This window comes from Callithrix jacchus, chromosome 3 (genome assembly GCF_049354715.1).
Source record: "Callithrix jacchus isolate 240 chromosome 3, calJac240_pri, whole genome shotgun sequence".
NCBI classification, from domain to species: Eukaryota; Metazoa; Chordata; class Mammalia; order Primates; family Cebidae; genus Callithrix; species Callithrix jacchus.
The window spans coordinates 138,748,769-138,820,857 of record NC_133504.1 but is presented as its reverse complement, the minus strand read 5'-3'; positions in this window follow the sequence as shown (position 1 = coordinate 138,820,857).

Here is a 72,089-nt window from a genome sequence, read left to right as displayed (position 1 = left end):
AGCATTCACATACAATGGCTGTAGTATAGAAGGCATTCAGTAATATTTTGAAATCATGTATTTTTTAAAATGTGTAATTGGAAATATGATAGAACTTTCTCTGTTTTCTTGGATTTAACAAGTCAAGTCAAGCCAAACCTGCAGAAACTGTCACTAAATGCATTTTATTTTAAAGAGAGCTACCAAAATTGGTGCCATATTTCCTCTTCTGGGACTAAGTACTATTAGAATCAGCTCTCCTTTTGCCATTTACGTTCTCAACGTTAATTTCTGTTCAATATATCTAAAGAGTGTGGGAAGGTAAAAGAGAGAGGGAGTGTCATCAGAGTCATGGCCTCGTGGAAAGTGAATTGTGGGTGGTGAGAGGCTATCCCAGCTTGAGGGTGAAACGTTGGGCACTCTCCTGCCAAATCAAGTGATAGAGCTGCTTTAGGAGAATCGCTCAAATACCTGTGCTACAATAAGAAAGCCTGGAGTTCATTCTTTCATTTTGAATATACACAGTAGCTGTGGATTTTTGACGTTGTCCCTCTCTGCCTTTCTAAGCATAGAGAAAGAAAATTGGAAAGAAGGGCAGGGCAGAGTGGGGTGTATGTGAAGTTGGCATAATCACTGGCATGGTACAGACATGTGAATTTCCTCTGTGTCTGGTGCACACTGTGGAAAGTCACTACTCTTCAGCCATCCTTGTGGGACCATGCAGGAGGGCAGATCATCAAGGAACATGGCTTTATATGAGGTAGATTCCTAAGCATAGAGGCCCAGAGGATCCGAGTGCAAGAGGATGAGCTCAAACTCCCACATCCAGGGCCTGTGCAGTGTGGGCACTGTAAGCTCCTCTTAAGAGAGGAATACCTGACAAGCAGAGGTCAGCCGACAATGTTGGCCAGAAAAGCAGCAGCAGCTACCACCAAGCAAATTGTGACTATACACAGTTAAATACACTGATGTTCATAATTTTTCTTTCCTCCCTTTTAATGCTCATTATTAAAGTAGCTGCTTCCTAGAGGAAGACAGGAAAGGAAGAACTGAAAAAGAAGACATGTCCCTTTTCCCATTAATCTTTTTAAAGCCACAGTAACAGCCAACAATGGGGCAGAGGAAAGCTTTAAGTAGATGATCATGATAAATTTTATACTGAGTTGGTTTAACTGTATTGTGTACAATGTTTAGACAGCTATAGAAACACCCTGTGATGGTCATTATCCCCCACTGTGGAGTGGGAATTCAACCAAATATCTTGGAAAGCAGTGCTTAAAGAAAAATAAGTGGTTTAATATTTTTATATCATCGAGTTGGACTGCCTTTAAAAAATCCATTTACTTGAATGAAAATAATGAACACTAGAAGGCGACAGGAGTTCGGCAGGGGCCAGTCACATCACAAACAATATCATTTCACTTTTTGAAAGTCTTTTTAGAGGTTTAGAAATACCCAAGACTAATCAAGATAAACAAAGAAGCACCAGGATAACAATGAAGATAAAGAAACTTGTAGTTTGTACAAGCATCAGTGGGAATAAAAGTGTCAACCAGAGTGCAGTGATGTTTATATTGAGTTTATAAAAGAGAGAAAAAAACCAATTTTTTTCCCAGTTTTTACTTGATCTTCCACATTCAGGAAAGACAATGTACCGATGCGGAGAGGATGAGAGTAGCACATCAAATATGAAACCAGCTTGGGTTTTGATGTCAAAAGGGCTTTCACCCTTTAAGGCAGTGAGATTATCTCTGGACTTCATATCTGTCTTAGCAACTGAGAAAAATAGTATTATCCACTTTAGATTACAGTGCAGATGAAGTGAAATTACATACATGCAGAGTGTGACAACTGACACTGTGTAAATTCTAATAAATGTGGTTTTTTTTTCCAAGAGAAGCATATTGAAATGCTGAAGAAAATACTAGTTCTTCACATTTTTTTAAATAGATAAAACCTACAAAAATGTACAGCTCCTTTAACACCAGTTCAACCCCTATCAACCTACTTTTAAATTATAAACTCTTCCAGATGTTTTGATTCTGATGATGTGTAGTTTGAACAGAGACACCAAGTTCTTGGTTCTGAAATCCAGAGCTCTGTTCTGTGTTAATGAACCATGATGTGCTTGTGTTTGGTTGCTAATCCTGACTCCATCCTTGAAAGTCTGATTAGCTCTTGGTGAAATGCCAAAAGTAGGATTCTGGATCAGCAAAGCCAAGAGCAAGCCATTAGAAAGTGGTGACCACTAGAATTGATGACTTCCTACTCTCTAAGAAGAAGCCAGTCTTCACATGCCACATCACTTCTGCTTCACTTTTGAATTGTTCTGTGGAACCACATTGTGACTTTAAGAACAGACCCTAGCTGGGCACGGTGGCTCATACCTGTAGTCCCAGCTCTTTGGGAGTTGGAAGTGTGCAGATCATGACATCAGGAGATTGAGACCATCCTGGTCAACATGGTGAAACCCCATCTTTACTAAAAGTAAAAAAATTTAAAAAAAATTAGCTGGGCATGGTGGCGTGTGCCTGCAGTCTCAGTTACTCGGGAGGCAGAGGCAGGAGAATTGCTTGAACCCAGGAGGCGGAGGTTGCTGTGGGCCGAGATCGTGTCATCGCACCTCAGCCTGGGCAACAAAAGCAAAACTCTGTCTCAAAAATAATAAGAAGAAGAACAGACTCTTTTGGAAAGAAGGCAACTGTAGAGTGCATCATGAAAGTACAGTTTTAACACTGGAATGCACAAAATGGCAAACTCATCACACAGGATAGTTAGGCAGATTAAACAGTGGGTATGCTCTTCTCAGGGCAGAAAATGACATGAAGCTTCACTTAGACATTAAGCGAAAAGGTTCACAATGTAAAAAATTGTTAGCCACCTGCTAGTTCAGTACAATAGTGGATGCACATGTTAAATGTTCAAGAGGTCAAAATGAGCTTTTTTTGGAAAGAAAGAAAACAAAAGGAGTGAAGGGGAGGAAAAAAGAGGGAGAGAGAACGGGAATGTTGCTTTATTCTAAAAATGGGTATTAATAATGGCCGATCAATATTTTGTGTATTTAAAATGAAGAGCTCTATAAATATTTATTGAGTTTACTTGTTCCGGATTGGAGTTCAAGTACTGGATGTCCTTATTAATTTTCTGTCACATTGAATCTAAATCTCTTTATGGGCCTTATGTATCTGGGTGTTAGGATCATTAGCTCTTATTGTTGCATTGATCCTTTTACCCCTATATCTTTGTTGCTTTAAAATCTATTTTATCAGATGCGAGAATTGCAACTCCTGCTTTTTATTTATTTATTATTTTTGTTCTCCATTTGGTTGGTAAATCTTTCTCCATCCCTTTGTTTTGAGTCTTTGTGTATCTTTAGATGTGAGATGGGTCTAGATGTAGCATAACATTAGGTTTTGGCTGTATCTTTTGATTGGGGGATTTAGTCAACTTAAATTTAGGGTTACTGCCATTTGATGTTAACTGGCTATTCTATCCATTTGTTGATGTAAATTCTTCTTTATGTTGATGCTCTTTACTTTTTGCTATATTTTTAGAAAGGCTAATACTGGTTGTTCCCTTTCTAAGTATAATGCTTCTTTCAGAAGCTCTTGTAAAGTAGGCCTGGTGGTAATAAAATCTCTGAGTACTTGCTTATTCATAAAAGATTTTATTTTTCCTTCAATTGTGAAGCTTAGTTTGGCAGGATATGAAATTCCGGGTTGAAAGTTCTTTTCTTTAAGGATGTTGAATATCGGCCCCACTGTCTTCTGGCTTGCAGGGTTTCTGCTGAGAGATCTGCTGTAAGTCTAATAGGCTTCCCTTTGTGGGTAACCTGACCTTTCTCTCTGGCTGCCCTTAGTATTTTCTCCTTCGCTTCAACCGTGGTGAATCTAATGTTTATGTGCCTTGGGGATGCTCTTCTTGAGGAATATCTTTGTGGTGTTCTCTGTATTACCTGGGGTTGAATATTGTCCTGCTTTGCTAGATTGGGAAAGTTTTCCTGAATAATATCCTAAAGAGTATTTTCCAGCTTGGATTCATTCTCTTCATCGTATTCAGGTACACCTATCAAACGTAAATTAGGTCTTTTCATATAGTCCCAAATGGAGACTTTGCTCAATCCTTTTTATCCTTTTTTCTCTATTCTTGTCTTCTCATTTTATTTCATTAAGTAGGTCTTCGACTTCTGATATCCTTTCTTCTGGTTGATCAATTTGGCTATTCAAACTTGTGCATATTTCACTAAGTTTTCATGTTGTGTTTTTCAACTCCATTAGTTCATTTATATTCCTCTCTATATTGTCTATTCTTTTTAGCATTTCGTCAAACATTTTTCAAAGTTCTTAGTTTCTTTACATTGGGTTAGAACAAGTTTTTTTATCTTCCAGAAGTTTCTTTTCATCTACCTTCGGAAGCCTACTTCTGTTAATGGCACACAGTCCTTTTCCATCAGGGCTTGTTCCGTTGCTGATGAGGAACTGTAATCCCCTGTAATGGGAGAGGGGTTCTGATTTTGGGTATTCTCAGCCTTTTTTGGCTGGTTTCTTCCCTCTGTTATAAATTTATCCATCTGTCCTCTTTACGATTACCACCTTTCTAGTTGGGTTTCTGAGTGGATGTCCAGTTTATTGATTCCCAGTGCTGGAATCCAAGCAACCCACTGCGCTGGACAAAACAGCAGCAATTTACTCTGCATGAAGAGCTGCCACGCCAAGGCGCCAGCAAAACTGCTGTGCTGGCCACAAGAGTTGTGCTGACAACCCGTCGGGCTCCTCCACTGGGAATCTTCTGGTCTGCGAGCGATGAAAATTTGTCTGAAAGTGTGGCATCCTCTCATTCTCTGCACTTTCACTGGGAGCTACAATCCTGAGTTGTTAGTGATCAGCCATCTTGGATCAATCTCTCATTTTTATGAGATATTGAAAATGAGCTTTTAAAGCTTTTGTGCAGTTATAATGTCACTTTTTGTCCTTTGGGAACATCATGGCAAACAAGAAAATACTGGGGTGCTTCATGTGCTTTTAGTATTTGTCTTGAGAAGAAATAATATTTTTATTTTTTTCAATTAAATACAAATCATAAAAAGAGTCTAAAAAATAAATTTATTGACATTTATCATTTATAATTAAGTTTCAAAATTTAACTCCTTCCCCTAGTATAACATTTCATGAATATTAGAATTCATTTGGTCAAATCTGACATTAATTATGCTTTTTGAAAAACAAAACTATCAGTCTTGCCTAGAATGAAGCTGGACAGTATTCCTTGTAGTTTGTTGATGACGTGGTACATTAAAAACATTTCCTGCAAAATTAAATTTTCAGAACATATTATGAGATACTCCCTGTGATTACATGCTGTGTCTTTCTCTGATTTTAATTTGCAACCATGTTACAAATTATCATAATATTTGAGAGATAGATAATAAATATTTTTTCAGTCAATCCATGAATTAGTGACATGTTTAAGGCATGTCATTCAGAAATAAAATACTGTAAGTTGAAAATGGAGTTCATAGAATCATAAGTGGTTTGTGTTTTAAAAATGTTAAGATCATTTATTTTATCTACTTCATTTACAAAACAAAAAACCAGCTGGGCATGGTGGCTCACTCCTGTAATCCCAGTGCTTTGGGAGGCAGAGGTTGATGGATCACTTGAGATCAGGAGTTCGAGACCAGCCTGGCCAACATAGTGAAACCCCATCTCTACTAACAATACAAAACTTAGCTGGGTGTGGTGGTAGGCACCTGCAATCCCAGCTACTCAGTAGCCCAAGGCAGGAAAATCGCTTGAACTCAGGAGGTGGAGGTTACAATGAGCTGAGATTGGGCCACTGCACTCTAGCCTGGTTGACAGAGCGAGACTTGGTCTCAATAAATAAATAAATAAGTAAATAAATAAATAAATAAATAAATAAAATACAAGAAACTGAGGATCAAAAAGGTGAAATGACTTGCATAACATTATTGGCTAATCCAAACAAAACTATTTTTAAAACTTGAATATATAATTTTTTGTTAAACACATATTCATCATCATAGTAATTCAATCCCTAAAGAACCTAACATTGTTTTCTTTTTGCATATTCAGTTTATTTGTGGATAATACAAATTTCTTCTGATTTCCATTGATGATTTGTATTATATTCATAGCACAGTGGCTGATACATTATAACATTTTCTTTAGTATTTTCACTAAGATAGTACTTTATAATAAATACACAGTTTATGTTATAAGATACAGTTTATGTTAATGAAATATACCCTCTGCCTTATACAATGTTGAAGTCGGTTACTCACATATGGGTTCCCTGATATTTCCCAGCCTCCTTTGCAGTGAGATGGATATATATGCCTGACATTAGGCAGAGAATTGGGAAGAAAAGTAATACATATCTCATCCAAGCTAGAGCAGTTAAAGGGTACAGTACTTCCACATGTTTTTATTTTAAGCTGACTCTAGAGTCCATATGTTGAGAATGTATTATCACAGGATAGTTGCTTGGCTTCCTCAGTTATCACCAAGAGGACAAATTCCTCCTCTATCTTCTATCAAACTTTGAGCCAAAAAAAAAAAAGCAGAACAAAAATCTTATGTTATCTGAAACCACTGAAATTTCGGGGTTTGTCTGCTGGGAAACTGAAACTGCCTAATATCAGTAATGCAAGTTAGTTTGTATATGCAAGTCTATGCTAATCTGCTTATTTCAGTTTTTTACATAATTATACATATATTTCCATCTTTAAATATTTAATATTAGTAGGGTGTGATACTAACTCACTTATAGGGATAGGGAGGATTTTGAGAAATACTTCACTTGGTAGTGAGCACTTGATTTTCAGCCAGGACAATAAAGCTTAATTGGTATGTTTAGTCCACATGCTAGACTGAAAGGTAAAGTTATTTCACGTGCATGGCTGGCTTGGGGTGAGCAAGCATAAACTTTGGTACTATGTGGCACTGGAGGTTTTCTACAATACTCCAGATGTAGCAGGTTAAAACTTGAATAACACACTTTTTTTTTTAACTTTTATGATTCTAGATATTCACAGTACACAATAGAAATACAATTCTCAGAAAGATTGGCAGGTAAAAGTTGTTTTCCAAATTCTTTTCAGGGAGATTGGCATATCACTTCCATCTAAGCTCACAGTATAGGACACAAAATCTTAACTTCTGACACATTCACTGGGGTTTGGATAAGAGTGAAGAAAGCCACTGGGCTTATAGGTATGTACCATGCTAATATCATTGATGGGACCCACACAAATGGAATTTAAATTTAGACTCAGACATTGATAGCTATGTGATGTCAGGATCATTATTTAACTACTTCAGACCTCAATTTTCTCATTCATGAAAATGGGAATAACAGCACTTCATGAATAATTTTTGTGGATTAAATGATAATGTCCAGAGGAAGCATATAGAATTAGTGACCGATAGCTCTGTTTCTCCTTTGTTGTTGTTGTTGCTTTTTTTTTACTGTTCAAATGAGAATACTTATAACCCATAGGGTTGTGTAATGGGAAAAATGAAATGATACACATAGAAGCAAATTGTAAACTGTCCATTATGACTCAAATATATAATTTTATATTATATTTTAAAATAATCTGTCTTTTGCAATGTAAAGATTACAGGATAATTCTGAAAATATTTCAAAATTTCAGCTTTTGATACTCAAGAACAGGGTTGGCAACTACAAACCACAGACCTCCTGTTTTTTAAATAAAGATTTACTAGAACAGAGCCATGCCCATATATTTATGCATTGTATATGGCTTCTTTCACACTGGTGTGGAATAGGTGAGCAGTGGTAAGAGAACCTGATGGCCTTCAAGGCCTATCATATGTATATTCTGACCCTCTGCAGAAAAGGTTTGCTGACCCTGCTCTAAACTTTGAGAAATATACCTGTTATATACTGCGATTACTTTTTTAAAAATATATATATACTTCAAGTAAAGTTTCTTTAAATTAAGTTTATGTTTCAAGCCTCTAACATATTCTTGATCTTAAAACCAGGTAAGAATTGTATCTATTCAATTCTCTGTTTTCTTTCTTATTACTCTGGCTATAGGTCTACTTTGCTGATCTTTTCAAAAAAAAAAAAAAAAACAGCTTCTGAATTTATTGATTTATTGAAGGGTTTTTTTTGTGTCTCTATTTCTTTCAGTTCTGCTCTGATCTTAGTTATTTCTTGTCTTCTGCTAGCTTTTGAATTTGTTGGATCTTGCTCCTCCAGTTTTTAATTGTGATGATAGGGTGTCAATTTTAGATCTTTCCTCACTTCTCTTGTGGGCATTTAATACTATAAATTTCCCTCTAGACACTGTTCTAAATGTGTCACAGAGATTGGGAATATCACCAATGATTCCATAGAAATATAAACTACCATCAGAGAATACTACAAACACCTCTATGCACATAAACCAGTAAATCTAGAAGAAATGGATAAATTCCTGGACCCTTACAGCATCCCAAGACTAACCAGGAAGAATTTGAATCCCTGAATAGACCAATAACAAGGTCTGAAGTTGAGGCAGCAATTAATAGCTTACCAACCAAAAAAAGTTCAGGTCCAGATGTGATCACAGCTGAATTCTACCAGATGTACAAAGAGGAGCTGGTACCACTCCTTCTGAAACTATTCCAAACAATACAAAAAGAGGGAATCCTCCCTAACTCATTTTATGAGATCAACATCATCCTTATACCAAAACCCAGCAAAGACACAACTAAAAAAGAAAATAACAAGCCAATATCCATGATGAACATTGATGCAAAAATCTTCAATAAAATACTGGCAAACCAAATGCAACAGCACATCGAAAAGATTATTCATCACGATCAAGTAGGCTTCATCCTGGGATTCAAGGCTGGTTCAAGATACACAAATCTGTAAACCTAATCTTTCACTTAGACAGAACCAAAGACTAAAACTGCATGATTATCTCAATAGATGCAGAGAAGACCTTCAACAAAATTCAACAAATTCAAAAAGTTTTTAGGCTTTTATGCTAAAAACTCTCAATATACTATTTAACCATGGAACATATCTCAAAATAATAAAACGTATCTATGATAAACCCACAGCCAATATCATACTGAATGGCAAAAACTGGAAGCATTCCCTTTGAAAACTGGCACTAGACAAGAATGCCCTCTCTCACCATTCCTATTCAACATAGTATTAGAAGTTCTAGTCAGAGCAATCAAGGAAGAAAAAGAAATATAATGTGATTTAATTAGGAAAAGAAGAAGTCAAATTGTTTCTATTTGCAGATGACACGATTATATATTAAGAAGATCCCATCATCTCAGCCCAAAATCTCCTTAAGCTGATAAGCCTAACTTAACTTCGGCAGTCTTAGGATACAAAATTAATGTGCAAAAATCACAAGCATTTATATACACCAATTACAGACTACAGAGAGCCAAATCATAAGTGAACTCCCATTCAAAATTGCTACAAAGGGAATAAAATACTTAGGAATACAACTAACAAAGGATATGAAGAACCTCTTCAAGGAGAACTACAAATCACTGATCAAGGAAATAAGAGAGGACACAAACAGATGGTAAAACATTCAATTCTCATGGTTAGAAAGAATCAGTATCATGAAAATGGCCGTATTGCCCAAAGAAATTCATAGATTCAATTCTATCCCCATCAATCTACCATTGACCTTCTTCACAAAACTGGAGAAAACCACGTTAAACTTATTATGACCCAAGCAGAGCCTGTATAGCCAAGACAATCTTAAGTAAAAAGAACAAAGCTGGAGGCATCATGCTACCTGACTTCAAACTATACTACAAGACTACAGTAATCAAAACAGCATGGTACTGGACCCAAAACAGAAATATAGACCAATGGAACAGAACAGAGGCCTCAGAAGTAATGCCACACATCTATACCAATCTGATCTTTGACAAATCTGACAAAAAGAAGCAATGGAGAAAGGATTCCCTGTTTAATAAATGGTGTTGGGAAAACTGACTAGCCACATGGAGCAAGCTGAAACTGGACCCCTTCATTACACCTTATACAAAAATTAACTCCAGATGGATTAAAGATTTAAACATAAGACCTAACACCATAGAAGCCCTAGAAGAAAACCTAGGCAAAACCATTCAGGAGAAAGGCATAAGCAAGGACTTTATGACTAAAACACCTAAAGCAATGGCAACCAAAGCTAAAAGAGACAAATGAGATCTAATTAAACTCCAGAGCTTCTGCACAGCAAAAGAAACAATCATTAGAGTGAACTGGCAAGCAACAGACTGGGAAAACATTTTTGCAATCTACCCATCTGACAAAGGGCTCATATCCAGAATCTACACAGAACTAAAACAAGTTTACAAGAACAAAACAACCCCATCTAAAAGTGGGTAAAGTATATGAACAGACACTTTTCAAAAGATGACATTTATGCAGCCAAAAAACATGAAAAAATGCTCATTGTCACTGGTCATTAGAGAAATGAAAATCAAAACCACATTGAGATACCATCTCTTGCCAGTTAGAATGGTGATTATTTAAAAATCTGGAGACAACAGATGCTGGAAAGGATGTGGAGAAATGGGAATGCTTTTACACTGTTGGTGGGATTAGTTCAACCATTGTGGAAGACAGTATGGTGATTTCTCAAGGATCTAGAAATAGAAATTCCAATTGACCCAGCAATCCCATTACTAGGTATATACCCAAAAAATTACAAATTATTCTATTATAAAGACACATGCACATGTATGTTCATTGCAGCACTGTTTACAATAGCAAGACCTGGAACCAACCCGAATGTCCATCAATGACAGACTGGATAAAGAAAATGTGGCACATATACACCATGAAACACTATGTGGCCATAAAAAAGGATGAGTTTATGTTTGGTTGAATCTGGAAACCATCATTTTCAGGAAACTGATGCAAGAACAGAAAACCAAACACCACATGTTCTCACTCATAGGTGGGTGTTGAACAATGAGAACACATACACACAGGGAGAGAACATCACACATTGAGCCTGCCAGGGGATGGGGGGAAGAAGAAGGATAGCATTGGGAGAAATACCTAATGTAACTGTCTGGTTAATTGGTGCAGCAAACCACTATGGCTTGTGTATACCTATGTAACAATCCTGCAAGATCTGCACATGTACCCCAGAAATTAAAGTACAATAATAATTTTTTAAAAAAGGTCAGAATTAAAAAGAGGATTTCAATAATCAAATGACAAGTATTTAAATAATGTAAACAATCTATCAGATGTAATACAAGTTTGTAATATTAGAAAAATAAATAAAAATATTGTTTGATCACCTATTTTGTATTGTTTTATGAATGCCTATTTAATCTATGCTAGGAAGTATTCTAGAGTCTGGGTATACAATTGTATCTTTATATGGCTTACATTCTCCTTGAGTAGATAGTCAATAAGTAGTCACATAAATACATTAGATAGTATTAATAGTAATCTGTGTTTTGTTGTTGTTGCTGCTATCTTTTTTTTTTTTTTTTAATTTTTGAGACAGGTTCTCACTCAGTCTCCCAGGCTGGAGTGTATGGCTGTAATCATGGCTCACTGCATCCTCAAATCCCTGGGCTCAGGGAATCCTCCTACCTCAGCCTCCAAAGTGCTGGGACCACAAGCACATGCCATCATGCCTAGCTAATTTCTATTATTATTATTATTATTATTTATAGAAACGGGGGTCTCATTATGTTGCTAAGACTTGTTTTGAACTCTGGGCTCCAGCAATCTTCCCACCTCAGCCTCCCAAAGTGCTGGGATTACAGGGATGAGCCAAAACACCCACAGGTAGTAATCTATGTTTTGAAGAATATAGCAAACTAAAAGCATGGACAGCGGCTTCTGAAGAGTAAGCAGAGTCCCATTAAATTTTTTTGCCAACATTATCAAATTATTACCATTTGCCAGCTAGTATTCTGTGTGGTTCACAACTATTAACTCACTGGATGCTATCAACAACCCTGTGAGGAAGATACAATTAAGCTCATTTTACAGATGAGAAAACTGAATCAAAGAACGGGTCAGTAACTGGCTAAAGTCACTGGCTCCAGTCATGGTAGAAGCCAGGATTTGAATTCATACTTCAAGCTATTTGCCACTTTGCTGAGTGACCAGGAAGACTTTGCTAAGCCTTCTCACTGAATGATAAGATGGATCAAGCTATATAAATCCCTTGTGAAGGAGAGTTCAAGGCGGAAGGATTAGCAAGCATATAGGCTCAGGGGCTGACGTGCTTAGGCCATCTGACAGCTAAAAAGATAGTGTGGCTACAACAGCAAACAAGGGGAAAAATATTAGGAAATAATGTCAGACTATATCTTGCATATAGGACATGGAAATAAACTTAGATTTTATTCTGATACTGATGGCTTTAAACCAGGGAATAATTTGATACATTTTATATTGTAGAAAAGAGCTCTCCAAATGCTTCTGGGAAACTACTGGAGGAAAAGAATGGAGGTAAGATGTAGAAGAAGCTGTCAATTGCCTACCCAATATCCATTTTCCTCGCCTCTCTTTTTCTACCAACATAACCCAGTTTTTTTTCAAGTTACACTGCAGTAGGTAAAAGTGATATTTCTCAACTCCCATGCAGCTCGGAATGGTTATGTGACTGTCAATAAGGCATAAGCTGAAGTCTCTGGGAACTTTGGATAAAAGCTCCATACATGCAGCTGACTCAGCAGGCAGCCATTCCTCCTTATCCCACCACTCCTTTTGTAGACATGGGGGTAGAGGATGAAGACACAAGGTTGAAATTGAAACTATAAAGACATTTGAAGGGTGAAAGCCGCAATCTAAGGATGTCTGAGAAACAAATGGGCTGGGAACTGCAAACTATTGTACAAGACCTGGATCACTACATTCCAATTTCTAGTTTCATGAGAGAAAAATCAGCTTCTATTTTATTTACGCCATATTTATTTGAATTATTTTCCAATATGCAACTAAACTCATACCTTAAATTGGAAATAGAAGCAAGTCAGAAGGTTATCAAAGTAGTCCAAGCAAAAGAAGATGGTGTCTCGGGCACCATGCTGTCTATGGAGATGATCAGTCAATATAATACTGGCTTGAAGAACACAGTTCATAAACATTTCATTGAAAGGAAACAAATAAATAAGTAAATGAATAAATTGAATACTTTCACTTACTACTCTGATAATTAAGGTAGTTAAAAGACTGAAACTTAAATTCATCATGATTGTATTTATGTTAAAATATGTATACAAAATAAGGTAAGTAAAATAAAATAGGGAAAACAGTTATGTCGATTTTATATTTGTGTTTTTCTAGCTAAATCTTTAAAATGACTAAAGAATAAATTTCACTTTTTGAAGTGTCATTAAGTCATAGTTTCATTTGGAAGAGAAAGCAAACCTAATCCTTCAGGTATAGGAAGCTTCGCAGGGACAGATCAACATTTAAATCCTGCCTGATGAATAAAACTCTTTTCTTTTTTTTTTGAATTTGAAAAAGACAAAGTCCTTAATCTTTTCCTTCCAAATCCTTGCTGCTTTAACGTTTGCTAGATTGGAACTTTTCATGGGTACATTAAGGACATTTTAATCCCCCTTTTTGTGAGATCAATGTAATCTTCCTCCACTGCCTGCTTTATACATTAGGGGATTCTAAGAACCAAGCGAAATTCAATAACAGTGGTGGCTGATGTGCTGGATAATTTAAAGATGCAGCCACCTGACAGCTGATTCTCAGTGACTCCACTTCTACTGACAGAGGTAAAAGGAAATGCTGAAGTTGTCAGTCTGCTTCTATTTTTTATGAGCAAATTTTGTACTTTTTGGAGCTATGGGATGGAGGTGCATTGCAGGAATGAACTTCTTGTGCCAATCTGCAAAGCAATCCTTGCTCTCTCTTGTGATGGGAATAACACTTATGTAGCATTTTTCACCTGAGTATGGCAGAGTGCCTCATTAAAATGGATTTATTAAACCTCCAGGGCCCTCTGTAGAAGAGGAATGGTCAGCTGCTATTTCATCAAATGGGAAAACTGGGCAAAAATGGAGTTCCAGTGACTAGATTAGAGTACCCCAAATTGGCAAACTTTATATGCTTTTTGCCCTGGTTTTACAGCTGGGGTCTACTTAGTTGTGGGGCCTCTGATATTTTAAGCACAAATACGTGTGCAAAAAAGGGAAAATGCTGTATGTAAGATTTCTCAGTGTCAGCACTATTGATATTTTGGGCCAGATAGTTCTTTATTATGGGGTAGTAATCGAGGCTATTCTGTGCATTATAGGATATTTAACAGCATTCCTGGCTTCTACCCACTAGACATCAATAGTATCTCCTCCCTCTATTGAGATTACTATTAAATGTCTCTAGAGTTTGCCAAATATCTTGTGGAGGAAAACCTGCGTATCCCCACTCCACTGAGAACTATTGTGCATTATGTACCCTGAAAAGGGAGCCTAAAAATATATTCTGTTTTTGGATTCTGGAATTGGCATATCATAGGAGTATCTAGCTTCATGTATAGAATTTCCAGAGGAAAGATGCAAATATATGAGTTAAAGAAATATTAGAATAAGACAGTGAGAAGATTTGGGTTCTAAGAAAGCTATGAGTAGCAAGTTATATTAAAGACATCAAGACAAACAAGAATATTTCAGTTTGAGTGATCCATCCATTTATTCAAAGTGGAAGAAAGCTGGCAAAAGGCAGGTGAGGTCCCAGGGCCTCACTGAGCAGACTGGGATACAGGCAGAGTGTCAGGGAAGAAACTAAATTCTGACTGTTGGCTTAGAGTGAACAGAATAGGACAGAAGGTTTCCCCTGTCACTTCTAGACTGCCAGGTGAAAACTTCTGAAGCTGAATATATTCCACAGAAACTGCTTTCTGAAGCATGTCGTGCTGAAACTTCTAGGGAAAGTCATCAATAATTATTGAGAGGAGTAATGAGAGTAGGGGTGACTATTGATGGGGGCTTAATTCCCTTAATATATCACTGATTCATTGACAGACACTAATTTATCCCCAGAGCCTGCATTAAATCAATTCCTAAACCATAATTACTTGGAGAAGTAGTAATTTTTATATATTCAAGTATTATTTAATAATTTTAAAAATAGCAACAGTATGAAGCACTGCTGTCATTGATCTTGTCATCTAGTATTTGAATGAAAGTCTTCCCTTTTGGGGCTGGAAATTCTTTTTACTCTCTGTGGTTATGAGTCTTCTTTTATAAGTACTAAGATTATTTTTCCCATAGTAAAATATGTTGATTCCAGCTTAGACTTTATACGAAGCATGGCAATTATTTCAATTTTCTCATTAATAAATTGACCCATTCATTCATCCATCCATTTATTCTGCCAGTTAAACTGCAAACATATTTTGAGCATGTGTTGATGTTAGGCACACATCTAAAGATGGAAGACATAAATGTAAATAATGTGGTCCCTGACCTCAAGTAGATCATCGAATCTTAAGGCTATGATAATTAATTGTAATAAGTTAATGAATGCCACTTGCAAATAGTATACAAAGTCTTGACAAAGACAGTGTATTTCATGTAAAACTTGAAGAATTATTTTTATTTCACGAGGGAAAACCTGAATTTCAGGACATAATGGTTAGAGCCAGTGGGGAATACAGATGTTTGGAAGAATGTCATTATCAGAGAACAGGAACACAGTTGAAATGAGCAGGGCGGGGCGGAGAGGGGGGGAGTGGGCAGGGGCCAGTTTGTTAATATCCTGCTTCCACACGTTAAGGGATGTAGGCTTTGACTTTTCAGCAGAGGAATTTTAAAGCAGTGAAGTGACTTGGGCAGGTTTGTATTGCGGAAAGAGCACTCCAAAGACATTGTGGAAGATTTATTAGACTTGAGAGAGATTAGTGGCAGTGAGACCAAGGGAGACCGATTAGCAGGCTATTGCAGCAGTCTGTGTGACACATGATGAAGGCCTGAGCTGAAACAGTGACAATGGGATAGAGAAAATAGAATTGGTCTGAGATATGTTTAGGTGGTAGAAGCAAATGGATTTGGTAAGTGGGTTGGTTACATATAAAGATGTTGAAAACTGAAGCATCAAGGGCTGGTGTTCACTGAGCCTGACATTAGATCAACATCGTGTTCTGGGAACATTTTGTCATTGGCATTAACTTCAAGCCCTGGACACATTTTTACCATTATAAATCACTCATGAATTTGCTGGGTATTTTTATTCCTAGTCTGTTACAATCCTTTTTACGGTTTTTGTCTATTCATTCCTAACTTTGCCTCCAATTTCAGTGCCACATGTGCACTTTCACTTTCTTACATATGATTCAGGGCATTCTTTTTGGTTTTCTCCAGCCTCTTTGTTTCCTCCTTACTATGTAGAAATAGGGCCACTGATTTATCTCTAGCTTTCTGGACTCAACTTTTAACACCGATATATACTCAAAGAGAGTTGTGACAAGTCTTGGATAACTGGATTAATATAGATCTTTTAACAGAAGAAATATCCAGTTACAGAAGTTAGTACCGGTTATGAATTTTTCTGAGAGCTCAGGAATCAGTACAGGGCAAAAAAGCCAATATGAAAATATGAATGTTAAGTTTTATATTTAGCTATTGAAGTCATAAGCATGAATGCAATCACTTGAGAGAGAAATGTGTAGAATAAGAGAAGATCAAAAATAAATATTAGGAAACAAAGCATTTAGGGCTGAGAAATATAGATTAAAATGAAGGAAAATGAACAAATTGGTTAAGTTAGAAAGAGAACTATATACTGAAGTCACAAAGAGAAAAATTCTTACAAAGACAACAGTGGCAAACACCTTTGAGAAAAGAAGCAAGATAATGAATTTAAAATGTCATCCAGATTGTGAAATTAAGAAGTGCTCAGTGATAAGATCAAAATCATTTCATTATGCAATAAAGGCAAAAGTCATATGTGTGGATTAAGGAAGGAATGGTAAGTGAGACAGTGAAGGAAATAAATATAACATTTTTTTTGAAGGCATAGGAAGTTAAGTAAATTGTAGAGCTAGGGTTAGGCTCTGAGAGGTATATATAACCGAAACTCTTTAAATGGAAACGGAATAAATATATAAATATTCAGAGAAGAAAAGTACAAAGTACAAGAAAAAGGAAGTATCATCAATCAAGCAGGGTCCCAGATGGGGCAGGAGGGGAATGAGATCATTATTATAGATGGAGCTGTCAGTCTTGAAAGTGAAATGCAGTATCTCTTCTTTTGAGACATAAGAGAAAGAAGAAAGAATAGATGTGGAATAATAGATAGGTAGCTTGATAGATAGGTAGCTTGATAGATAGGTAGATAGATGAGTTTGGAGGTGGTAGGAGAGAAGCTGATGAATTTCATATTTCATAGCCTTTAGCTTCTTAGGGGAGTATGAAGTAAGGTTTTTGGTGGAATTGAGAGAAGCAGAATAAGGCGAGCTCATAAAAATAGAAAAAAGAGCTTAGAATAACTAAAAGAAGAGATACTATCTTATTCAATCATTGCAAATTATTGTGTGTAGAAATTATTTCCATTATACTGAAGAAGTAACTAAAACTAAAAAATCATGTGCCTTATAAAAGGTCACAGGTTCCAAATGGCAGAAGTGGGATTTTAATCTATACATGTCTCATTTTATATTCAGTGCTCTTTCAACCAAATTGTGCTAAATAAGGATTAGAAAACATTTAAGATCATTTACTAGTGGGTTTGTATGGAGTAGGGAAAGCGGGTGAAACACAGAGAGGGATTTTGAAAGAACACAATATATAGGCTCAAGGAAACCTATATTGAAATTCATTAAATAATATAATTGGTACATTTAGAAAACAGAAGACTAGCCAGAAAGTGAGATCAGGAGGTTGAGATTTCAAAGACAAAGAACATAAAACTGATAGAAATACTGATAAGAGAGGTGCTAAGGGTTTCTTCTTAAAGAAAATGTTGTGGTGGGGAGTTTGATGAATTGACAGAAGTAGGCTTCAGAAGGTGTGTAATAACAAACTCCTCCAAGCCTGTTCTAACCCAATGCAAGGAAGCTAAGAACCTTGCAAAAAGGTTAGACAAATTGCTAACTAGAATAAAGTTTTGAGAAGAACATAAATGACTTAATGGAACTGAAGAACACAGCATGAGAACTTCATGAAGCTTACACGAATATCTATAGCTGAATCAATCAAGTGGAAGAAAGTATATCAGAGACTGAAGATATGAAGAACTCAATGAAATGAAGTGAGAAGACAAGATTAGAGAAAAAGGAGGGGAAAAAAGGACAAAGCCTCTAAGAAATATAGGCCTATGTGAAAAGATCAAATCTACATATGATTGGAATACATGAAAGTGATGTGGAGAATGGAACCAAGTTGGAAAACACTCTTCAAGATACTATACAGGAGAACTTTCCCAACCTAGTAAGGCAGACCAGCATTCAAATTCAGAAATATAGAGAACACCACAAAGAAATTCCTTGAGAAGAGCAACCCCAGGACACATAATCATCAGATTCATCAACGTTGAAATGAAGGAAAAATGTAAAGGGCAGCCAGAGAGAAAGGTCAGGTTACCTACATACCCACAAAGGGAAATTTATCAGACTAACTGTGGATCTCTCAGCAGAAACCCTACAAGACAGATGAGAGTGATGGCCAATATCCAACATTCTTAAAGAAAAGAATTTTCAACCCAGAATTTCATATCCAGCCAAACTAAGCTTCATAAGCAAAGGAGAAATAAAATCCTTTACAGACAAGCAAATGCTGAGAGATTCTGTCACCACCAGGCCCACCTTACAAGAGCTTCTGAAGGAAGCACTCAATATGGAAAGGAACAACCAGTACTAGCTACTGCAAAAACATCAAATTGTAAAGATCATTGACACTATGAAGAAACTGCATCAACTAATGGGCAAAATAACCAGCTAGCATCGTAATGACAGGATCAAACTCACACATAAAAATATTAACCTTAAATGTAAATGGACTAAATGCCCCAATTAAAAGACATAGACTGGCAAATTGGATAAAGACCCATTGGTATACTATATTCAGGAGACCCATCTCATGTGCAAGACACACATAGCCTCAAAATAGAGGGATGGAGGAATATTTACCAAGCAAATGGAAAGCAAAAACAACAACAACAACAAAAATAGCAAAAAAAAAAAAAAAAAAATGGGACTTGCAATCCTAGTCTCTGATAAAACCGACTTTAAACAAACAAAGACCAAAAGAGACAAAGAAATGCATTACATAATGGTAAAGGGATTAATGCAACAAGAAGAGCTAACTATCTTAAATATCTATGCACCCAATAGGAGTACCCAGATTCATAAAGCAAGCTCCTACAGACCTACAAAGAGACATAGACTCCCATACAATAATAGTGGGAGACTTTAACACCCCACTGTCAATATTAGGCAGATGAGTGAGACAAAATATTAACAAGGATATTCAGGACTTGAACTCAGCTCTGGACCAAGCAGACCTAATTGACATCTACAGAGCTCATCCCCCCAAATCAAGAGAATGCACATTCTTCTCAGTACCACATAGCGTTTATTCTAAAATTGACCACATAATTGGAAATAAAACACTCCTCAGCAAATGCAAAAGAATGGAAATCATAACAAACAGTCTCTCAGAACATAGTGCAATCAAATTAGAACTCAGGATTAAGAAGCACACACAAACCACACAACTACATGCAAACTGAACAACTTGCTCGTGAGTGACTACTGGGTAAATAATGAAATTAAGGTATAAATAAAGATGTTCTTTGAAACCTCTGAGAACAAAGACACAACATACAAGAATCTCTGGAACACATTTAAAGCAGTGTGCAGAGGGAATTTTATAGCACTAAATCCCCACAAGAGAAAGCAGGAAAGACCTAAAATTGACATCCTAACATTACAATTCAAAGACCTAGAGAAGCAAGAGGAAACAAGTTCATAGGCTAGCGGAAGGCAAGAAATAACTAAGAACAGAACTGAAGGAGATAGAGACACAAAAAACCCTTCAAAAAATCAATGAATTCAGGAACTGGTTTTTGAAAAGATAAAATCATATAGATAGACCACTAGGTCAGACTAATAAAGAAGAAAAGAGAGAAGAATCAAATAGATGCAATAAAAAATGATATGGGGGCCAGGTGCGGTGGCTCAAGCCTGTAATCCCAGCACTTTGGGAGTCCAAGGAGGGTGGATCACAAGGTCAAGAGATCGAGACCATCCTGGTCAACTTGGTGAAACCCCTTCTCTACTAAAAATACAAAAAATTAGCTGGGTATGGTGGCACATGCCTGTAATCCCAGCTACTCCGGAGGCTGAGGCTGGAGAATTGCCTGAACCCAGGAGGCGGAGGTTGCGGTGAGCCGAGATCGTGCCACTGCACTCCAGCCTGGGTAACAAGAGCGAAACTCGTCTCAAAAAAAAAAAAAAAAAAATGATACAGGAAATATCACCACTGATCCCATAGAAATACAAACTACAATCAGAGAATAGTATACACATCTCTACAGAAACAAACTAGAAAATCTAGAAGAATTGGATAAATTTCTGGACACATATGCCCTCCCAAGACTGAATCAGGAAGAAGTTGAATCCCTGACTAGACCAAAAACAAGGTCTGAGGCGGCACTTAATAGCCTGTCAACCAAAAAGAAAAAAGTCTAGGACCAGATGGATTCACAGCTGAATTCTACCAGAAGTAGAAAGAGGAGCCATTACCATTCCTTCTGAAACTATTCTAAACAACAGAAAAAGAGGGAATTCCCCCTAACTCATTTTATGAGGCCAGCATTATCCTGATACCAAAACCTGGCAGAGACACAACAAAAAAAGAAAATTTCAGACCAATATTCATGATGAACATCAATGTGAAATTCTCAATAAAATACTGGTAAAATGAATGCAGCAGTACATCAAAAGTTTATCCACCACAATCAAGTCGGCTTCATCCCAGAGATACAAAGCTGGTTCAACACATGAAAATCAATAAATGTAATCCATCACATAAACAGAAACAATGACAAAACCACGTAATTATTTCAATGATGCAGAAAAGGTCTTTGACAAAATTCAACAGTCTTTCATGCTAAAAACTCTCAATAAACTAGGTATTGATGGAACATATCTCACAATAACAAAAGCTATTATGACAAAGTCACAGCAAATATCATACTGAATGGGCAAAAATGGGAAACATTCCCTTTCAAAACCAGCACAAGACAAGGATGCCCTCTATGACCATTTCTATTCAACATAGTATTGGAAGTTCTGGCCAGGGCAACCAGGCAAGAGAAAGAAATAAAGGATATTCAATTAGGAAAAGAAGAGGTTAAATTTTCTCTGTTTCCAGATGACATGATTGCATATTCAGAAAGCCCCATCTTCTCAGCCCCAAATCTCCTAATGCTGATAAGCAACTTCGGCAAAGTCTCAGGATACAAAATCAATGTGCAAAAATGAGAAGCATTCTTATACAACAATAATAGACAAACAGAGAGCCAAGTCATGATTGAACTCCCATTCACAATTGCTACAAAGAGAACAAAGTACCTAGGAATACAACTAACAAAGGACCTCTTCGAGGAGAACTACAAACCACTGCTCAAGGAAATAAGAGAGGACACAAACAGATGGAAAAACATTCCATGCTTATGGCTAGGAAGACTCAATATCATGAAAATGGCCATACTGCCCAAAGTAATTTATAGATTCAATGCTATCCCCATCAAGCTACCATTGACTTTTTTCACAGAATTGGAAAAAATTGTTTTAAATTTCATATGGTACCAAAAAGAGCCCACATAGGCAAGACAATCCTAAGCAAAAAGAACAAAGCTGGAGGCATCATGCTACTTGACTTCAAACTATAGTACAAAGCAACAGTAACCAAAACAGCATGGTACTGGTATGAAAACAAATATATAGATCAGCAGAATAGGACAGAAGCCTCAGAAGTAACACCACACATCTACAATCATCTGATCTTTGAGAAATTTGACAAAATCAAGCAATGAGAAAATGATTCCCTATTTAATAAGTGGTGATGAGAATACTGGCTAGCCATAGGCAGAAAGCTGGAACTGGATCCCTTCTTTACAACTTAAACAAAAATTAACTCAAGATGGCATAAAGACTTAAAAGTAAGATCTAAAACCATAAAAACCCTAGAAGAAAAGCTAGGCAATGCCATTCAGGACATTGGCATTGGCAAAGACTTCATGACTAAAACATAAAAGCAATGGCAACAAAAGACAAAATTGACAAATAGGATCTAACTAAACTGAAGAGCTTCTGCACAGCAAAGAAACTATCATCATAGTCAACAGACAACCTACAGAATGAGAGAAAATTTTTGCAATTTATTCATCTGACAAAGAGCTAATATCCAGAATCTACAAAGAAGATAAATATATTTACAAGAAAAAACAACCCCATCAAAAAGTGGGCAAAGATATGAACAGACACTTGTCAAGAGAAGATATTTATGCAGACAACAAACATAGGGAAAAAAGCTCACCACAACTGCTCATTAGAGAAATGCAAATCAAAACCACATTGATGTACCATCTCACACCAGTTAGAATGGCCATCATTAAAAAGCCAAAAAACAACAGATGCTGGATAGGATATGGAGACATAGAAACACTTTAACAATGTTGGTGAGAGTGTAAATTATTTCCATCCTTGTGGAAGAAAGTGTGGTGATTCCTCAAGGATCTAGAAATAGAAATATCATTTGACCCAGCAATCTCATTACTGGGTATATACCCAAAGGATTATAAATCCTTCTACTATAAAGACACATGCACATGTATGTTTATGCATGTGCATGTGTCTTTATGAACAGTATGCACTGTTCACAATAGCAAAGACTTGGAACCAACCCAAATGCCCATTAATGATAGACTGGATAAAGAGAATGTGACATATATACACAATGGAATACTATGCAGTCATAAAAAAGGATGAGTTCATGTCCTTTACAGGGACATGGATGAACCTGAAACCATCATTTTCAACAAACTAACACAGACATCACATGTTCTCACTCATAAGTGGGAGTTGAACAATGAGAACACCTGCACACAGGGAAGGGAACATCACACATTGGGCCTTTCAAGGGGTAGGGGGCTAGAGGAAGGATGGCATTAGGAGAAATATCTAATGTAGCTGACAGGTTGATGAATGCAGCAAACCACCATGGCACGTGTATACCTATGTAACAAACCTGCATGTTCTGTCCATGTACCCCAGAACTTTAAAGTATAATAATATATACTTTTAAGAAAAGTAAAAGTGACTTATATTTAACTACAAAGGTCAAGGCACAATGATATAGAGGTATTGATTTGGTTAATCAGCTAATCATGTCAAAGCTGAAATGCTCCTAATGATGCAAAGGCTTAGGTTGGCAAAGAAGAGGATGACCTTTACAAATGAAGTTTCAGAAATACAAGAGCACAGATCTTTACTCTGTTACTTTTAGATCTTTGGAAAGTTTATCTTCTGCTCTAAGCATTGAGCAATGAGAGGGTCAAGAAGAGAAGTGTAGAAAGGATTTATTTTATGGTTTGTTTTGAACAAATTTTTATTCCCAGTTAATCCTTCATTAAATCTTTACAAAATTAAACTTTTTGTAATCTTTTAATAAGTTCTGTCTAAACCTGTATATGTTTTTTAGCTTTAATAAGTGATTTATAAATCTTTTTATTTTACATCTGGTAACAATGAAAATCAGAATTGCTTACATCAGTAGAAAACTGGAAAATCTCATTCTGTTGTCTTGCTCACTGCCCCCCAATCCATTTTTAAAGTACTGAATGATAGGAGAGATGACCCTGCTCAATTATACTGCTGTACAACTAACCAAAACTCCTTTTTTTGAGTCAGTTATAATCATGTCTCAATATGCCATAGATAAGTGGTTTACTATAGGGGATTTATGCTAAGACAAATTACCGGGAGAAATAAAATCTCTGTACTTTTAATTATGGCACTTACTATTATTAGTGAAGATCATTTCTCTAGGGGGTGCCAAAGATGTGAAAAGCATCTATATTTTTTTCTTTAACGGTATCAGAAAAGGATAATGCCTAAACCAATTACAAAAGCCCAGAGTGGCCCTAAACAGAGCCTCCTGTATAGTAGAAGAATGAGCCTTAAATGTGTGTCTGATGTAGCCAAGGACCATGATCCGCTGGCTACTTCCCACTGTCTGCTACTGTTTCATGGCCAGCACACACTACTTTGACATAATTAAGTTTTTCTTCATGATTATCTGTTAGAGCATTCTGGAGTTAGCTCCTCCCAGAAAAACTAATATTACAGTAAAATATGAAATAGGATATTACAAATTTATTTGGCAAATGGCACATATTATAGAAGCAAAGTCTTATCTTTTATAATCAGGGAATACATTAATAGACACACCAATAGCATCTTTCTTTAGACAAAGAGAATGTTCTTCATCTGTAATCTATTGGTAATACTGATGTATGTGCTTCAAGCTGATTTTTTTTCTTCAGATTTTCTCTTCTTTCCCACTTAGTTAACATATTTTCCAAAAGTGCTATAGTGGACCATTTATATAATCATTGTTTAAAAACACTGCTTGTTCAGATTTTGTTTGATTTCTTTTGTGCTGCTAATGACTGGATTGGATAAAAGCAAAGCAAGTTGGAGAATTAATGAACAACATAAGGGTAAGTTTAGTGACTTCTAATTTTCCTCTTATATTATTGCAAAAGACAATGGTAATAAAAATCAATACTTTGGGTTGATAAACGTATAAAATAAAATTTCAATTTTAAACCCGTATAACCATCACAGAGCACTTTTGAATATTGAAGGGGGGCAGTGTTAGTTATTAAGCCAGGACAGCTATTCTAGTCTAACGGAGTGCACGGTCACCCTGCTTTTGTGCCTTTTTCTTCATTTAGTGTTATTTTATTGTTATGCATGAAGCAGACCTATCTATTTTTGGTGGAAGGTGGATTGAAAACTACTAGATCATTCATCTCTGTATTACCTTGTATATCCCACTGTGATGTGCAAATAATACATGTTCAATAGATGTTTTCCCAATAAATGATAAATGTTTGAAGTAGGTGTCAGCATCCCCATTCCCCACAATGTGAGCAATATGGCACATCGTCAACTTCAGTCTCACATGGATAAGAGAGCAGCTTCTGACATCCTGCCTATTTCTGTTGTATAATAATCCTTTCGAAACCCTGCTGACCCACCAGAACCTTGTCCTAATTTTTACCTCAAGCTCGTCTAACAATAATATTTCTATATTTTGTTATGTATAATTAGATATATATTACACTCAACTTGCAATTATAGAGTGTGTGAGGTCATGTCCCAATCCACTAGCTTACATACAGTTAAATCCTTGGATTTAATCTCTGAAACATTTTCAGTTTCTTTTCTCAGGTACAACTGATTTAATTTACATAATTAAATTTTACAAGAAAAGAAATGCCTATTTTTTAATTATGTAAGGATATTTCTTAAAATTCTATAAATTTACAAGAAAAAAATTGTTACTTAGGTCAGCTAGCTCACTTTGGATGGGCAGTCTGGGATCCTAAAAAATAAAATTACTTGTCCTAGGTCAAATAGTAATGGACCAGAGACTTAGTCAATACATCATATACATATATATTTTCAACCTGTACATATGCATTGTAAATATTTCCTAATTGAAAAAAATAAAATAATCTTGTTGGAGAGTGTCTCGTCTACAACAAACAAAAGTTTGAATACGGTCATTTAAGCAAATAAAAGCTTATGTTTTCTTGACAAATGAAACTCTGAATGTAAGTGGTATCATGATGGTGCAGGAATTTTACAACATCAGCATCTCAGGCTCCTACTGTCTTTCTACTCCACCATTCTGAGCCTGTGATTTTATTCTCATGTTTTCTTCCTACTTTCAGGTTTCCATTTAAGTTTCAGGCTGGAAGAAGCAGGAAAGCATACGAAGGAAACGTAGTACCTATATTTGAAAGGCAAAGCATTTCCAGAAATCTCTAGGAGGCTTCCACTTTAATCTCATTTACCACACAGTGAAAGGAAGGAGTATGCATGCATTTTTCTTTTTCTGACACATTACCACTCAAAACAAAAACAAACATTGTCCTAATTAAAAGTAGAAGTGAATGTTGAGTAGGCATCTAGCAGTGTCTGCTGCAATGGACTTAAGTAGGAAGGAAATTTATGAAATTATCTTATCATTCCTGGGAGTATCAGTGGAGTCAGATACAAACCATGGGGAGAGGAGTATACCCAGGCAAAGCTCAGGATCATTTTTGCCACAAACATCATTCACAATACCTGACACCAACATCTCACTATGTAAGTACTTGTGACTAACCACTGTACATCTGCTTTCCTCAAAGAACTAGACTCCAACATGTTAGACCTGCAACTAATTTTTCCCGGAAGCATATTTTTTGTTTGTTTGTTTCACATAGATTATCTGCAAAACTTATCATCCTGCTGGTTTGATCTAATGAATTTAGTCAAATCAAAACTGATTTGTAATGACTGAAGATAATCTGAAGCTATCTTGATATGTTACCACTTTTGCTGCTATTTATATACCACAAGTTCCTTCTGTGTTTTATGCAGTAGTTTAGTAAGTGAAGAGTTTAGGTCCCACTGCAATGCATTAATGATGAGATATTTTAAGAAACAGAGCCTTTTCTGAAGTCCCTAAAGCACATTAAGTAGGGAGTTAATCTTGTTTATGTGACTTATCATATGGAGAGAGCACACGGTTTTAGGTTGTGGAGCCTTTAGTTTCAGATTAACATTGAGACGCTGCAACTCCTGTGATCTGACCTTAGCCAAGTGTCTTCAACCAGTTTCCCAGGTAAATGAAGGAAAGTGACTCCTTTTTCAAAAGATTGTTCTGAAAGTAACAACTATGTATGTGAGGACACTGCCGTAAACTGTTAAGAGTCACATGTTGTATACCTTGCTAGATTTTATTAGTAAAAGATGAAAAGGAAACACATTACAAAATAGATGCTCAACTTTCTTTGAAAGGCAGACCTGTCAGGGCTCTGAGCTTCATTTTAAACACTTGTATGCGTTCCTCAGCTGTATCAGATGAAGCTGTTTAACATTCCTGGGCTTTGACTTCCTCATTAGTATGGCATAGAGATAGAATTACTTGCTTCTTGTTATCACAAGAAAGATATAGTGAAAACAGATGATTAAGAATAAAAGAAATAGAAAATCTTCTGGTATCCTAGGAGCTGCATAGAAGAGCATGTTCACAGGAGTGACATTAGCAAAATGGTGGAGTAGGAGACATCAGCCTTTGTACCTCCCACAAAACAATAATTAGATAGCTTTCCAGAAACAAAAATAGCCCTTGGAGAATTAAAGAGTCCAATTAAGAATTTCAAGCCTACCAAAAGTGCAAAAAATAGCTGGGCGTGGTGGAGCATGCCTGTAGTCCCAGCTACTTGGAGGCTGAGGCAGGAGAATGGCATGAACTCAGGAGGCGGAGGTTGTGGTGAGCCAAGATCGCGCCATTGCACTCCAGCCTGGGTAACAAGAGCGAAACTCCATCTCAAAAAAAAAAAAAAAAAAAAAAAAAAAAAAGAATTTCCAGCAACACAGTGGAGTAAAGAAGAAAGAATATCTGGACAGAAAGAATTGCTGGGGAGACTGGCATACCTGAAATATCTGGAGATGGCTAGAAACACAGAAAGATAGTGCTTGGTGCCACCACAGTTCTCAGTGGCTGCAGTAGCCATCACTCCCTGCAGCTTTTACGGGGAGGTCCGCTCAGACGCCGGCCACTTTCACCATTGAGGTAAGCCAACAGCTATTGATGCTGCAGACCTTGGGTGTGGTGGAAGAGGAGGGCGGTGGAAGTTGCTGAGCCCTATCCGCATTCCCCTCAAGAAGTAGCTGCTTTTTGGTTTTGGTTTTTGTTTTTGCCAACCTGAAACTGGGGTTGATGCTCATTTCAGTCCCATGCTCCAGACCCCAGCTCTGAGACCAAGTACCTGGATGGCAAAGGCCACAGCCACTACTGCAGTTTTAAGCTGAGTAAGTTCTGGGTATCTAATGTACAACATAATGACAGTAATTTTATATACCTTGAAATTTGCTAAAGGAGTAAATCTTAGCATTCTTACCACAAAAAAACGGTAATTATGTGAAGCGATGGATATATTAATTAGCTTGATTGTGGTAATCATTTCACAATGTATGCATACAGCAAAACATCATGTTTTACAACTTTCACATATTAAATTTTTAATTATACATTAATCAAGCTAGGTGGAAACATCTATGGATGCTACTAACAGCATTTTAGATGAATGCTGTTAAGAACCTAGAATCATGAGAGGCAGTCTTTTCATAGAATTCTGGTAGAGAGCAGAAGAGATTGGGTATTTACACCATCCACTTAAAAAGGAGCATGGCAAAAGTTAAAAAAAAAAGGCAGATACTAGAAAACATTTCAAAAATATTCTTCCGTTTGTTTTTGTTTCATGAAAGAAAGCAACTGTTAATCACACCAACAAAAAATTTTTCATTAGGGACCCATGAATCTTTAATATCCAGCAACCTGTGAGCCATTCCAAATTGCATTTAGTTATAAATAATCTTCCCAGGTTATAAAGCCTTTCAACTGACTCAAGCCTAATAAAGATTACTGTTCAGATGTTGTGGCTACTGTCTAAGGCAGGGGATAAGGATTTCTCTGTATTTAAAATCCATAATTGTTTCTAGTTTTGACTTTTCAAATATCCCCTGAAGAGCTTTGACTGTCCTTGGTGTATGGCGGCTGATGGTTTGATTAAGTAGTTCCACAAAGTATCTGAAAAAGCAGGAGGTAAACTGCTGCATGCCATGCCCCAGAAGCAGTTTGCATCCGATTTGAGGCTACCTGGCTCCACTTGTGAAACAGATGTTCAAAAAGGATTCCTCAGCCTCTGATATTTCAGAAGTACAGAACCATTGAAAACTGGTGTATCACTAACAAGTGAGATTTGTTCAAGTTACTCAATTTTCCTACTCTACCTAGTTTAATTGGCATGTCAGTCTTTGGATGCATCCTGTGATAAAAGGTCAAATGTCTTCTGATTCTCTCAGCCTGACTGGTGGGTTTTAAGGCGCTATGGAGTTGCTTATAGACAATGAGAGCATTCAGTGAACCTTGCTATTAAACTTGACAAAGGAGCAGACTGAGATTAGGAAGGAGCATTTCCAAATGCATTATTCTAGAAGTCAGACACACCTATCAAAAGATAATTGGAGGAGATGTAGGGCCACTGGCTTATACAATACCTTTTTTCTTTTTCTTTTCTCCCCTTTCCTTCCTTCCTTCCTTCCTTCCTTCCTTCCTTCCTTCCTTCCTTCCTTCCTTCCATCTTCTGTTTCTCTTTTGCTTTCTTTTCTTCCTTTCTCTTTCTTCTTCATTCTTTATCTTTCTTTCTTCTCTTTCTTCCTCCCTTCCTTCCTTTTCTTCCTCCTTTCTTTTCTTTCCTCCTTTCCTTTCCCCTTCGTTCCTTCCTTCCTTTTTCCTTCCCTTTTTCTCTCTGTCAGATAGTTATTAAAATGTAACAATAAAATTAAAACTGTCATTGATAAGGTAAAATTTGACAAGAAAAATACAATTCTAGGAATAACATGTTGTTACAATTCAAGAAATACTTTCTGTTTCTATATGTGTTGTCTAGAAATACTAATACTACCCTCTCAGCCAGTGTGCCTGCCTGTTGCATGTGTTATGCTGTAACTAGTATTGAATCTGATGTGATCTGGTAAACTCTTCAGGCCCATGATACCTGCCGTAAGATGTTTAAGTGATAGGACTGGATGTAAAAAAGAACCAAAGAAAATGTTTCAAGCAGGATGTTAAATACTCCTTTTATTGTGGTTGGAGGCACGTTTTGGGAAAAGGACAAGGAGATAAAGACAGCAGAAATTTCTGGAAACATTATACCTGTAAGATGTATCAGAAATATCTCTCTGATCCTGTACTTTTGGAGCAGCCATAGTAAAGGTAGTTGGAGCTGGTCACGAGTTTAGGTGATTGAAGAAAAGGATAAACATCTGCCAGTGAAAGACGCTAGGATTGCATCACCATAGAGACAACACTACAAAGCCTCTAAGGAGCTCTACTTCAGTCACTCCTCCAATTTTCAGGAACTCATCTTTCTATTAAAAGAAGTATGTGAGCATAGATTTACTTACATGTTCCTGTTGAGAAATGGTTAATTATTGTTTATGAAATGAAGCTCATATCTGATGCTTTTCAAGCCTTATCTCTTTCTTGTCCTTTTATATTTTGTACCTTCCAGTCAAACCGTGGGGGTGATTGATTGCTATCTGAACATATTTCTGTTTTTATGTCTTTTCTCATGCTGTTTTATCAGTGAGTATGTCCCTTCTCCCATCTCATTCCATCTATTAGTCCCCAGGTTCAAGTCTGTCTCTTTCCTGAAGATTTTTCTGGCATTTCCAGCAAAAACTCTCTCCCTGCCTTGAATTCTTCCAGTTTTTAATCATTCTGATAGAAGTCATGTATTACCTTACATCATGCTTGTCTGCATGTGTTTTATCTCTCTTACACTAGAAAAATCTCCTTGAGTGTCTCATCCTAATATAAAACTATATTTTATTAATCTAGTTATAATTTCCATCTTGTCAATAGAAAACACTGTAAGAGCAAAGAATGGAGATTTTCCAAGATGTTATTTTTGCTTAATCTTTTTAATACTACATTTAAAAAATTATCTAATAGCGGCCAGGTGCGGTGGCTCACGCCTGTAATCTCAGGCGTGATCCACCACTTTGGGAGGCCGAGGTAGACAGATCACAAGGTCAAAAGATTGAGACCATCCTGGCCAACATGGTGAAACCCTGTCTCTACTAAAATACAAAAATTAGCTGGGCATGGTAATGCGTGCCTGTAGTCCCAGCTACTTGGGAGGCTGAGGCAGGAGAATTGCTTGAACCCGGGAAGTAGAGGTTGCAGTGAGCCAAAATCACGCCACTGCACTCTAGCCTGGTGCCTAGTGACAGAGTGAGACTCTGTCTCAAAAAAAAAAAAAAAAATTATGTAATAGCATTCTGAAATGTGTATTTGTGTAGCAATGATAAAACTAAAAAAATAAATGAATGGAGTATATAGTTAAAAAATTATGGATGCCAAGAATAAAAATTCATCTGGTATATATTAAATAAAATTTTAGTCATTCTACATTATATTCATTAGAGAATTAATTGGAGAAACCAAAATTATGAAATTTGTGGAAACTACAATAGGTAATAGGACAACAAGAATATAATAATAAGTATTTCAGGTCCTTTCAACAAGTATGCAAGATAAATATTATTATCTCAGTTTGCATATGCTAAAATCAAAGTTCATGAAAAGTAAATGACTTGCTCAAGAACAGGTAGCTAATAAATGTAACCAACCATTTCGGTTCTTTGCTTTAAAAATCTCAGTCTTCAAAATTAACACAATCAATCTGTAAAGAGATAAATACAAAGCAACTACTGAGGAAGAGCTGTCTTTCTGCTTTACTTATTGATTCTTTTATTTGACAAATAATTTTTGAGTCCCATATTAGGCACTGTTCTAGAGGCTGGGATGAAGCAATGAACAGATATATTTAGGTATAAAATAGCTGCTGAATCTCAAGCCATCACATCTGGATTCTAGGCAAATTGAGGGAAAAAGGCAAGGGACATATCCTACCTTCTCCCTTTTAAAGGATTTTCTCTGGAAACCATATCCAAACCTTCTCCCTTATAGCTTACTGGCCAGTACTTAATCAGATGGCCACTCCAATATGCAGGGTAGGCTAGGGTATTTAGTTTTCCATCACCCATGTTAATACTGGAACAAATTAGGGTTATATTCACGGAGAAAAAGGGTAGGATGGCTATTTCATGGGTAGCTAACTGTCTCTAACAATACCAAAACAATTACACATGGAAACTTGAGTCATCTGTTATTACTGTTTGACTGTAAACGGATTTAGGTGAATACCTAAAAAAGAATCCCCAGTCCGTAGCTGAGATGTCTTTCCTTCCTACTTTATCTCAGCTTTCAATTTCCCTCAAGTTTGTCACAACTGTATACAGAAGAACATCTCCGTTCTATTTTGATCACAATTTTCTTTTTGGCTCAAACAAGTTATGCATATTTCACCATCATCAAAGCAAATGGTGATGTTAGGGTAGGTACACAAGAGACATCAACTACAGGAGAAAGGAGCTTAAAAAAGGAAGCCACAGAAATAATTAAAATATGAACAACGATTTAAGTTTAATTATTAAAAGAACAGGAAATACTTATGTTTAGTCTTTTAGATCACTAAGAAATAGAGAAGTATTTTTTAAGTAATATAATTAACTAATTTGACTATTCTTTTCAAGGAAGGAAGTTAACAAAGGTTTGTCCCATTTCTTATATACTTGTGATTTTAGGAGAAAAAAAAACAGCCTTGAAAAATGGTCAAAAGAATAGAAAGAATAAAAAATAAAAAATGAAAGAATTAAAATAAAGTTAACTTGAAATGAAAATGTCATAATACAGTTTAGAAAACAGGAAATTTGAAGGCTTTGATTATCTTTTGCATGGTTTGACTTATCTTTCAGTAGCTATTCACTTTTGTTTTTTTTTAAAACCTGGATGCTCAGATGTTGAAAAGATTTAGGAGAAAAAATAGAACCAAATAGACAACATGTGTTGATCATTAAGAGCCAGCTATAGTTTACATTGTATATTTAGAATAGGTTTAATTAAGGTGGTGGAGCAGTGTTCCTCAGGCCTTATTAATTAGCTAATAATGCCCTCTTCACTTCTAATTCTCTCAAACAAAGATTATTCCTACAAAAATGCTGTTGAAGGGAAATTCAGTGTTTTCTTAAAAGAGCAACAATTGGACAATGTAAACAAAGCTGGATCAGCGACTACCAGGGAATAACTAGCTAATCTCATTTAAATTTGGTCAAAGAGTAAGCAGCATTGATCTAAAAAAACAGTAAAGAATGACAGGAGTTGTAAATGTGTACATATATGTGAAGCATACTCATGTAACCATATTCATATCAACATTTTATAGTTAATTGCTTAATTGTTGAATACTTCATTTTCAACAAAAAAGACATCACATAGCTTCTGAACAGAGTTTTAAAAAGCAAATTAATGTAAATTAGAAGTTATTGTAAAAAGAAGTTAGAGGCCATTTCATAAATATCTATGTTTTGGATAGATATTGCTGTCAAATTAGATATTTTTTAAACCGTTTCATAAATTTTTATGTTCTGGATAGATATTGCTGTCAAATCTTTTTGTACCAGCCAATACAAAGGTGGAATCTAGTAAGTTAAATAATTTATTCTGTCTCTAAATTTCAGATCAATTCAACATCTTAGAAAAAGCAAAGCAATAGTTAATTCTAATACCAAACACAAATTTCTTTTGAAGGTTCTCACAATAAGTACTATGAATGTAACAAGTGACAACATACTCATTTATAGGATGTTTTGGAATCAAGACTCTATGCATTCTTGTATGATCCATTAAAGCATGATTCAATAATCTGGAATTAATCTGATGTCTGTGTATCAGCTCTCTCTATATTTAGCTTACTCTAGGGGTTTATTTCAGACTATTTGGAATATGTATAAACTCTACCTACTGATAACAATTTATTCACATATGTTAATCTTTTTGGTCTATTATGTCTTCAGAGACATTGTTGATGATAGTTGATAATAGAGGATACTGATAATCTATAAATTCAACCTACTATTATTCATCAGTAATAAACAAAATAATAGATTTTTATTTGAATTGGTAAGTTTATTCACAGCCTAGTATTTTGTTTACTGATTTCTTAAAGATTTTCTATTTAATTCACAAAGCAATGACCTAATGATTAGCCTTGGGAGGGAAGGGGTGAGCAAAAGCACATCTTTATTACTAGCTACCAATAAGAGTCATCACCTAAGTTATACACCTTTTATATGCAAATTAAAAATTTACACACAAATCTACTAACTTTCTAATTGTTAGCAGATATTGGCAGTTGTACATAATGGGGACACAATTAATTGTGTTTGAATGAAACTCTGAATTCAAGGCACCTGCTCTGTTTTACATTTTTTTTTTAATGATGAAAGGCATACAACCAATAAGGGATATATTCAATGTGCTTCTAGATATTCTTAGAGTTAATTGGGTGTTGAGAAATTTAAAATCTTTCTGATTAGAATTTATAATTTTCTTGCTTTGTGATTTTATATCATTACGTTTCTTTTTTGTTTTCCACAACAAACAAAAGTCGTAGAAGGGAATAAGCTGTATGCAAAATGTCAGAGTGATTAGATTAATTACAAATTACAATGATCATGAAGATATAGGCTTGCAAATTAAGATTATAACACAGAATAGCACACATCTTATTAGAGGGGAAATTCGGAATGAATTATTTTGTATTGCTATGGCAGAAAAGCAAGAGTAGAAGAATCATGAATGTATTTCGGTAGTCAGATTTCAGAGTAACGACAGAGACTTTTCACAGATGTCACCTTGCGTTCATGCTGCTACACTCCTCTCTTTCCTGCCCTCTCAATCAGCAATTATTAATACAATAGTTCTTTGACTTTACAGAGCCAATAGGCTCCTGTATCTATCCCTGTTCTACCAGCAATCTTTATATTAACTTTCTTCATATTCCAGCTTAGATATAATGTTCTAACGCATAAACATGCTTCTGCGGTTATCAACTACCTTGCTTCACTGTCCCACTAGTTTGTGAAGAACTTGAGTTAAACTACTGAGTGAAGAAAGATAGTCTAGATATAAAGTCAGTAAAATCGAGAATAATTACTGATTGAAGTATTTCAAATAGATTGTGTGAATATGCAAATATATTATTATACATATGTTAATGTACTTACATGGAATAATAAGTCTGGATTAGTGTTGCTAAAGATATGCTAGGAAGATTCAACACATACACTTTGAACATAAATAGATGTCCTTTTCATTCCTTTATCACCCTGAGAAAACATATCATTTGATGTTTTATAAAGATCTCTCCTGGTTGCAATGAGGAAAAGGTAACCAAAATGATTGCAGATAATTTTAACATTTATATAACTGAAAAGGCCAATTAGAACTAAGTTTAGGTATTTCCGGATTCAGATGCTCAAACATCAAGAATCTATCCACCACTAAATCCTGTTTTCCTTCACTTTGAATTCTTTCTCACGCATACTCTTTTCATGCAGTTGATTTTCAAGATTTTATTCAGGATTTAACTCAACCAGCTTGACAATGCCAGTTTGTTTAGTGTTTTTGAAAAGTAGCACTCTTTATGTAATTTCTGCAAAATTTCCAAATTTTAGTCTTACTGCTCCGAGTTAGGTTGCATTTACATTCTCTAACGAATCCTTTGTGACCTTAGAAGAATAGTGCTACAAACTAATCTTAGCCAATACAATTATGCACAAGTATTAGATTCCTTTTGTTAAATGTCAGTAGCCTCTCATAGTTAGAGGTTAATGACCATTATGAGTTCTCATTCAACAACCTTGTATTAGGTATCAGTGAAAGCAAGTCTGGGAAATAATCCTGACAAATACAAGCAGATGAAACACTCTCATACAAACTGTACTGTGACCTCAATGAGACCCACCTTTAGTTTTGATACTTTATATGTGGCATTAATCTGGTGGGAATATTTAGTTTAACAGAGTTGTAGGAATTAGGCAAACAACAATCTTCTGGATCAACATAGGACCATTTAGATATCAAACTGATGGTAGCATTTCCAAAGGGCCTAGATTTTTCTGCTTGTTTGATTTTTATGCTCTGGTAATTCAAGGGCACAAGTGTCTCTAAATTACTTCTACCCAAATCCATACATCTTCAAAACTACTAATTCACTAATGAAAACCCATCTCTAGTATCCATTATGTTCATTAACCAGCCAATAATTTCTGTAAAAAGCCAATTCAAGTGTGTAATTATGCTGATTATAAAAACGCCTGGTATTGATTGAAGATAAAGATAGTTGAAATGCTACCATCAGCTGCCTTGGAGTATGACTTTTGAAATAAAATCTGACTAACCATAGTTGGAATCTGCATTCCAAGTTAGGACAAACTGATCATGCTTAATAGGTTGATTAAAACAAATATACATTTGCATCTCATTGTCTATGCTAAAATATTTTAATATGAATTTTAGACCAGGTAATAGTTCACTTATAAATATTTAGGATGCTTCCATAAAAGGGTTATCTTCTTTCATAGCAAAAATAACTGGGATCCTATCTAATAAAATGGATTATCCTTTCTTAATATCTAATATGCCATCTAAAATCAAATTCCAATTCCCCTAGTTCCCCTCAACTTGTCATTTTGATGCCTGTCTGAACTAAGATATATATATATTTCATCTTTTTGTTATATTCCTTTAGTTTTTTTCTTTTTGAACAGCATCTTTTTGTGAAGAAGATTTCATAAATTAAGGATTGTGGCAATTGTCCTAGAGAATGTTTCAAGGTGAGGCATGGTGGCTCATGCTTGTATTCTCATCACTTTGGGAGGCTGAGGCAGGAGGATTGCCTGAGCCCAGGAGTTTGAAACTAGCCTGGGCAACATTGTGAGGCCCCATCTCTATTAAAGAGGGAGAAAAAGAGAGAGAGAATTTCACCTTACTTTTAGTGTGAATTAATATTTTTCTTACATTTTCTGTAATTTTCTTACATTGGAAGTTAAATCTAAAGGTTTGAGTTAAACAGAAATATTTTTAGCAGAAACATGATATGCGATATTGTGTACTTTATGATGACTTTTTTAGTATTATTGCTCTTACAGATTTTTCTAGATTCAATTCATACAGGTATAGATTTCTTTTCTCTTTTTGATGATGGAATTGTTAACAGTTTGTTCTTCTCTAGCTTTCTCAATATGGCTCTTTGGCTTCTACGTCCTCATGACATGACTCATTTGATCTTAAAAATGTCTTTGCTTTCTGACCCAGTGAGATGTTCTAGGTTCAACTTAGATCATCTCTGTTGTACACATGAAATTAGCCAATTCTTGGAGAAGCTCTGGTACTTGGCAAATGGTCCTAGACATCAAATTACCAGCACTAGAATTATCATATTAGTTTTTCTGCCAGTATATCATTTGTCTTAATCCATTTTGACAGAAATAAACATGGTTAGAAAATATAAATGTACATCTAAAATTCACTGCATCATCAGGCTCTTCTTTCTTAAAGTTTTGATTCTTTAATTGAACTCTTCCTCTTATATTGAACATTTTAATTTTCAAAAATATTAACAATTATTTGCTTTATTTATAATATTAAAATATTTCAACATAGAGATATCATTATTATCATTAACAAAAAAGGCTGTAGAATTTAGTTAAAATTTTTTTGCAGTAATTTTTGTCTTAAAAATGCATCACATCCTGAATTTATACAGTGCTGTGTTCTCTAATTATTAGTAGTATGTTTGATCTCCATGTATGAAGGTAAATACAGATACAGAGCTCAGTTCTATAATGAATAGAGTGATATATATTAGCTCCAGGTAGTCAGTTTCTTCTTTTTACTTTTTAAATTTTCAGTAATATTACAACATACATAACTTAATATATTCAAGTTTTATATTCTATTTGCTTATTACATGGAAATTTAAAATTTATCCTAAGCATTTATGAAACTACATGCTTTATTATTTTTCAAATAATATACTGCATTCTTTTACCAATCTGTGATGTTGTATATTGTTACACCAATACTTGAAATTACTAAATGAAAATAAATTTCCTAATAAATAATATCTGACAAAGAACTAGTTGGTAATTGGAAGATCCTTAAATTCCCCCCAATCTTAATGTGATTACAAAATAATGCTATATGTGAATACAAATTCCTAATAGTTTTCTGATCACCTCCTTTTAAAATCAAAAGCAATGTTTCTTTATATATATTTATATTTAAATTAATTATACCTATTTGAATATAGTCCTTATTTTAATTACTAGAAATCCTAGTATAGTGTAGAATTCAAGTTCTTAAAGATAAATAAATAGTATTTTCCATTCTGATGTAATATGCATTTATATTTGCCAAAGCAAAACTAAAGATAAAATACAATAAAATTGATGTTATACAAAAAAATGTTTAAAAAGTTATACTTTAAATCTTTTATTCAGAAATTTCAAATAAAAACTATTTTATACATTTATATTCTCAGAATATTTTACAATTTTTTAAAAACTTATTCTTGGGAAAATCCTGATTGTACAATTATAATAAATTTTATAAGACTTTATCTCCATTACAATTCTATGCTTGTATTTTATTTACTTCATATTCTATATATTTAGTTTTTGTCACAAATCTAGTTTTTTTTTAATAGAATTGAAGATGTTCCATATTGAAAATTTTAATTTTTGAATTCTGTATTAACTGCTTTCATATACACAGACCAAGAGAATGTTGCATTTAACTACAGATAAATTTTAAATAGATTGGTTTCACATTTTAATACATTTAAAGCAACATGGGAAATATGTAAGGCACATAACGCAATCCTCTAGGCTTTCTTGTAGAAAACCAAGAACATTATTTAGTGTGTGAGTGAGTATAGAATCTTAATTTGACTTTTTTTGTAGTTGTTCAGTCTAACATCAAGGATTTTGCTATTAGATAAGATTTTAAATTGTGTTCCAGATTATCTTATTGTGTGTGTGTTTTACTTTTCTCATTTTTCTTTTTTCGAGATCTTAGCCTTGTAACAAGAAGACTGCTTATGTTTGTCTTTGCTTATTGTCTCTTATTACTAGGCAAGATTTATATTCCTTCCTTAGCTTAAGTTCATATTAGAAAATGAAATTATCAATTTCAAATTAGTTGATCAGTATAGTTTTATAGCTTCTTAAAAACACATTTAAACAAATTATTTCAACCATAATTTTCTCTCATATATATTATTCCAACAAAGATTTTGAACATTTGAATATTTTCCAAAAATTTAAAAATTTTAACTTTAAAATATACTAAAAATAATTGTAGGGATGTTTTCTTAAATAATTATTTCTGAAATTCTGAGGTTTCTGAACATTATTTTTTGTCATGAATGTGTAAGACATGATATGAATTAAGCACTCAAAACTTTTAGGAGGGAAGACATTTTCTTCCTATAAAACAAATTTCCACTAAGTATTGACACAGAATTGCCAACTATTATACATATTTAAATTTTAATATATAATCAATACTTACTTTCAGCATAGAATTTTTAAAACAAAGCCTCTACTCCCTGGCCTTTTATAAACCTTGTTTAGACCAAGGAAAGAGTGACTCATTTTTGTAAATTTCCAATAGTTTAAGTATCCTGACTTCAATGCTTCTGTATCCAAAGCATGAAAAATCTTTTTCAGGTGTTAAATTTTTGGTTTTATAATGTGATTTTCAATTCATTAAACAAAAATTTTAAACTATAGTTTTTTCTTAAACTTAGTTTCAATTGTTTCATCATTTTATTTACAAGTTAACACTTGTATTTGAAGAATTTCTTTAATATATAAAAAAAAAACACTTGTATTTAAAAACGTTAACACTTGTAAAGAACTTTAGATCAATGACCAACCACATCTTTAAGCTCAATTACACACTTGCAGTGATTTCAAAATGCCTTAAAAATACAATATATTGGATGTTCTTTTCAAGTCCCTCAGTTGCCTAATTTAACAAATGTTTGTGACTATTCAAAATGGTTTTGTAATCACGGCCAACCCCCTTCTTCTGGGACTTGTCTGTTCCAGGACAAGCATCCCCTTCTTTGGCCTGAATTTCTGTGTTAAGCTGACATTCTCAGCTTCTGTCTTGTTATCAAAGCTGCACTGTCAATTGAAGGAAGTGTTTTTATTCTCTCTCTCTCTCTCTCTCTGTGTGTAAACTGTTTTTCCTGTTGTAACTCCAAATTATCTTGCATCATAAATACTATTTAAAAAAATTTTTTAAATCAAACTGTATCATGTAATCTAAGGGTACTGTGTTGTATGATTCACTTCTGAGAAGTAAATTGGAAGGTAAATATGCCAACCAAAGTGATTATCAGAAGCAAAGGGACCACTGGCTGTTTTTGCTGATCAGCTGAAAATGTGGAACTCCTGTGTTCCTAGAACTTATATCACATTTATGTACAGGATTCTGGCTTGGGAAAAGTTTCTCAAGGAGAAACACAAATTTTGAGGACATGGCTTGAGATTGAATACATGGTCATACAGATTATTGAAAAATTGTTGTGCTAAAACAAAAGCAAATTGTGATACCTGGAATTGTATGCTTCTCAGATTCATCAAATGTCATTATTAAAACTTCCCCAAATAAAGCAAATATGGTCTGTAGTCCTTCCTTGTATTCAAAGAGCTGGATAACTTGATGAATAGACACAAATACCAATGAATCTGCAAATGTTCATGACAATATAAATGAGAAGGTAAATTTTGTCTTTCATTTTCTAGCATTAGACATTTAAATAAACTATTGGTGAAAAAACCATAGTTGATAAAACAGATGGAATTTTTTTAAAAAAAATATTTTTTTAATTGCATTTTAGGTTTTGGGGTACATGTGAAGAACATGCAAGATTGTTGCATAGGTACACACGTGGCAGTGTGATTTGCTGCCTTCCTCCCCTTCACCTATATCTGGCATTTCTCCCCAACTCCCGATCCCCCACTGTCCCTCCCCTATTTCCCCCAAACAGACCCCAGTGTATATAGTGCTGCCCTCCCTGTGTCCATGTGTTCTCATTGTTCAACACCCACCTATGAGTGAGAACTTGCAGTGTTTGATTTTCTGCTCTTGTGTCAGTTTGCTGAGAATGATGGTTTCCAGCTTCATCCATGTTCCTACAAAGGACATGAACTCATCATTTTTAATGGCTGCATAATATTCCATGATGTGTATGTGTCACATTTTCCCTGTCCAGTCTGTCATCGATGGGCATTCGGGTTGGTTCCAGGTCTTTGCTATTGTAAACTGTGCTGCAATAAACATTCATGTGCATGTGTCCTTATAGTGGAATGATTTATAATCCTTTGGATATATACCCAGTAATGGGATTGCTGGGTCAAATGGAATTTCTATTTCTAGGTCCTTGAGGTATCGCCACCCTGTCTTCCACCATGGTTGAACTAATTTACACTCCCACCAACAGTGTAAAAGTGTTCCTATTTCTCCACATCCTCTCCAGCAACAGATGGCAATTTATAGAAGCTAAAACAGTAAAGTGAATGAAAATTATTTCCCGAGAATAAAGAAAGATGAATTCACCTATGTATTAGTATAACAACAGAGATGAAAATAAAGCTACTTTAAAATAAAAATTCTCCACAAAGGTATTTTTAAATCGAGAATCGATGGTTATAATTAATGAATAACAAAAAAATCTAAAGTCATTTTTAGAACAATGCAAGAATTAATACTAAACAAATGTAAATATACATATAAAGAAATACATATTCTGAGAAAACCTGAAAAACAAAAAATTTAGTTTGAAACTACATTAATGATAATTTTTGTAGACTTGGAAGCAAATCTTTAAATTTTTTTTTGAAAAAATAATTCCAATCTTGTTTCCTGAATATCTAAATTTTTTGTTGATAATTATTTCACAACTCTCATTTTTGAAATAAAATATTTGGTAATAGTATACACATACCTTTTACCTTTTTTCTAAATGTTTCTTGTGAAGAATAATTTAATAAATGTGTATTTTAAATTTGTTTTTGAAAAGATAAATATCAATTCGATTCTTGCAATAATTACATCCTACAGCCAGAATTACCTTTCTAATTCTTACATTTGTTCAGGGTCGTTGCCATTCCATATCTTGTAGGATAAATCCACGTTCTTGGCTTGGCTGTCACAGTTGATTCTGTCAGTCTCATCTCCTGCCTTCCCTCCTTGGTTCCCTTTACTATCTTCACAGAAAACTTGTTGCACTCTATGAATATATCACCAATGCTCACAAATGTATGTTTATTCATATTGTTCCCAAGGCTTAGAAGCTGATTCTTTTTATTCTCTCTCCCTTTTCTCCTTCATTCCGTCTCTCACTTTCTTTCTCCCAGTCTCCTAATATTTTCTATTAAAAAAATGGTTCTCAATGTGTTGTTTATAGATTGACACCATTAGCACAACATGGTTACTTGGTAGAAATGCCAGTTTTTAGACATTATCCTCGAACTACTAAATTAAAAATAAGTCACTGGGGAGGCGGGCTAAACATTTGTATTATTTTACTTTAAGTTCTGGGATACATGTCCAGTATGTGCAGGTTTGTTACATAGATATACACGTGCCATGGTGGTTTACTGCACCCATCAACCTGTCAGCTACATTAGGTATTTCTCCTAATGCTATTACTCCATTAGCCCCCCATACACCAACAGGCCCCGGTGTGTGATGTTCCCCTCCTTGTGTCCATGTGTTCTCATTGTTCAACTCCCACTTATGAGTGAGAACATATGGTGTTTGGTTTTCTGTTCCTGTGTAAGTTTGCTGAGAATGATGGTTTCCAGCTTCATCCAAGTCCCAGCAAAGAACATGAACCCATCCTTTTTTATTGTTGCATGCCTGCATAGTATTCCATGGTGTATATGTGCCACATTTTCTTTATCCAGTCTATCACTGATAGACATTTGGGTTGGTTCCAAGTCTTTGGTATTGTGAACAGTGCTGCAATGAACATACGTGTGCATGTGTCTGTATAGTAGAATAATTTATAATCCTTTGGGGATATACCCAGTAGTGGGATTGCTTGGTCAAATGGAATTTCTGGTTCTAAATCTTTAAAGAATCTCCACACTGTATTCCACAATGATTGAACTAGTTTATACTCCCACCATCAGTGTAAACGTGTTCCGATTTCTCCACATCCTCTTTAGCATCTGCTGTTCCCTGACTTTTTAATGATCTCCATTCTAACTTGGGTGAGACAGTATCTCACTGTGGTTTTGATTTAATTTCTCTAATGAACAGTGATGAGCTTTTTTTTCATATGTTTGTTGGTCACATATATATCTTCTTTTGACAAATGTCTGTTCATATATTTTGCCCACTTTTTGATGGGGTTGTTTGTTTTTCTCTTGTAAATTTGTTTGTTTCTTGTAGATTATGAATATTAGCCTGTTGTCAGATGAATAGATTGCAAAAATTTTCTCCCATTCTGTAAGTTGCCTGTTCACTCTGATGATACTTTCCTTTGTCATGCAGAAGCTCTTTATTTTAATTAGATCCCATTTGTCAATTTTGGCTTTTATTGCCATTGCTTTTGATGTTTTAGGCATGAAGTCTTTGCCCATGCCTATGCCCTGAACATTATTGATGAGGTTGTCTTCTAGGGTTTTTCTGGTTTTAGGTCTTATGTTTAAGAATTTAATCCATCTTGAGTTAATTTTTGTATAAAATGTAAGGAAGTAGTCCAGTTTCAGTTTTCTGCTTATTGCTAGCCAGTTTTCTCAACACCATTTATTAAATAGGGAATCCTTTTCCCATTGCTTGTTTTTGTAAATATGTGGCATTATTTCTGAGGCCTTTGTTCTGTCCCATTGGTCTATATATCTGTTTTGGTACAAATACCATGCTGTTTTGATGACTGTAGCCTTGTAGTATAGTTTGAAGCCAGGTAGCATGATGCCTCCAGTTTTGTTTTTTTGCTTAGGAATGTCTTGGCTATGTAGGCTCTTTTTTGATTCAATGTGAAATTTAAGGTAGTTTTTTCTAATTCTGTGAGGAAAGTCAATGGGCACTTGATGGAGATAGCATTGAATCTATACATTACTTTGGGCAGTATAGTCATTTTCACAGTATTGATCTTTTTAAGTTTTCCAGGTGATTCTGATGAAAGAAAAAGGTTGAAATGCAATGCTACAAGGTAACCTAGAAAATTTAGTCATCAAATTCATAAGCAAGCCCTCATGGAACACTGGAACAATGGCTCCTTTTTTTTCTAGGATTCAGTAGCTGGTTCAGTGATTTACAGTAGACCCAGTGTGAGTGACTCTTAACCTTGGCTGTACTTTCAAATCACCTAAGGATTTTCATATTTGCAAGTACAAAAACAAACAAACAAACAGACAAACAAACAAACAGACAAAGACTGAGTCACTGCTCCAGAGATTCTCATCTGGAATACAGCCGGGGATTTGTGATTTTGCAAGCTTCCTTAGTGCTTCTAATCTGCAGGCAATTTTGAGAATCACTGCTTTTCCATTCTTACCATCTCCTAATCACCTTAGAGGCGAATGTTCATTGCCTCCTGCATGGCAATCCCTGCTGTGACTGCAACTGAGCTATTCTCTGCTATTAGAGTTCTCTACCACCTCCAATTCTACTGCTACTTCTTCTTTCACCACTTCTCTACATTTTGCATGCTAAGCTTTTATCACAGTTCAATGCATAGTACCCCTTTTAGACAAACATACAGTCTTACACTTCCTTAAATTTGCTTAATGCCATTAGCTTGACACTAATTCCTAGTCTAAGCAGATATGAACAAGATCAAAGCCTGTGCTATATAGAAATAACTTCTTGTAGGCCCTTTTCTCAGAAGGGTTTTAGACATGGCAGGTATTTGAATGAGTCATAGAATTTCTTCTCTAAGGCAAATACCCATCTCAAACGTTAACTTCTTCCAAATAAATTTTCCCAGGTGTTTTTTTTTAATGTTTTGAATAAAGTACATTGTCTTATAATTATTTACCAGTGTCTTTTTTTTTTCTTCCCAGAGATCATGATCTTGATATCAGGAATGTGTTTTCTTAATATTTTACCTGGTTTGTCCAACTGTCTTTAACATTCACATACTCATACAATTCTCACTGAGGCATCTGCCCTCAAAAAAAGTGTTCTTATAAATAGATGCCAATTTGATGCAACAATACATTTTTTTTTTTTACCATGACTGTTGGCCACTGATGAAAAATAAATATAACAAAATTTTACTATTAAAACTTGCATTAATAAATAATTTTTAAAACGTTTAAAGGCAAGCAAAGATGTCAATCATGTATCTACCGTCAATCAATTACTACTGTCAATATGTAAGTTACTTTACCTGGGAGCTTCTTAGAAAGGAACATTGTTAGGCCCTGTACCAGACCTACTACATCTGAATCTGTATTTAATGAGATCCCATGTGATTCATATAAAATTTGTAATTTTAAAATATTCATCTAAAATTTTAAAATCTAAAACATGTCATTTGGATTGAGCTACACATAGGATTTCACATGTATTTTTATTTATATGAATTTCATATATATATTTTGATGTCCTATTCTAATAAAAGCTATTGTGTTGGATTTGAATTTTTTTTTAGTTTTTTTCCTTAGCTATGATCAAGTCAATAAAAAGAAAACAATACTGAATTTTAAGAAATGCTATATTCAATGTCTGTTTAAACATCTTTATTTAAAGAAATTTCTTCTTCTATTTCTTTTTCTCATTTCATTTGCCACTTCCATAAAATTAAAGTGGTTCAGAGAATGCACTTCCCCTTTCAACTTTTGTTTTAGTGCTAGAGCTTCCCAAAGATTAAATTAAAATTTCTGGCAGTCATGCTCTTCTTGACAATGAACATCATCAACATAACCTGCATCATTTCTGATCAAAGAGATTGTAGAGGGGACTAAAGTATCAGCTGTTTTGTTTGTGTAAATGACTTTTAGGATTTATTCTGACACAGAAATGCCACAGTTTGTGCCTGTCTCCAAATATATCATCATGTCTTATTGGTTAATTTTCTCTCTTATTTTGCCACTTCTTAGTCAATATATAGCATCCTGTATTGCATTTGTTTTCTTTTTTGTTTCATGTATATTTCCTGAACTTGACAGTGAGCTCCTTAAGAGAAAAGAAAATTATGATAGGGTCTTTCGTGTCCTGAGCATGTGGCATAGTACCTAATATGTAGTAAATAATAGATGAATATGTGTTGAAAAAATGGGAGAAAACATGCAAAGAAAATATAACATCAAAATCTGTGGATAATTTGTTGGGGCAAGACAATCTTTATGCCTGCTCAGATATCCCACCAAATAATATCTTAGGTTACAAAATATTGATTTTTTTAATAGAGAAGAATTTATGTTTTTAATATATACATTTCATGTTATTAAATATGTAAAAACTCAATGTCATAAATGCATTCAATGCCTGACAAACCACGTGTGGTTCAGTTTATTTTAAGAAGTGACCTATATAAGACAATGAACTATTTTTCATTGATATCAGGAACAGGATATACCCTGTAAAGATAATGAACTTTGGGGCATTTTGCCATGATATATTTTACAAAATTGTAAATTCCTTCCTAGATAAAAACTTTAACATCCAACCAAAAACAGAGGATTAAAATTTTAAGTGAATTAAATAGGATAGTCACCCTATTATGCAGATCTCTGCAGTGAGGGGCTACTTTCAGCTGCAGAAAACCACCTCACCTAATGTCAAGCCCTTTCTCACTGCAGCTTATATCAGTGATGCATCTTTCAGGGACTATAGAATACCTGCCGTTGTAACAGGCCATTGTAGCCCAACCAGGGACAACTCTGCCCTTCTAGCTCTAAAACTTGCTGTGGGGTTGTCCAAGGTTGTAAAGCCTATTTCACAGTTCAACTTCTCTCCCTATCCAATCCTGCTTCTTTTCTTTCCCTTCCTTATCTTTAACATGTGCATATGAAACTCCTTCTCAATGTGTGTATCTCAGAGAATCCAATCAGCAATAATTGCTGTTTTTTGTAGAAATCACTGTTTTTTTTTTTTTTGGAAGAAAGAGGAAGAGGAAGAGGGAGAGAGAATGGGAGTGTTGCTTTATTCTAAAAATGGCTATTGAAAACCTCTTTTATGCCAATAATTGTGCTTAATAATGGCTAACCAATATTTCATTTAAATCTGTGAGTAAGTGTGATGTGGTACTGACAAGACTGTATATTCTGTGTATTTAAAGTGGAGAGTTCTATAAATGTTTATTAAGTTTACTTGTTCCAGAGCTGAGTTCAAGTCCTGGATATCCTTATTAATTTTCTGTCTCATTGATCTATCTAATATTGATGTTGAAGTCTCCTACTATTATTGTGTGGGAGTCCAAGTCTCTTTATAAGTCTTATGTACCTGGGTGTTCCTGTATTGGGTGCATATACATTTAGGATCGTTAGCTCTTCTTGTTGCATTGATCCTTTTACCATTATATCTTTGTTGCTTTAAAATCTATTTTATCAGAGGCGAGAATGGCAACTCCTGCTTTTTATTTATTTATTTATTTATTTTTGCTCTCCATTTGATCGGTACATCTTACTCCATCCCTTTGTTTTGAGTCTTTGTTTATCCTTGCATGTGAGATTGGTCTGGATGCAGCATACCGATGGGTTTTGGCTGTATCTTTTGATTGGGGGATTTAGTCGATTTAAATTTAGGATTACTGCCATTTGATGTTAGCTGGATGTTTTGCCCATTAGTTGATGTAAATTCTTCATTATGTTGATGCTCTTTACTTTTTGATATATTTTTGAAAAGGCTAATACTGGTTGTTCCTTTCTATGTGTAATGCTTCTTTCAGAAGCTCTTGTAAAGCAGGCCTGGTGGTAATGAAATCTCTGAGTACTTGCTTGTTCATAAAATATTTTATTTTTCCTTCAGTTGTGAAGCTTAGTTTGGCTGGATATGAAATTCTGGGCTGAAAGTTCTTTTCTTTAAGGATGTTGAATATTGACCCCCACTCTCTTCTAGCTTGTAGGGTTTCTGCTGAGAGATCTGCTGTGAGTCTGATAGGCTTCCCTTTGTGAGTAACCTGACCTTTCTCTCTGGCTGCCCTTATTGTTTTCTCCTTCATTTCAACCCTGACGAATCTAACGATTATGTGCCTTGGGGATGCTCTTTTTGAGGAATATCTTTGTGGTGTTCTTTGTATTACCTGGAATTGAATATTGTCCTGCCTGCTAGGTTGGGAAAGTTTTTCTGAATAATATCCTGAAGAGTATTTTCCAGCTTGGATTAATTCTCTTCATCATATTCAGGTACACCTATCAAATGTAGATTAGGTCTTTTCACATAGTCCCATATTTCTTGGAGACTTTGCTCATTCCTTTTTATCCCTTTTTCTCTATTCTTGTCTTCTCATTTTATTTCATTAAGTTGGTCTTCCACCTCTGATATCCTTTCTTCTGCTTGATCAATTGAGCTGTTAAAACTTGGGCATACTTTGTGAAGTTCTCATGTTGTGTTTTTCAACTCCATTAATTCACTTATATTCCTCTCTATATTGTCTATTCTTGTTAGCATTTCATCAAACCATTTTCAAAGTTCTTAGTTTCTTTGTATTGGGTTAGAAAAAGTTCTTTTGAACTTTCTGAATTAGAAAGGCGGTAATTACAAAGACAACAAATGCATAAATTTATAACGAAGGGAAGAAACCAGCCTAAAAAGAGAGGCATTACCCAAAATCAGAATGCCTCTCCCTCTACAGGGGATTACAGTTCCTCATCAGCAACAGAACAAGGCCTGATGGAGAAAGGCTGTGTTACATTAACAGAAGTAGGCTTCAGAAGGTTGATGATAAGAAACTTCTGGGAGTTAAAAGAAATCACTGTTAACCAAAAGAGTCATCTTCTGACAATACTGTAGAAAACATTCAATTTAAGACTTATTTAGTATTTGAAGGTACTATGTAACATTAAGGCTATTTTTTATTACATGAAAAGCTATAAACAATATATATTATCACAATTAAAATTTCCAAAAAAAACTATTCATACTTTAAAATTCATTCTGCATCTTTCTCTTACTTGTTATATTTGACAAAACCACATCCCACATCATCAAATAGGTATTGTAATTCAATCCTAGTTTCTTTTCTCAGCCTTGTCACTTTATAGCAAACTGTAAATTAATCTCTTTGTATCAACATTTCTGGAGCTGTAAAATTAGGGCCTAGCTAACTTCTTGCCTTTTTAATACAGTTCCTATGTGGTCAAATTTTGGTGTAACTGCTTCAAAAATTTTAAGACCTTTATAAGTGCAAGGAGATTTCAATGTAGAAAATACAGTTAATGATCACTTTGAAGGAATTATAAGTACCATTAAAATATTGTATCTGCTAGAATAATGTTTTTTTCACAGAAGCTGAATATGAGAATCATCAGATAAATTTTGATTAATGCAGCTTTATTGCTAATCTATTCTATAGGGCCAGCATTACCCTAACACCAAAGCCAAACAAAGACAGTACAAGAAAATAAAATTACAACCAATATTCCTATACACATTCATATAAAAATTCTCAACAGGCCTGGTGGTGAGGAAATCTATTAGCAATTGCTTGTTTGTAAAGGATTTTGTTTCTCTTTCACTTATGAAGCTTAGTTTGGTGGGATAAGAAATTCTGGGTTGAAAGTTCTTTTCTTTAAGGACGTTGAATATTGGCCCCCACTCTCTGCTAGCTTGTAGGGTTTCTGCCAAGAGATCTGCTGAGTCTGATGGGCTTCCCTTTGTGGGTAACCTGACTTTTCTTTCTGACTGCCCTTAGCATTTTTTCCTTCATTTTAACCCTGGTGAACCGGATGATTATGTGCCTTGGGGTTGCTCTTCTTGAGGAGTATCTTTGTGGTGTTCTCTGTATTTCCTATCTGAATGTTGGCCTGCCTTGCTAGGTTGGGGAAGTTCTCCTGGATAATATCCTGAAGATTGTTTTCCAGCTTGGATTCATTATCCCCATCACATTCAGGTACACGGATCAAATGGAGATTAGGTCTTTTCACATAATCCCATATTTCTTAGAGGCTTTGTTCATTTCTTTTTACTCCTTTTTCTCTAATCTTGCCTTCTCATGTTATTTCATTGAGTTGATCTTCAATCTCTGATATCCTTTCTTCTGCTTGGTTGATTCAGCTATTGAAACTTGTGTATGCTTTACAAAGTTCTTGTCCTGTGTTTTCACCTCTATCAAGTCATTTATGTTCTTCTATAAGCTGGTTATTCTAATTAGCATTTCATCTAACGCTTTTTTAGGCTTTTAGTTCCTTTGCATTGGGTTAGAACATGTTCTTTTAGCTCAGAGAAGTTTGTTGTTACCTCCTTCTGAAGCTCGCTTTTGTCAATTTGTCAAACTCATTTTCCATCCAGTTTTGTTCCATTGCTGGTGAGGAGTTGTCATGCTTTGGAGAAGGAGAGACATTCTGGTTTTTGATGACTTCATTCAAACAGTATGGCAATTTCTCAAGGATTTAGAAACAGAAATACCATTTGATCCAGCAATTCTATTACTGAGTATATACCCAAATAATTATAAATCATTCTATTATAAAAACACATGTACACGTATGTTCATTTTAGCACTGTTTACAATAGCAAAGACCTGGAACCAACCTAAATGCCCATCAGTGATAGACTGGATAAAGAAAATGTGGCACATCTATACCACGGAATACTATGCAGCCATGAAAAAGAATGAGTTCATGTCCTTTGTAGAGACATGGATGAATCTGGAAACCATCATTCTCAGCAAACTGAGATAAGAATGAAAAACTAAACACCACATGTTATCACTCAATGAGAACACATGGACACAGGGAGGGGATTATCACACACTGGGGTCTGTGAGGGGGAACTAGGGGAGGGATAGTGGGGGGTGGGGAGTTGGGGAGAGATAACATGGAAGGAAATGTCAGATATAGGTGATGGGGAGGAAGGCAGAAAACCACATTGCCATATATGTACCTATGCAACAATCTTGCATGTTTCTCACATGTATTCAAAACCTAAAACACAATAAAATATATACTAAAAAAAAAGAAAAAAATTCCATCTTAAGATTCATACATGATCTCAAGGGACAATGGATTGTTAAAATAATTTTGAAAAAGAATAAAATTATTTTTCTAATTTCACAATTTACTACAAACCTACAGTGATTTAGTGTATTACAGATATCTAGAAAGACATACAGATCAACGAAATATAAAAGAGATCCCAGAAATAAACCACATGTAGGCAAATCACTTTTGACAAGGATGTTCAGATTATTCAATGGGGAAAGGACAGTCTTTTCAACAAATAGTGTTTTGGCAAATTAGATATTCCTATGCAAAAAAATAAAGTTAGACCTTTACACCATATACAAAAGTTAATTCCAGATGGACAAAAGTCATAAATGTAAACACTGAAACTACAAACTCTTTGAAGGAAACCTAGATGAAAACAATTTCTTGGATATGACATGAAAAGCACAAGCAAAAAAGAGAAAATAGGTAAGATGAACTTCATCAGAATTATAAACTTTTGTGCATCATGCATCAAAGAATATTATTAACAGACTGAAAAGGCATCCCATGGAATGAGAAAAAGTATTTGAAAATTATCTATCTGATAAGAGATGAATACCCAGCATATAGAGAGAACTCCTACAAGTTAACAAAACAAATAGCCTATTAAAATCTTGAATAAGCATTTTTTCAAAGAAGATATACTAATGAATCCTAAGCATATGAAAATTTATTCAACATCATAAGCATTAAGGAAATGGAAATTCAAAGGACAATGAAATATCAACTCATAATCCATTAAGGTGACAATTATATTTAAAAAATAACAAAATGTTAGCAAGAATGTAGAGAGCTTGGAAGCTTTGTGAATTGCTTGTAGAAATATAAAAAGCAGTGCAACTACTGTGGAATATAATATGGCTGTTTCTATAAAAATTAAATCTAGAATTCCATTTGATCCAGCAACCGTATTTCTGGGTATATATCAAAAAGAATTGAAAGCAGAAATGTGAACACATATGTTTGCACCAGTGTTTCTAGCAGCATTATTCACAATTACCAAAGGATGGAAGCAACCCAAATGTGCACCAATAGACAAAGGGATAAACAAACTTTGATACATATGTGAAATGGCATATTATTCAGCTATAAAAAGAAATTCTGACACATGCTACAACATGGATAGACTTAAAGATATTTTCTTAAGTGAAAAAAGCCAGTCATAAAAGAACAAATACTAAAATATTTCACTTGTATGAAGTATTTAGAGTAGTAAAATTCATAGGGTCAAAAAGTAAAATGTTGGCTGTCTGTGGAAAAAGAGACATAAAGGGAGTTACTACACAATGGGCATGGAGTTTCAATTGGGAAAGAGAAAATGTTTTGGACATACATAGTGTTGGTGGTTGAACAACATTGTAAATGTGCTTAATGCCACTTAAAAATGGTTAAAATGGCAAACTTTATGTTCTGAAGTTTTTCTTCATTTAAAAAATGAGTTTCATAAATGTACATATTTCTAGAACCCATCAAATTCTTGTTGAATGAGAATATTTGTGGTTAATCGTCATAGTTAGTTTTTAATGAAAAGTCCTCTTGTTATTCTTGTGCAGTCATATTTGGAAATGCCTCCCATGGCATGTTGCTTATGAGAATTCCTCCACCTCTGTGTATGCATTTTTCAATGAAGCAATAAATCTGTTCCTCTGTGCATGCTTTCTTCAATGTAGCAACACATATGGAAAATACAAAAAAAAAAAGGTAACATCCTAAGAGTAGAGTTAACTGGACTTCTCATGTTATGCTTTCCTATATTCGTTATTATATCTAGGTACAGAATTTAGAATTACATGGACTTTATTGAGAGAAAAATTTAATTACCTATGGATCTCATTATAATGTATTATATATTCTATTGCCTGCCTGCGGTTAGCTTTAAAGGACACTCTATTATATCATTTTTATGGTCCTGGGGAAAGGCGACAAAAATATGATCAAAAACTACATTTATTCAAATATATCTTCAATAAGTTTTTGGTAAAAACGTATAGTTTTGATAATATGAAAACATCAAGACTTTCCAAAAATAAAAGGACTGACTGGAGATTGACTTCTCTTTGAAGTTGAGAGCCTGGTGAGACAGCATCCATATTTCCATGTGGTGATAACTGCTTGGGACTTGTAGTAGCCATCCTCCTAAGTGACCTGCTATGTTATCCACCTCACCATAGTTTTCACTATTTCCTCTTCTCTCTGTGTGTCTCCACTGGACAGTCAGTTCTTATTTACCATCTTACATTTTGCTGTTTTTTATTTATGTATGTTTACTCCAGGACCTCTAGATATTTAAATTTCAAATTTTGACCCAAAACTTGCTACTACGTGTCACCATCACTCATGAACTTGCCATTTGCATTACCAAAGTTATAGTCTCATTGCTGTAATTACTAATACCTAAAATGTATTTATATATTTTTGTATTATTTAAGTCTATTATTATTTTCTAGGTTAGCTTTTTCTCAACTCTGTTCTGCAAATAATTAGCTCATGTAGATATTCATAGATGTTCCTCTAGAGCAAAGGAAGATAAATACACATGGAAGAAATGAGGATAAGCAAAACCAAATGGGTTTTGGATGGACTTTAGGATGCCATTCTGCACTGTGAATCACCTGGAAAGAGAAACAGTCTGTAGAATTTTCTAACTTTTAAACCATAAAAATAACTTTGGCATCATTCCTTATAAATTCTTATTAATTGGAAAGGGCTTTGAGTTCATGTCATCCAATTCCTTACTTTGTAGGTGAGGAGACTGAGGTCTGATAAGGATAAAGAATGTCTTACCATGCTTACATTTGTGATGATATTGACTACATTTTTAAATGAACTTTCATGCTTATGCTCTCCAAATAATGCAATCTTAGTGTTCTTCAACTCGTATCTTTTTCAACTGATCAGCCACATCATGAAGTGAAGCCTTACTCCATTACTACCCTGCTGAAGAGGGGAAAGCCATTTTAACAATACTCCTCTATCTAACACATTTAACCATAGTCTACTTGACATGTTATTCTACCTAACACAGTACCTCACCTAACACAATCTCTACCTAACACATTTAACCATAGTCACCAAACACAATACTCTGCCTAACAGATTTGAAGAATAATGTGGTCTAGAGAGAAAGAGGAGTCACTAACACAATCACAAATCACCTGGAGGAGATTTTTGCATGGATTCTGTTTCCAGAGCTTCTAATAGGTACACTTATTCCTAAAGGTTCTGATATTATCTTGAGGGTGCATGGCCATAAACATAGTTAGGCAATGTTTGTTATTAGCAGATATGAGTATTTTGTCCAAAGAAACATTTACTAGAGATATCCAATTCCATTTGTCTTTGAAATAAAGGTCTTTGAATCAAATGTTTCCTCCTCATAAAACACAGTACAGCAGATGGCAGGTAGATGGCCTTTGGGGCTAAATATTTGGTAGAAGAATCAACATGCAAACCAAGCTTGGCTTGTGAGTGACATTAGCATTTACACAGCTATTACACCAGAGTTTTCCTTTTTGGAAATGGGTTCTGCAATTTCATAATTGTATTTGAAGGATTACATCAGAAAACATATGTTAAAAGCTCAGTATTGAATAGTTCCTTTTTAAATGTTATTCCCTTTCACTTGCCAGTTAAAATGATTAATGAAATACACCACTATTTGTTTCCTTATGGGAGGAAGAGGCTGAGAATTAGGGAAGTTCTTTCCTGAGAAAGTATTGCACTGCTCTTGGATGAAGCATTATTTGCCCTGTAAATGATGGCTTGTTGCTTTAGCAGTTCTGTAGGGGAGAGGAGGTCTTGCTTCCTCTCAGCAGTCCATATCAATCCCCATACCTGGGTGACAGAATGTTGTGGCACATAAATATTGCAGAGTTGGTGTTGCTCTATTATTTACTCCTTCTGAAGAGAAACATTGATCAAATTCAGCATATCTGTACTGGTGATTTATTATTTCATTTTATTCTTTTACAAGAGGATTAATGATTGAGGTAACGTCTCTTCAGCTATTGAACAAATAAATATATACGCTACTTGGTTATTTCATTACATCCAAATTTGAAGTCTCTAATGTTAAATTGGATTTAAGATGGCTTCGAGCAGGAGGTTCCAAAAATTCCTAAGTGTTTTGAGTGAGGCGGTCTTTTCTAGAGAGTTTTGTTTTTTTTTAAAAAATGTTACAATGATTTGAGCCCTAAAATACACTGTTGATGTTTAAAGCTTATGAATTAGTCATGTTAATGGAAGTAGTTTTAGCATAAACATTCTGGAATTCTGATCTACTGAAAAGTAAGTACTCTTTCCATGTGAGGGAATAAAAAAACTAGAGAAGTCTCACTTCACCCTGTCCCTGAGAAGTCTCCGTAGGGAAACCAAAATCTACAATGAAAGAGTGAAGGAGCCACCTCCTGTCCTTTAGATGGTACCTTTATTTCAGCACTCAGTGGGTCTACAGTTTGTTTCCTTATTTTCCACATGGCGCCTAATGCATCTGAGTGGCATACTAAACATTGGTCAAAGTGGTCCCTACATCTACTCTTCGGTCTTACAGTTGTTTGGGTGCTCCTTTTTTCTACTGAGTCTGTCAATCACTCTCTGGTCTCTCTTATTTCCTTGTCTGTTCTAAACTTTTTACATCCAGCAACCTCTGGAGCTAGAGAGAAAATACTTCCTCTGTCTCATGTATCTTTCCCGGCCTCTTTTTGTTTATAATCATATTCCAGTGTTTCCCATCCCTCAAAAATCTCTGCTTCTATAATCAATTTCCTTTATTAGTTGCCATTTAATTCCTTTTTCCCTGTATCATCCAAACATTTTGAAAAGGTTGTTACCAGGCATCTCTATCTTTTCCTTCATTCTCCAATCCATCATAATTTGGTTCTTGTTCTTAGCACACTTCTAAAATTACTCTTCTTCAAATCCTCAGTAATTTACTAACTTCTAGATCAAAGGACAGCTCTCATATTTGAGACTTTTAATCACAATGTCCAGAATAACACTCATATTAACAAGAACTTACATTCACTTGCATTTTCTGATATGCTTTGATTATATTACACATCTTATATTCACTATGTCATTCAATTCCCAGAATGACTGTATGAGAGAGATTCTATTGTTATTCTCATTTTATTGAGAAGGATGTTGGGAATCAGAGAGATTAGTGGACTGCACAGTCACATTGTTGTGAAATGGCAAGCCAGATGTCAACCTGGATTTTCTCAAGACTCTCCTTACCCTTATGTTTTGAAGCACCACATTCTTGTTTTCCTATTGATTTTTTTGACTTTGCCATTTCTGTCTTCTTGGCAGATTCTTTTTTATCCACTCCTCAAAACATTGGTTCTTAACCTTTTTACACAACAGAATTAACTGAAGATATTGTTAAGACTGTGAATGTCATGTGCTTACTCCAAACACTGAATCAGAATATCCATGTTTGGGGCCTAGAAATCTGCATTTAAATGCCCATGTACACAATATAGGTCAAAAGCCATTGCTACCCAATCTTTTTAATAATCTCATCCAGTTTAGAATTGCACCTGACACCTATAAAGTGATATTTATAAATATGTTTCCTGACACAAGGTATCTCCCGTTTCCCCCCCCCCCAATTTCTGGAGTCCCAAAATCTTTCTACCTGGTAGATAACTGAACCTACATGTCCTGCAGAAGATACATCATTTTTCCCCTGTAACTCTTGGATAAGACAGGATATAACATCACTCTTATCTAACTGCTCACATGGTTTCCTTTGCCTGCAAGACAAAGTTTAAGGCGCATAACAGAGTATGCATAGTCCATGATAATCTGTCCATCTAATCTCTAGCTTCTTTTCTTAGTAGTCCATAACTCAAAATTTGTTCTTCATGTTTCTGGAGTACATGTAGTTCCTTCTTACATACACATTGTCTCCTGCTTCTTTTGTCTTTATGCTGCTATCTGTCTAGAATGATTGCCCTCTCAACTTTAGCCTGTCTTACTTCCATCAGAATTTTCTAGGTACTGCTTCTTCCTGGAGTTCTCTATTAACCCTTTTTTCCCATCAGCTACACATTTTGGTTAGATGTGCCTCCTCGATGTTCCCATAATGCCACGCATATACATTTATATAATATTTATGACATTTTCTTATGGTTTGTTTTATTTCAGGTGAAAAAAACTACAGCTTCAAGTGCAAAACTGTACCTTATATATCACTGTATCCATAGCACCTCACTGAACCTAGCAGACAGTGGACTGAAGTAAATATTTTGAATAATATGCAAATGTTGTTATAAATATTAATAACAACATATCTCTATGGAATGCTTTATAAGTGGTAAGCCTTAAGTAACTATTTCCTTTAGTCCTTATTATAAATCCATGGGCAGATATGATTTCCATATTCAAAGGAGGAAAAGGAGGCTTACAGACATTAAGGAAGGCTTTTCAAGGCTACATAGACATTATGTGGCAAAGGCCAAGATTCAAATCCATGTGTGTTGTCTCCACATCTGCACCACTTCTTTGAATACTTGGTTGAATTCCTTCTGATGCATGACTGTTCTTCAGCCTCGGCACTTCTGATCGGCATTCCAGTTTCTGCCAGGAATGGAGCTCCACTTAGATTGTAGCCTACTTGAATAATGTTGACTTCATATATACCTCTCATCAGCCTCTTCTCTAAGAATTCCACTGCAAAATTATTGTCCGTCATGGGAATAGGGTGCCACTAATTGCTGCTACTCTGTTGTGCATTGAACTGAAATAAGGCTGCTTTCCGGCACACTGCTACAAGCTGGAACCATGCCTGTGCAGCCCAAGCCATTGTTTGCTGTTTTCCTCTTAGGGGTTAGGTTTGGATTTGGGTCCGTTTCTCAGACTTGGTTGGGCAAGACCCTCACTTATACCTCTTTCTTATTGAACCATGCAACTCAGCTCTCAATGGGCTTAAATGTGCTGCAGTTGTGACAAGCTAAAGTTCTGACTGATAGGGTGAACAAATGCAATTTAGAATGGGTGATGATAAAGTGTCATAGCAGCAGTATTTATGACTATTAAGGGAACACAGAGAAACAGACCTTTGATTTTGCTATAGAAAAGCTATTAGAGACATATTCCTAGATTAAGTGAATTTTGAGCTATGTCTAATTTTATAAATTTTACAAAGGTACTTTTAGTTTCTGGGAAATTTGAATCATGGCAGTAGTGCTATATTTGCGTTTAAAAAAAGGAATTGATTGCTGTATTGTCATCTTCTTTAAAACCGTGATTGTTTCCCCATCATTCACCTATCATATCAAATAATCCTTAACAGTGTCAACAAAATGAACAACTCTAGGTGCAACATGAATATTGTATTCTATTTCATTTCATTATTTTGGCCAATGCTATCTTCACAGTGCTAATATCATTCATGTTGAATGCTATATAAATGCCACCCCTTGGAATTGGGCAAAATAGTTGCCTGTTTGAAAGCAACCAATAGAGACATCCATAGAACCTCAGGCAAATAGCCAGTCCTGAGCTGGATTCCCCATAGTTTGGGAGATGTAGAAACAAGTATTGTATCTGTTTTCCTGAATCAAGAATTTTTAATCAAGTTTATAGAAACAAAACTTTTACATGTGTCAAAGGGTAATGAACTGTATTCTGTAAACACGCACTACATTTTTAGACATAATGAAAACTGCTAGATGGTGGAAGTCAATGTAAACTAGTATAATTTAGCAAATCTTTTGAACGTGGAGTTGGGCATGGATAACCAGGAAAAGGAGAAAAGTAATGCAGTATAAACTAAGGCAGAACATGTGAAAGCACTTAAATAATGCTAAAACCTCACAGGAGTTTAGAAAATCTCTCAGATTTGTTTGTGGTCAGCAGATGATGCTGAGAAATGGTCTCTCACCTAACCAAGTCTGATGAAATCAATGTTTTGTGTGCTTGTTTGTTTTTCCTTTACCATTTAATATCTTCTTGTCTCATAAATAGTATCCATGTTTTGATAAAGAACTATCACCCCTGGGCATTAAGGCAAACCAAGTAAACATTTATAAGGAGCAGTTAGTTCCTTTCTTCCTGGCCTTGATTTTATTTACTCAATTAATTATTTAATCATAACAAGGAACATAGCCTCCCTGTGCTCTCTTCATCCCTTTGCAGTAATCGGCAGTGAAGGGAGGCAGTGCAGTAAATGGGCTCTGTAAGGACGGATAAGAGAATCATGAATAACGGTTGTTTTAAGTACCGTGAATAGAACAGCAGAAGCTCGGTAATAATAATAAAAATGTAATTTATATTAAGTACATCTTATGAAAGGTTATTATGAAGAGAATAAATTACTAACTTCTCTACATGATGACTGGTGGTTCTCCATCACAAATAGGCACAGAAAAAGATGATCTAGATTTAAACATTAGTCGACTAGATTATTGAAAAAGACAGTCATATTTTTTCAGTTACACTTTAACAAAAATAGGAAAGATTTTTCATCTCTCCAGAACATTTAAGTTGAAGTGTGTGTGTAGCTAGGGGGATAGAGTCAAAGGCTATCTTGTAAAATTTTTTGGGGGGTAACCCGAAATCCTAGACAACTGGTATGCAGAAAAATATCCTAGGTTGTGTAAATAGTGCTTTACATCACTATTTGGTTTTCTTTTTGAGATGAATGCTTAACTCTCAATTTTTCAGTGGACTGAATACACCCTGAGCAGTTAAGACACCCAGTGAATGTGTAGACTTGCCAGGTAGAGCCCCTTGAAGAATGTTCTGCAATGATCTTCAAGTGATAGGTGAGAAAATTGAGGTAAAGATAGTTAAAATTACAACAATTTAATAGAAACAGGATTTGAATTTTCTGTCTTCCGCATAAGTGTGCTTTCCAATAACTGTTGATCTAGCTCCACACACAAAGGGAAGCATGAACAAAAACAGATGCAGCCAAGTTGCCCTTGCACACGCAATTAGCAGCAGGGACACAAAAATCCACTTCTTTCTGCTGCTTTTGTCCTTTAATAACAGGATAAAATATTACAGTAAAGAAATTAACAGTGCTTGACTCCATATCCTGCTTTCTAAGATTTAATATTTGTTGTACTGATAGTCTTCCAGGCTTCTGTTAATGAGGTAGGAGGAAACTTGGAAGAAACAGACAAAATATTTGACCAACAAATCCATTAGGAATGGCCTAGAGTTACTTGTGGGAAGAAGGAATACTGAAAAGCCTGAAGGAAGGGGTGGGTAAAATTATGTAGAGATGGAGCAGAGGTTGGGAGGGTAGAAATGGGAAAGAGATAATTTTCCAAGCAACTGAATGTGAGAAGATTCTCTTCTTGCCCTAGAAGAAAGACTTCTATGGAGAAGTTTTAGGAAATTTTGCTGTGCTTGTGGAATATAATTCCTCACCTTTCTTCCTGGTTCTCTACTAGTTTTCCAAAAGAATTCAGTAAAATCCTGCATTGCTCTTTAAGACATTTAAAGTCAGATTTGCATTTAGTACTTTTGAAGTTAGAATTGCATTGTGGTAATGAGAGGACTGTTTTCACAATACTTTGTGGGAATAAAAAGGCACATTCCTTTCATTTTCTAGTCTTATATTTATACCTGTGATCACTTAATTTCAAACCTAGTTTTAAGTTTTTATTATAATTAAATAATAATCAACTTTATAATTGTTTTCTTAATTATTTGTTTTTCACTTTGAAGAATGGAAGGATTTTTCTTTAGCTGGAAAAGGATATTAACGGTTTCTCTTTCTTTAATATCTTTCTTATTACAGTCAGTCTTCCTATTCCCAATCTGTTAAATTTCTGACTTTACCACTCAGTGCTACCTTCAGAATAAAGGTATTACTCTTTCTTTGGCATATAAGTCCCAGTATTAACTAGACACCATCCAATCAGTTAGGTCTTCTAGAGCGCATGTGCCAAGTATGTTGGACATGTTATACCACTTTAAGTTCATCGTTCTGCTGTTCTTTCTTGTCTAGGACCTTTGAACACATCTTTTCTCCATGTTTGGCTTTTTATTTCCTGGTCTGATGGATATAACCTTCAAAAGGCAGCTCAAATATCATTTGTGTTGTCTTTCTTGCATTCTCAGTGCAGAGAAAGACACTCTCCTCTTTGTGTCGTCCAGGGATTTAGAGCATTCCTTTGTCATGGAACACACAGAGTGTTGTACAGTGATTGTCTTTATACCGATCTGCTATTGGGGGTTTTGATATCAAAGGCCATGTCCTATTCACCCTTGTTGAGTTAGAACAGCATCTGGTATATAGTAGGTGGTAATTTAAATTTTGCTGTATTAGACTGAATTTGACTAGAATGTCAAATAAGTTTCTTAAACAAGTGACCTGGATATTTCCACATGGTTTAAATTAGGCATTTCAATGAAAAGAGAAAATAGCACACACTAGTCATTTTTGGGAAAATTTCCCCCATTCTTTCATTTACACAAGTGTAAATGGGTTATTTCCCGGAAGTAGATTTCTTTTAAGACTGGTTTCTCATCTTCAGTTGGGGAAGGTGGCCTACTGAAGTTTTGTTTACAAAGAGCCAAGATTTCCGAGATTTTGTTTTCTAACATAATTTGCAGGAGGAAGAAATGGATGAAAAGTACCAACATCTTTAGGACCACTCTTAACTCCTAAAGTATAACTCATTTAGATTCTAAAATTCTCCTTGCTGTGTGATCTATTGGTAAGATAGCCTATAGCAAATCATTTTATTCATCTTAACCCCACCACCTAAAATCTTTAAAGAGTTGAAGACTTTTCAATGTAAGCAATTACGTGAGGGAACTAAGACAGCCAATGTGATGTCTTAGAAAGAGAAGTGAGGTAAGAGGTTGTTACATATGCGTAGTGTCTCTGTTGCACCTGGTATATACTGCTTTCAGCCTGTTTTTATCAGTAACTGAGGTATCTTCTTTCCTGTTAGGACTTTCTCTTCATAACTGGGTTACCGGACATGTTTTTCCGAGGTCCTGAAAATTTGTTTTCAAATCATCAACTTTTTGTGACATTTTAAGGATAATTTAACTTAAAGAGCCAGAAAGGAAAAAATGTGCCTTATCTTCATTACTGACTTACTAATTCTGTAAGCCCAATGTTAGAAACCAGCAAGAAGTAGTAAAACACTTTCTGCATTCTATTCCATATCATCTCTACCAGAGCATAACACATTTTTATAGGGAACCAGTAGCTATTTATAATTTAAAAGACACTGCAGAGTGAACCTGACAACTGTTATGAAAGAACAAACATCCACTGAAGAGTCATTTGCTCAGGAAAATTTTACTTTTCCGTTGTCACTGCCTCAGCCATTATCTTATGCTCTGGAAGTTGTCCTCAATGCATAGGAAAATTCTTTGTTGTAAATGTGCTATAAGCTGATAAACTTGATCCTGGAGGCTTTTATATTTTTCATGTTTAATATTTCATTAGGCTGAACAGTGACCTCTTTTTAAAATTTTTATTTTATTTTTACTTTGGCCTCTGATGGTGACTGCAGGTCTCTCTTTTTCAATTTAAGTATAATTGAACCTGAGATTACCCATTCACAAATACTGATAAACTTTGCTGTATGTTGCCTATAAACAAATTCCAACTTCAACTTGAATAGCACCTTTCATATCAGTGTTTCAAATTGCTTCACAGTAATATATCATCAATATTTCACAACATGGCATCATTGAGCAGTATATTCAATGATTTAGCCATCACTTCTAATAATCTAGAGAAGCAACAACCAGAGAGAAACAGGTCTTCTTTTTTAAGCATAGGGTAAAATAGATTTAACCTTTTCCAAATCTGGGTAGAACCCATGTTTAGAAGAACAGTTTAACGGAAAGGCTCAAAAGTGCCCCAAGGGCACCATTTACATTTGCATCTGTAAATGTGAATCTGATAAGCAAACCCTTACTGTATATGTAACTACATCCTTCATATTTGGATATAGTCTATGAAGAAAATTAAAAATTAAATTGCATTATTTTATTTAAAAAATTAATTCAAGAGATAAATTTCTAATTATTATTATTGCAGGAACACAGTTTGTCCAAGCCAATAATGAGAAAAGTCATCCTGTATTTCTATTTGTATCCCTCCTCCTCACATCCAGTACTTATCTTAATGCCTCTAGATTTCTTATTATTTCTTTCCATCCTATTCTTGTCTCCATAGTTTCGGTCTTCATTTTTCACTTGGGTTATTTCAGCACCCATATGGCCAGTTTTCTTGAATCTGGTTTTGCCTGAACATTCTGCATTACCCCCACGGATAGTTCTCATTATAACTGCCAGAGTGAATTTTCTGTAATGAAAATGGACAATGTCTCTCTTAAGATAAAAATGTCCTCCAATTACTTCAATAGGTTCGATAGATTTCAGAATGCTTAAAAATCCTTAGCATGGCAGATAAGGCCTTTCATGAACTGACCGCTGCATACATTTCCACCCACAGCTCCTTTTATTCACAAAATAAGCACCCACCTTTCCTCTGCACATTGAACTCTTTGTGGTTTAATGAACTTGTTACCTTTTCTGTCATCTCTGGACTTTAGAACTTATTGAATCTTTTTCCCAAATGCATAGTCACCTGCTTACTCAGTTCTCTCACTCACTAGGGCAAAATATGCTGCACTCAATGTAATGCCTGATAATCTATACTTAATATCTGATCACCAAATATAGTATAATTAATATAATATAATATGATATAATATAATATACATATATTATATAAGGCAAGAAAAGCATTCATATTTTCTGTTTACTGCACTGTGCTAGATATAGGCGAAAATACAAAAAAAAATAAATTCCACATATTTTGTTAAAATATGAACCTCTTTTAGAATCTGTTGAAAGCTACATAGTAAGCCTCTAAGTGGAATAGAAGGCACAGACACACTTGCATACACAACTTTCCATATAGCTTCAGAAGCATTATACATACCTTAAACTCAATCTAGGAATTTGCAGCTAAAAAACCCTGCTCTAAGGCATTCCAAAATTGGTAGACATACATTGGGAAATGTGTTCGTTTGTGTCAGTTTGCTCTGCCTCACTATAATTAAAAGAATCCTGGAATCTGGGTTGGCAAACCCATTAAATACTTTCTAGCTGAATTTCCTATCTGATATATGAAGCATCTCTACAATATTTAGATAACATGCTTTTTCCTCTCCTGTTATATACTGTAACTCAATGAGAGTAAAGTCAGTACATCCTGAGCTTGACCATGTCTGTTTTGTGGAGAGGAGGGCAAGTGTCCCAATCAAGTTAAAAAATGGTGTGAGAATACAGGAAAAGAAGATTGACATGGCTGTGCTGACCTCTCCTGTCTGTGGGCTGGACTTAATATGGTTTGAATTCACTACCAGCGACAAAGGTGGAAGCACGCAGATACGTTTATCAGTTTGCCCATATATGGGGTAGAATGGAAATAAGGCAAGGCAATACTTGAAAGACAGCAATTGAGCATCAAAAATTGGAGTAAGACTACTTAATAAAAAATATACACAGAAACTGTATGCAGAAAAATACAAAATACTGAAGTAAGAAATCAATGCATATTGAAATAAAGAGATACTGTGTTTGTGGATTGGAAGACTTAATATTGGTAAATGTCAATTTGTCTCAACTTGATCATAGATTTAATAAATACAATCTCATCGAAATTTCAGAAAGCTATTTTGTAGATATTGACAAACTGTAAAATTTGTAAAGACTGGCAAAAGACATAGAATAACACAATACTGAAGAAGAACAAAGTTGGAAAACAGATTATTGAATTTTAAGAAGCTGTGTACATGTGTGTATATCTATATATATGTATATGCACACATGTATGTTATATGTATATGATACATGCATACATGTACACAGTATTTGTATAGGAGTACACATGTGATATATGTATATACATACATGTACACATGTTACATGCATATGTATATTTCATGCATACATGCAATGTACACATATATGCATATGCAATGTGTGCATGTGAAGATATATGCATATGTGTTATACGTATGTGTGCATACATATGTTGTTTGTGTATACATATATGTATCTATGTGTATATATACACACAGAAACAGGGACAAGAGACAGAGACAAAGAGAAAGATTTATTTTTAGGAATCAGCTCAACATGATTGTGAAGACATGCCAGTCCAAAATCTTCAGAGTAGAACAGTAGATTGGAAATTCAGAGAAGAACTGATGTTGTAGTTCAAGTCCAAAGGCAGTCTGCTGGCAGAATTCATTTTTCTTCAAAACAGATTAGGCTTTTTCTATTAGTGTCTTAGTAGATATGATGAGGCCCAAACACATTATGGAGAGTAATCTACATTACCCAGTCTGCTGATTTAAAAGGTAATCTTGTTTTTAAAAACACTTTCTTATAAACATTTTAAATAATGTTTGACCCAAATCTGGATACAGTGGTCTAGCCATGTTGCATATAAGATTAATTATCACAAACACTATAGTGCTAAATTAATAAGTACATCATAATATAGGTAAACCATAGATGCATAGATCAATGAAATAAAATAGATAGCACAGAACTAGACCTGTATGGATATAGTCAACTACTTTTGAGAAGAGTGCAAAGCTTGATTATATAAGGAGATGATTTTCTTATTAACAAATTGTGCTGGAACAATTGGATGGCCACATGACCAAAAAGAATGATTCTAGACAGAAATTTTACACATTTCACAGAAATCAACTCAAGATTGATTGTAGACCTAAATTTAAAATGCAATACTATAAAATGTATAGAGGTAGAGAAGAGGAAATTGACAATACCTTAAGTTTTGGACTGAATTGTTAGAGACAACCAAAACAATGATTCATTAAAGAAAGAACTGAATCAATATCATGAAAATGGCCATACCACCCAAAGGAATTTATAGATTCAATGCTATCCCCATCAAGCTACTATTGACTTTCTTCACAGAATTAGAAAACAAGAACAACAACAAAAACTACTCTAATTGTATATGGAAACAAAAAAGAGCCTATACAGCCAAGACAAGCCTAAGCAAAAAGGCATCATCATGCTACCTGACTTCAAACTATACTACAAGCCTACAGTAATCAAAATAGCATGGTACTGGTATGAAAAAGAATATAGAAACCAATGAAACAGAACAGAGGCCTCAGAAATAATGCCACACATTTACAACCATCTGATCTTGGACAAACTTGACAAAAACAAGCAATAGAGAAAGGATCCCCTATTTAATAAACAGTGTTGGGAAAACTGGTGAGCCATATGCAGAAAACTGAAACTGGACTCCTTCCTTACACCTTTTACAAAAATTAACTCAAGATGGATTAAACACTTAAACATAAGATCTAAACCCATAAGAACCCTAGAAGAAAACCTAAGCAATACCATTCAGGACATAGTTATGGGCAAAGACTTCATGACTAAAACACCAAAAGCAATGGCAACAAAAGCCAAAATTGACAAATGAGATCTAATTAAATTAAAGGGCTTCTGCCCAGCAAAAGAAACTATTATCAGAGTGAACAGGCAAATTACAGAATGGGAGAAAATGTTCACGATCTATCCATCTGATAAAGGGTCAATATCCAGAATCTACAAAGAACTAAAACAAATTTACAAGAAAAAAAAAAGCCCATTAAAAAGTGAGCAAAGGATATGAACAGACATTTATCAAAAAAAGACATTTATGCAGCCAACAAATATATGATAAAAATCTTGTTGTCTCTGATCATTAGAGAAATACAAACAGAAACCACAATGAGATATCATCTCATGGCAGTTAGAATGGTGATCATTAAAATGTCAGGAAACAACAGATGCTGGAGAGGATGTAGAAAAATAGGAATGTTTTTACACTGTTGGTGGGAGTGTCAATAGTTCATCCATTGTGGAACACAGTGTAGAGATTCCTCAAAGATCTAGAACCAAAAATACCATTTGACCCAGCAATCTCATTACTGGGTATATATCCAAAAGATTACAAGTCATTCTACAATAAAGACACCTGCACACATACATTTATTGCACTGTTCACAATAGCAAAGAGTTGGAACCAAACCAAATGTCCATCAATGATATACCTGATAAAGAAAATGTGGCACATATATACCATGGAATACTATGCAGCCATAAAAAAGGATGAGTTCATATTCTTTGCAAGGACATGAATGAAGCTGGAAACCATCATTCTCAGCAAACTAGCACAGGAACAGAAAACCAAACACCACATGTTCTCACTCATAAGTGGGAATTGAACAATGAGAACACATGGACACAGGGAGGAAAACGTCACACACCAGGGCCTGTTGTGGGGTGGGAGGCGAAGGGATGGATAGCATTAGCAGAAATACCTAATGTAGCTGATAGGTAGATGGGTACAGCAAACTACCACAGCATGTGTATACCTATGTAACAAACCTGCACATATTGCACATGTATCCCAGAGCTTAAAGTATAACTAAAAAAAAAAAAGAAAAAATGCTACATAATGTATGATTCCACTTATATGACATTTTTTAGAAGGCAAAACTACAGAGATGGTAAAAAGTTTGAGAGTGATTTTGGGAGATGTTGAAAAGGTGAAGCACAGGGAATTGTTTATGGTAATGAAACTATACTGCATGATACTGGAATGCTGAAAACATGACACTCCACATTTGTCAAAATCAATACAACTTTATTGGACCAAGAATGAACATTAAGGTATAAAATTTTTAAAAAAGATGTTTAAGGTGGGTCAGTGAATCTTACTGTGGCACACAGCATGTAATAAAGGAATCCACTTGTAGTACAAATTTATGAAACAACTCACTGAATTTGATAGTGGAAAAGGTGCTGACTGACCTACATAATTTTAGAAAGGAATAGGGTTTGAAAAACCAAAGACAATATACTATAGTTGATGAAATTGTTTCCTATGGGTGTATATGTTAGTAATTTAACAATTAAATAAATGGATGGTGGGAGCCAGGTTTCCACTATTGGAATGGAAGATAACAAATAAGAAAGTGGTGGAGGTTTCAAATGAGCCATAAGGGAGTGAATTAGAGTTGGGGATGTCAGTATGAATTAAAGTTTTGATTTACTGTAGATACAGATGATTACAGAAATATTTATAGGTACATGTATATACACAGGTTGGTAGACCCATGTATATGTCCTTGCTCTTTCAGCTGAAAGGCCCTAGAATCAGTGATACCCCAGTAACAATGAGGACACATAGCATCTACAACTTGGTTTTAATTCTTCAATGTAGTGCCTAAAAATAAGAAAATGCACACACACATACACACATACACACCCAAATGGGGTATGTCACAAGGATATAGGAGCTAACTGAAAGAGCACTCTATTGTCAAAACTGAAACAATTTGTGCATTAATGTTTAAAAAGTAACATCAAATTATAACCCAAAATATTATACAAAATAAATATCTATGAGTCTATACTGACATAAATGATTAAATAAGTGTGGGGCAGTAGAATAATCTGTCATGCAGAAAAATTCCAAATAATTTACGTTGATACTCTGCTCTCAAGGAGATGGAGTGTGAATCCTACTCCACGATTGTGGGCTGTGCATAGTGATTTTCTTCTCAAGAGTACAGTACAGAAAGGAAAAGAAAGTCACTTTGCAGTGGAAAAACCTGACGGATACTACCTCAGCCAGAGTCAGGTGAAGAAAGTCAACATCAACAGGGATAAGTCATGTTGATAGTGCATATCCTTGATGTGATGAGAATGTCACTTTCCCTCTATGGGTTTCCTCCCCAAAAACCCATAATTCCACATCTAATCATGAGGATAACATCAGGCAAATCCCAATTAAGGGACGTTCTACAAAGAATTGACTGGCAGTCTTCAAAATGTTGAGGTTTTCAGAACAAGGATTATCTCACAAACTATCACAGCCAAGAGCAGGTTAAGATTTGACAAATAAATGTAATGTGATTTACTGGGTGAAATTCTGTAATAAAAAATGATATAAGGTAAAAACTAAGAAAATATGAATAAAATGAGTTTTCATAAATAATGTGTCACAAATATATTATAGTAATGTAATATTTTAAGAACAGGAGAACTGAGTGTGGGCTATTTGTGAGCTTTTGGTATTATTTTTGCAACTTTTCTATAAATCTAAAACAATTCTAAAATTTTTTAAAATAATAAATTTATCTAAAATGTTAGATTCCAAGCTATGGGTATTTTATGATTGAGTTGACTAACATTATTGTTTGCTATTTAAAAATAAATTCAAAGTAATCAGTTTTTCTCACTGACCTTCTCAATCTGTTGAGATGAACTTGGCTGAGAGTTTTTTTTTTCTTTTACTTATCAAATGATTCGCTTTTAGCAGAATTAGAATTAGAGATCTGAGTAGTTGCGTATCCCTTTTTATAACCTGAATTAGTGCCAGTTTTGTAATTTTTATATTAAAACCAATCTGTGGATCCACATCCTCTTTAATGTTTACTCATGTATTTCTTGTTCTCACAATATTACAATTTTATGCACACATGCTTGATTATTTCAGGCTGTTATTTTTCACCTTTATTTCTTTCAGTATTCAGATTCTATCTCTATTATGTGATTTACCAAAGAGTGTTGTATATGTTATGTCCATATGCTTTTCTATCATATTTATTTATAAAATCTCTGAAGATGTATTTTTTTACCACTATTAAAACATTTATAGGAAAATCTCCAATATTCGGTGGCATACAAAAATAAGCATTTGTTAATCTCTAAAACCGTGAGTTGGCTAGAGGTCAGCTAATCTAATATGAACTCAGCATGGGGTGTGTTTTCTCTGTGTGTCTCTCATTCTTGAACTGGGTTCAGAAAATTAGCCCAGATCCTTTCTTTTCATTTTGTCGACCAGAGGTGAAAGAGAGTAAGCAAAAAGAGAAAGGCCTCTTGAGTCCTGAATTTGCAATTTGCACACCATCACACTTTCCTGCCTCCTTCTATCATCCAAATGAATGGACGTTACCATTTCCAAAATCAAGAGCCAAGGATATATTCTCGATCCAAAATGGAGGGACACTTTAACATTTTCAATGGATGTGATAACAGAAGGGGGAGAAAGTTAAGACCAGAAACTCAACAGCATGTTTTGTTCACTTTTCTATCCCTGAATTTGACAACACTCACTGACCCAGTAGGTATTCAATAATTTTAATTCCTTAGATTTATCTATTTTTATTTCTTTATTTTTCAACTTGTATTTTAGGTTCAGTGGTACACTTGCAGTTTTGTTACATGGGTAAACTACGTATCAGTGGGGTCTTGTATACAAATAATTTTGTCACCCAGGTAGTCAGCATGGTACTCAATAGCTAGCTTTTTGGCCCTCATCCTATTCCCACCCTCAATTAGTTCCTAATGTCTATTTTTCCCCTCTTCATGTCCATATGTACTCAATTGTTTAACTCTCACTTATAAGAGAGAACATGTGGTATGTAGTTTTCTGTCTCTGCATTAATTTGCTTAAGATAATGGCCTCCAGCTGCATCCATATTGCTGCAAAGGCCACAGTTTAATTCTTTTTTATGGCTACATAGTGTTCCATGGTGTATAAGTGCCACGTTTTCTTTGTCCAGTCCACTACTGCCAGGCGTCTAGGTTGATTTCATGTTTTTGCTACTGTGAATAGAAAATGAGAACATATGTCTTTTTGGTAGAAAATTTTTCCTTCCTTTGGGTATATATTCAGTAATGGGGGGTTGCTGGGTTGAACAGTAGTTCTATTTTAAGTTCTTTTGAAAAATCTCCAAACCGCTTTCCACAGTGGCTGAACTAATTTACATTCTTACCAACACTATAATAAGCATTCCCTTTTCTATGAGTCCTTGCCAATACTTGTTATTTTCTAACTTTTTCATAATAGCCATTCTGACTGGTGCAAGATGGTATCTTATTATAGTTTTGATTTGCATTTCTCTAATGATTAGTGGTGTTTTGCGTTTTTCACATGTTTTTTGGCTGCATATGTGTCATTGAGAAGTGTCTGTTTATCTTTGGTCATTTTTTATGTGATTTTTTGATATTTTCTTGTAGATTATGGAAATTAGACCTTTGTTGGATACACTGTGAACATTTCCCCCCATTGTATGGGTTGTCTGTTTACTCTGTTGAAGTTCCTTTTGTTGTGCAAAACTTCTTCAGTTTAATTTGGTATCACTTGTCTATTTTTGTTTTTGTCACAAATGCTTTTGGAGACTTTATCATAAAATCCTTGGCAAGACTTGTATCTAGAATGGTATGCCACAGGTTTTCTTCTAGGATTTTAGTAGTTTTAGGTCTTATATCTAAGTCTTTAATTCATTATGAGTTGGTTTTTGTATATGGTGTAAAAAAGGGGTCTGGTTTCAATCTTCTGCATATGCCTAACCAGTTATCTCAGCATCATTTATTGAATAGGGAGTCCTTTCTCCATATTTTTTGACTTTATCAAAGATTGGATAATTTTAGGTATGTGGCTTTATTTGTGGATTTTCTAACCTGTTCCATTGGCCTGTGGTCTATCTTTGTACCAGTACCATATTGTTTGAGTTACTGTAGCCTGTAGTTTAGTTTGAAGTCAACTAGTGTGATGCTTCAGGCTTTTTTCTTTTTGTTTAGGATTTCTTTGGCTAGTTGGACTCTTTTATTGGTTCTGTATAAATTTTAGAATACCATTTATAAAATTTCTAAAAATGATGTTAGTAGATAGCAATTGCATTGACTCTCTACATTGCTATGAGTGGTATGACCATATAAACAATATTCTTTTAAACCGTATGAAATATATTTCCATTTGTTCATGTCGTCTCTGATTTCTTTCAGTTGTGTTTTGTAATTTGCATTTTACAAATCTCTCACTTCCATGAGTAGTTGTATTTTGAAGTATTCTATTCCTTTTGTGGCTATTGTAAAGGGGATTGTCTTCTGGGATTCTGCTCTCGATTTGGCTCTTGGCTTAATGTTATTGGTGTATAAAAATCATACTGATTTTTGTACATTGATCTTGTACCCTACGACTTTAGCCAAGTTATTTATCAGTTCTAGGAGCCTTTTGGCAGAGACTATGGGCTTTTTTAGGTACATAATTATTTCATCTGCAAACGGACATAGTTTGACCTCCTCTCTTTCTATTTGAATGCTTTTTATTTCTTTATCT